This window comes from Pseudophryne corroboree, chromosome 3 (assembly GCF_028390025.1).
Source record: "Pseudophryne corroboree isolate aPseCor3 chromosome 3, aPseCor3.hap2, whole genome shotgun sequence".
NCBI classification, from domain to species: domain Eukaryota; kingdom Metazoa; phylum Chordata; class Amphibia; order Anura; family Myobatrachidae; genus Pseudophryne; species Pseudophryne corroboree.
In genome coordinates this window covers 368,926,887-368,998,975 of record NC_086446.1, presented here as the reverse complement: position 1 = coordinate 368,998,975, position 72,089 = coordinate 368,926,887, and the positions used below count along the sequence as shown (strand labels likewise).

At 44.6% G+C, this 72,089-nt stretch overlaps 1 long non-coding RNA gene across 2 annotated transcripts; it reads right to left on the bottom strand.

Moving 5' to 3' along the window:
- Nucleotides 1-31,535: 31,535 nt before the first annotated feature.
- Nucleotides 31,536-61,354, bottom strand: LOC135057797 (uncharacterized). 2 transcript variants are annotated; one of them, XR_010244366.1, is made up of 3 exons: nucleotides 60,386-61,354; nucleotides 46,038-46,179; nucleotides 31,536-31,699 (listed from the first exon to the last, which is right to left on the bottom strand). It is a non-coding gene; the product is annotated as an uncharacterized LOC135057797 (long non-coding RNA). The 2 variants fall into 2 exon arrangements; XR_010244367.1 differs by lacking the exon at nucleotides 31,536-31,699 and adding an exon at nucleotides 36,881-37,123.
- Nucleotides 61,355-72,089: the final 10,735 nt, after the last annotated feature.

Below are 72,089 nucleotides of genomic sequence, written 5' to 3'. Positions count from 1 at the left end.
GGAATTTCCAGCAGTTATTTGAGTGCAGTGTTCTGCAGGACTGTAGAAGATGGAATTTCCAGCAGTTATTTGAGTGCAGTGTTCTGCAGGACTGTAGAAGATGGAATTACCAGCAGTTATTTGAGTGCAATGTTCTGCAGGAGTGTAGAAGATGGAATTTCACATCATCACAGGGTAACATTTACACAGTATAAAAAGAAGATTCGATTTTAATAGAGTAACAAAGCAAGATTGTTAGGTAAAGTGTAGGACTACGGTAGAGTTAAGTAATGTTAATGAGCAATTAGAAAAGTAATTAATTAGATAAGTCAAACTTATCAATTTTTTTGATAAAAAAAAATGTTATATGAATTTTTTGTCACATCTCAGACCACTGGCTTTACCTTTTAAATGGCTTTACCTGTAGCTAACAATGGTGTGACCAGTAAGCAATCAGAAAACCAATACTTATCATAGGAATAATTTAAATTATTGTTTCATCTAGCAAAATATCCCAGCATTATAATTATGAAAGCAGAAAAAGGTGAAACTATTTTAAAATGTGGTAAAAAATAATGTAATTAAGAAACAGTATTTCAACTTAATACGATTACTCATTAGAAATGAACTTGAATGTAATCCTCCATTATCTTTCAAACAATTGACACACATGTAACAGATGCATTGGAAAATAGATTATATCACTAAGACAGCTCAATTTCTAATTAAAACACATCCACCTAACACCTACTCAAGTTATGTATTTATTGCCTAAAGTGCATGAAGATTTGCGTAAGTCCTATGGCATCAGGAGTTGATTCCCTGCTTAAACCTTTGGGTCAATTCACTGAAGAGCTTTGGTACATCCCATTGTTTAAAAAAATTATATGTCCAGAATGATGAAAAGATACCAGTCAGCTGTTGAATAAACTACTTGAAATTGTAGTTTGCTCAACTCCATTGACAGCTAATAACACTACACCAATTTATATAGAGATATCACATGATGATGAACTATCTATGGCTAAAGAGGCACTAATGTTGCTTTTACTAATTGGAATTGCTTTAATGTTTCCCAGTTACACCTTTTTAGTCGCAACTGGAGATCCAGGAGACTCCTGTGCGACTCTGATAAACTCCTGTGATGACTCCCGTGCGACGGAGATAAAGTATCAACTAGCCAGCTACAATTTGCCTGTAAACAAGGCAGTTAGGAGCTGATTGGTTGGTACTTTATTTCAGTTGACCGTATCTCTTTCCAAAGCTTAGTACATTTCCCCCTAAAAGTGTTTGAAAAATGACAGTTGGGAGCTGATTGGCTGGTACATTATCTCTCTCCACATTTTTCAAACACTGTCAGGGGGAAATATACTAAGCCTTAGAAAGAGATAAGGTAGACTGAAATAAAGTACCAACCAATCAGCTCCTAACTGCCATGTTACAGGCTGAGTTTGAAAAATGTAGCTGGTTAGTTGATACTTTATCTCCATCTACTTTATCACTATCCAAGGCTTAGTACATCTGACTCACAGCCTGTACCATGGCATTTAGGAGCTGATTGGCTGCTACTTTATCTCTCTCCACTTTATCCCTCTGCCAGGCTTAGCACATCTCTCCCTTCAAGCACTATTTATATACAAATTCTTGGTAGCCGAACATAAGAGATAAGGTGACAACAGAGGAGACAGGGCTGCAGTTCTACCAATATATTAAGGTTTTATTAAATTGCTTTCTGAGAAGAGTTTGTTAATACTCTAACACTTCTATAGAGATTGTGTCTAAATTAGAATTATTTTATTTTAAAACTTAATTTAACTTAATTAAGTATGCTAACTATTAAATGAGTTTAAGCGGTTATTCATTGGGATGGACTGTCTTCTGTAGAGCTTGTACAATAAGTACTGTACATTGTGAAATATCTAAAGTGTACTGTAGGTGCATTGGCTCTTGAAGATTGTGGCTGTGGAAGCAGCTCTACAGAGATCATTATCTCTGCTCTTGCGGTCAGTGGATTATGGCCTGTGATATTTCTTCTGCAACATTAGTTTTGTACAGGTATTCTAAATTTAGCACCTATTCGCTATTGCCAGGTTAACCACCATTCTTGATCTCTGAATACACCAGTCTATAAATTGTGTCCAGCAGGGAAAGAGTTATTCATCAGCTCCTAGGTCTCAGCTGAGACTTTAAGTCCCCAAGCTTTATAAACCAGCCCTCTGTAACATGAAGAAGATTCAGGTTTCCCAGTGTGAGTGTCTCTTGCTGACGTCAGCTACTTATAATTAAAACACTTATGGGAATATACCAATTTTCTTTCAATAAAGCACCAGCTTTTCTGAGCAGAATATATTCCTATTCCCCGTTCCTCTCGATAATAACTTCTTTTTTGAAATCCGTCCATCTCTTCCTCTAATCCTGTAATGTCTGGTCTCCTGCGATGCCAAATGGTAAATTAAAATATACTTTACTTAAGAAACATCCTCATTTTATAAGATTTGAATGTAATGATAGCATGGTGCAATGGCTTATAGAGCAGTACGTTTTCAATTTGCAGCTGTTTGACCTTGCTAATATATTAAAGAAAAGATGCATAGCTTTGCATATAAAAATTTACGGGCCTGATTCTGACTCGCATATTGGGCCTGATTTATGTTTGTAAGTAAAGCAATTTATTAAGCAACTGGGCAAAACCATGTTGCACTGCAAGTGGTGCAGTTGTAACACGTGCAAAGATATTTAGATGGGTTATATTTTTTCTGTGCAGGGTAAATACTGGCTGCTTTTCCATGTAGCCCACAAAAGTTAGCTTTATTTTTACACTGCAATTTAGATTTCAACTTGAACTCACCTCACCCAAATCTAAATTTCTCTGCATATGTTACATCTGCACCATAACAGTCCAAGATTTAAGGATATCTATATTTAAGCACAGCTGACTTAATTAGTTCCTCAGTTAGGGGGCTATTTAATAAGCCTTGGGTAAAGATAAAATGGACAGAGTTAAAGTACCAGCCAACCAGCTCCTAACTGTCATTTCTTAAACCCAGCCTGTGACATTGTAGTTAGGAGCTGATTGGCTGGTACTTTATCTGCATCCAAAGCTTAGTAAATAGACCCCTTAGTTTGATTATACCATTTGTACACAAGCATGGATATCCTTAATACCTGGGCTGTTAGGGTGCCTTGAGAACCAAGGGGGTAATTCCAAGTTGATCGCAGCAGGATTTTTGATAGCAACTGGGCAAAACCATGTGCACTGCAGGGGAGGCAGATATAACATGTGCAGAAAGAGTTAGATTTGGGTGGGTTATTTTATTTCTGTGCAGGGTAAATACTGGCTGCTTTATTTTTACACTGCAAATTAGATTGCAGATTGAACACACCACACCCAAATCTAACTCTCTCTGCACATGTTATATCTGCCTCCCCTTCAGTGCACATGGTTTTGCCCAGTTGCTATCAAAAATCCTGCTGCGATCAACTTGGAATTACCCCCCAAGTTTGGTAATGGCAGTTGTATACTATATTCATACACTTAATGTGTGAGCTATCAGTAACAGTGGGATCTGTGTGCACTTCGGGGGTCATTCCGACCCATTCACACGCATCGGTTCTTCGCTGCTGTGCAACCAGACGGGACTGCGGCTGCACGGCACCTGCAATGCACCCACGCGTCGTTGCCCTACGATGGTCGTCGCCGGGCTGCGACGCTGCCAGCGCAGAAAGTGATCGCAGTGACGATCGCATGAAGACTGACAGGCGAGAGGCGTTCCGGGGCATCAACTGACCGTTTTCAAGGTGTGGTGAGGCAAATGCTGGTGGATCCAGGTGTTTGGAGGGCGGATGTCTGACGTCAATCCCGGGACCTTCGTCGCTGGATCCATCGCACAGGGTAAGTAACTCTTAACCTGGTCTTGTTTTGCAGGAAACTTTTTTAGCATAGCAGGGCTGCACAAGCGATCGCAGCCCTGCTATACAGAAATACACTCCCCCATAGGCAGCGTCAAGTTGATCGCACAAGCAGCAAAAAGTTGCTAAGTGCGATCAACTTGGAATGAGGGCCTTTGTCAGTAAAAACTTTTAGTTAAATTCTCTGTATTAAAACCACACAATGCTCAACAAGCCATGCAGGTGACATGAACACCCAACCTCATACATCACAGACAGACACTTTACATGTCAGCTATTTGTTCCTGTGTGGCAAGCCTAGTAATTCTAAGTATATGAAGCTAGAGGAAGCAGTTAGCTTCCCGTCAGATGGGATCTCGGTGGTCAATATACCGATGCCGGGAACCCGAAAGAGGGCACAATGCTGGCGTCCACACACCTACGCAGCTTGGGATACCGACGGCACATTACCAACAGCCAGCATCCCGATCTTCCTCACAGCGGGACACGCTGGCATCTTGCAGCCGCGAGGGGGGGGGGGAATCTTAGGTTTAGGCAGGAGAGGGGAGGTTCTATAATGGGTGCAGCCCCTGAGTCCAGAGGGGACTCCCACCGCACACGCTGCACCCATTTTCTGAATACGCACCCCTCCAGAGTCCCGCGGCAACATCCACGGCGGTGTTCAAACTCAGTGAAAATGGCCCAGCGGCCATTTTCACGGAGTTCTGCGCATGCGCAGTAGAGAAATCTCAGGGAAAATGGCCACCACGCCATTTTCCCGGAAAACTGCACATGCGCAGTAGAGTCTGAGCCGTCTAGTGCTCAGACTCTCTGCGCTGCCGGCAGAGAGGAGGGGGCCCGAATGGAGGAGACTGCACCCGGGCCTCCTCCTTTATTAAAACACCCCTGGAGGTTAGGGTTAGGGAGCAGGGATGGGAAGGTTAGGGTTAGGGACCGAGGAGGGAGGGTTAGAGTTAGACACTTAGAAGGGGAGGGTTAGGGTTACGCACTTGGAAGGGGAGGTCAGGGTTAGGCACCAAGCGGGGAGGGTTAAAGTTAGGCACCACCAGGGAGGGTTCGGCTGAATGGGGGGCTGTTGGGATTATGATGGACGGGATGCCGCTGTCGGTATACTGACAGCTGGCACCCTGTCCATAGGCGAATCATACTGAACCCGAAGCTAGTTGTTATGGCCAGGCAAACCATTGCAGCTAAGCAGGTTCATGTAGTGAACAGCCTGACACAGCCACACATTACATCCACCACACACTACATAGATCTGATTAGCTGTAATGGTAAACTGACAGTTATAACTAGCTTCAAATAATTAATATGACAAGGCATCCTATTCAGGAGCAAATAGCTCCATGTGTTTGGTTGAGAGTTTGATTCATGAATGATGATCCTTTAACAGGAACCTCAAATTTCCGACAGTAAAAATCAAGTTGGAATACTATAGTGATCAAAAAGATTTAGAACTCCTCATTTTTCCAGTTTTTAATTAAAGCAATTCAAGACCAGCGAATAACCATAAATAATAAAAATGTGCTAAATTTAGCACATCTACGATAAGTTTCTCAGACATTCAGGGCAATGCCCAGCACAGGGCTAGTCTACCCCGCATGTCTGGCCCTCCCCCCTGCAAGGGTACAAAAGCATTACACTGTGGCAATGCTTTTGCACCCGGTGAATAGCTCCCTGCCAGTGCAGCTCCTGCGCACTGGCAGACCGCTACTCGCCACGTCCCCGGTCGCAGCGTGTTTCATCATACAGCTGCAGCCCACCCCAGCAACAGTCTGGACACACCTCCATTGTCCAGACCGTGCCCCGCCAATGGCGTTCTAACTTCTAACGCCATTGGCACGCCCCTCCCGCACTGCGACTGCCTCTGACTGTCAATCAGGCAGAGGCGATCGCAGCCTAGAGATGCATCTCACTGGGCTCCCGGGGTGCGCACGCGCAGTTCGCCCGCTGCTTTGGCGCGCTCCACACAGGAATTCAGACTGCGATCGCTGTTGATGCAGCGATCCAGTCTGAAATACCCCATGTTTAAAAAATAGTCTAGGTTAGCAAATCCTGAAAAATAGTTATAAAAAGAACCCTTTTCAGGAAACAAGTAATGAGATCTTACAGATGTTCTGAAGCAATGAAAAAGAGGCTTGTCTTTGCCATGAAGCACCACCAGTGGACTGCTGTAGACTGTAATGGGCCCTACTCACTGGCCGAGGTGCCCGACGGCCGATACGGCCGACGAGCGACCCGGCGGCGGGGGGGGGGCAGTGACGGGGGGAGTGAAGCTTCTTCACTCCCCCCGTCACCCGGCTCCATAGACGTGCAGGCAAATATGGACGAGATCGTCCATATTGGCCTGCATGCACAGCCGACAGGAGACCAGCGATGAACGAGCGCGGGGACGCGCATCGTTCATCGCTTAAGTCTCCACACTGAAAGATATGAACGAGATCTCGTTCATTTATGAACGAGATCGTTCATATCTTTCAAAATATCGGCCAGTGTGTAGGGCCCATAAGGCAGTCTTCTGGACTTCTACAGTTAAAATGTTTGGTTACATCATGTAGGGTGTTTAGTAAATTGTCAAGTTGGTGAAACAACAGTTTCCCAGTATGTGGGGTTTATTTACTAGACAGCGGCCAATCAAACCATCCTGTCATGTTTAGGTTCAAAATTTAAAGGGGCAATGCTTTTACTAGCATAACACCTATTTGTAATTTAAACACACTGGGAAGTGGTTGCTTATAAAAGCCATGACACCAATGGTTAAACGTGGAGGCATATCTGTGAGGGTTCTTTTGCTGACGCTCTAATCCTAAAAGGCTGCAACAGGACTTTGCAGTGCCATGCTCTATCTTATGATCTACAGTATGCCTAGCAGTTCAAGGGTTCTAAAAGATAATGACCCAAACTTGCACACAATGCCAATGTTGATTGAGTTGAGTGTTTTTTGATACTGTACATGTGTCTAGATGATAGTGTGTACCCGGCGATATCGGCAGCGGAGGTGCTGACATCGGCTAGTGCTTACATACTTGCTGATGTCGGAGTAGCAGTGGGGGGAGGAGTCATGTCATGCTGCGTTCGGCAGCATGGCATCACTTGTGACATCGTCGGATTGAGCTGCATGTACAGCTAACAGGCGATGTTGTAAGCGACCTGTGGGAGCGTGCATGGTTGACGATATAGTGGGTAGACGATATTGTGAACGATGTGTAAGAATCGGACACTTCACCCACTATATTGTCTAATGTGTGTACCCAGCTTAAGTTGCACCACACATGCCTCCTGTTTGTATACATACAGAGTCATAGCTGCAATGTCAGATACATGCACACAGAAACTTTTTGTAAATACTGTATATTGGGTGTTTTTCCGGGGCAGTGACAGGGAGGTAGCTAAGCATATGCAAGGAGAGGGTCCATCTTATGGGCATATTATGGGAGTGTCACAGCATTTATTTATTTATTAAGAGTTTCTTATCTAGCGCAGCAAAGACAATAACAAACTGGGTGATAACAAACAGTCATAGAGGTAGGAAGGCCCTGCTCGCAAGCTTACAATCTATAGGGAAATAGGCATGTGTACACAAGGAGAGGTGCTATCTATTGCATAGAATGAGAAGACATGTGAGGATATTTGTGGACTGTACAGAGTGGATGCAATTTGATAGGAAGGTTTATGAAAGTTATGTGGGCGGTTCTGGAATTTGATATGCTTGCCTAAAGAGGTGAGTTTTCAGGTAACGCTTGAGGGTTTAGAGACTAGAGGAGAGTCTTATTGTGCATGGTAGGGCATTCCACAGAGTGGGTGCAGCCCGATGAAAGTCCTGCAATCGTGAGTGGGAGCGAGTAATGAGTGTGGATGAGAGACGCAGGTCTTGTGAAGAGCAAAGAGGTTGGGTTGGGAGATATTTTGAGATAAGCGAAGTGATGTACATTGGTGTAGTTTGGTTAATGGCCTTGTGTGTGAGTAAAAGTATTTTATATTGAATGCGGTAGAGTACAGGTAACCAATGGAGGGACTGACAGAGTGGATCTGCAGACGATGAACATCTAGCGAGGAAGATAAGCCCTGCTGCTGCATTCAGAATGGATTGTAGTGGTGAGAGTCTCGTTTTGGGAAGACCAGTTAGGAGTCTATTGCAATAAAATTTTACTGAAGTGCTTACATTCTCAGGTACTCAATCGTTCAGTTTGGAGGCTATACTCAGATGAAATATCAGGACCTGCCATAGGGTGAATTATTCCTATGATGAACTAGTCAGTATTACAGCGTGTACAGATGATTCAAGTGGGCATCTCAGTCTTTATACGCACCAACGTACACCAGGGAAGTACTTTGCAGCGGTATTTGCATATAGTAGCAGACGGGCAACTGCCAATTAACAGGGCCACTTCTGTATATACCTCAGACTCAGGATCTATGTCCGAACTACCTTTGAGGGAAAGAACAAGACAGTAGGCCACAAATTATGGAATGGGCAGCATAGTCTTCAGACTTAGGGGGAGATGTACTAAGCAGTGATAAGAGTGGATAAGTGAGCCAGTGGAGAAGTTACCCATGGCAACCAATCAGCTGATCTGTATAATTTTATAGTATGCAAATTTAAACGTTACTTCAGTGCTGATTGGTTGCCATGGGAAATTCTCCACTAGCTCAATTCTCCACTCTTTTCACTGCTTTGTACATCTCCCCCTTAAACCCCATAGAGGTGTTTTGAAATGACAGATAGTTGAAAGCAAAGCAACCTACAGTACAAGTGCAGCCCATTTTTGGGAACTTCTGCAAAAGAGTTTGAAAGAATTTCCTGAACAATATTTTATTTCTGTTGTAGAAAGAATACAAGTGTGCTCAGCGGTTATATTTTGTTACTTTGATGAGTAAAAAAAAATTAGGTTACATTTTGTTAAACAAAATAATCATAGGATTTATTTTTATTTATTTGTTCTATGCTTTTATTTCTGAGTATATAGAGACATTAAACTGCATACATTTCAATTAAAACTAAAAAATAGGGGTATTCTAAAACATTTGACTGAAGTGGTAGATATACTGAAACTTCTAAAACAGCGGGGGTGGTGATGTTGCCCATAGCAATTCAGATCCTATCATTTTTATCCTTTTCTAGAATGCAATAAAACAATCTTTAGTAAATCTACTCCTGTGTGTTTGTCTACTCCTGAGTGCAACTTTTGTTATCAACAGGTTCAAGATCCTCACATTAAATCAGACTGTCTACCAATTTAGACAACTTCAATTGTGCACACTTTTTCATTAAAGCTTACCAGCGCTCCTGATAAATTTTCACTTACCTTTCTGCTTTTGACTTGCTCTTCTTCCCAATTTACCTGCCGATTATTTACTTCTCCCTTATGTATGTAAGGTGTCATGGGCAGGGCCCTCCTTCCATTTGTTCTCCACGTAGCACAAGCCATGCCACCTGTACTCATTCTCTTTTTCCCCTAAGTCCATTCAGTGTCTCTAATACTGTTTATTGTTGTTTCTACTGTAGATATATCTACTGACTATTGTATTTGATATGTCACAGTTATCCATGTATATGCCTTGTATTATACTGTGAAAACTTTTTGGCTTAAAAATAAAAGATAATAATGATGTAAGGTATATGCTTTGTACTATTCAAACTCACTAACTTTATGCCACCGACGCACAATACATTGCTAATGCTGCCAAAAGATTATCTGTTGCTTACACACAGTGGGGTCAGCCATAGGCGTAGGTATCGTGGGAGCAGGGAGTGCGGTTGCTACTGGACCCTGGCCACCTCCAGGGCCGCCCTCCCCCTGCACCTAGTTAGGCTGCCTGCAGAGACCTGTGCCCCGTGTCTTCTCTATCAGCAGTGTGCTTCTGCTGCAGGCACATCTGCTGTCAGTGTTACGGATGGCTTCCTCCCCGTTCTCACTGATGCTGAGAGAAGCCGCAGCATGGTATTGGTTAGCATGACTCCTCCCAGCATCAGTGAGCATGGAGAGACACGGAGCCTGCCAGATGGGACAGGCACATCTACTGTCAAAGTCCCATCTGGCAGGCTCTGTGTCTCTCCATGCTCACTGATGCTGGGAGGAGCCATGCTAACCAATGCCACGTTGCGGCTCCTCTAAGCATCAGTGAGAACGGGGAGACAGACATCCGTAACACTGCCAGGAGATGTGCCTGCAGCAAGAGCAGCACACTGCTGTTAGAGGAAAAGCCACGGGGCACACAAGGTGAGTGCCCGCACGTACAGCCTTAATGATGAGGCGAGTGAGTTCTCCCGGAGGGGCGCATACACATATTAGAAAGTACACAGAGAATACATTGCGCCAAAGCTCTGGCCCGCTTCTCTGCGATCAGGACAAGAAGCGGGACCAGTCACATAATGCAGCAGGTTGTTTGTTTTTTTGTGAGGGAGGGAGGGGTGGTGGGTGAAGAAAGATTTGCTTTGGGTCCCCATTAGTCATAGCTACGTCCCTGGAGTCAGCCATTTTGTGAACTGATCCAATGTTCATGAGAATGTGTCCAGATACCCATGAATCATGACCAATACTGATGGGAAACTAGTCATGTGTCAAAGTCGAAAAATATTGTAATACATACACCACGTACTAACCACACACACATGCCTGTTGCGCGTGCACTTGTTCCGCTGGGCTTGCACATATCCGCAATTTGCGTATGATCGCTCCCGCGGTTCTGCGCGTGATATGGGTATTTACGGTGGATTTTGTGAGCGCATAGAGGGTTATCAAAACATTACATATGTAACCCAAATAGTGCACATTGTACACATAGCCCCCCTGCACCACATCAGCAAGTATCAACAGTTTAAATGATTCCAGGACTAAGGGATTCACCTTTGCATGATAGGAAGGGACAGACAAAGGTTATAGGGTGATGTCTAGTATCCAGCTGTAGGGTATTTTAAGGGTAACATTCCGGTGTTGGTTAGAGGAAGATCGCATGTTCCTGCGTATAGTTATGTGCAGAAGTAGAATTTAGATATAAACTGTATTTACTGTATATTCTGTAAACGGAGGGAATCCAGAGGAGACCACCCACAAGAGCAGTTGGGAAAGACATTGCCCACCTTTTCAAATCAACCTATGACCTCTCCTGTAATGTAAAGATGCATCTCTGTGTCCAATAGACAAAGGGATTACAGTAACCATTGTATTGTTTATGGAAGTAGTGTATAAAAAGCCTGTTGCTGCCTGGCCGGTCAGAAGACTCTGAACGCTATCTACCTGATGAGCGGAGGACTGGTCCAGGTTGCGCAAGCGAATATTCTCACGTATGTACATTGACTGTAGCCATTATTCTGTTGTAGATTTATCTTGTTAGCCTTGTAGTGTATAATTTGTATTGTTATCCCCTTTCAAATAATCCACTGTGGCGTTAGAACCCAGCGGTTAACTACAAATCAGTGTTGTGTCCTCTTTTCCCTGCTAGGGTCTAAAGCGTATTACATTACCTAAATCGTTGTGTTAAGTAAACGATTATAGGTAATATCGCTTACTTTTATAGAAGTGTGGGATTTGTACTATTGTGGACGTACGGTTTTTGTACACGTGTCTCGGACAAAGTACGGGACAGCGAACGCAACGTAAAAACATACGCATAGTAGCGTGTTTACGCAACGTGCGTAAGGTTACGGCCGCTAAGTAAAACTCGGTGAACTTGGTGAACTCGGTGAACTCTGTGAGCACTGTCTAGGTGAATACGTGCAATGGAGTGTGAAGTTGTTGTTTTCTTGGTATTACACTCCGGCTGTTTTGGAGCACAGTGTGAAGACTCCAGTGATCCTACAACTTATAGATAGCAAGTGTCTATAAGCGGTACGATTGGACCGCACGGTTGTGTGAGCAATACGTGGCGCAACGTGATACGAAGTTTTGCATATTTGTGCGTAAATCTCGTCATCATACGCGTTATGTAGAGCACATGCAAGCGTGATTTGTGTAAACATTGTCTTTTAGGCAGATATTCACTGGGTACGGTAAGTTACTCCTAAAGGCCCAGGGGATATAGGCCGAAGTAGGGCCTGCATTGGCTACACGTGTCTGCTAAAAGGGGCGGATCCGTGGTACTCGGAGCAGAAAAAGTTAGTGGAAGAAATTTGAGGACTTCCACCGTTAGACTACTGTGTTTGGAGCATTTTAGGAAGTTTTCCCGTGTTAAAAGGGTCCACAATGGGAGCCAAGTGCACAACACAGGGACGTTCCTCAGTCAGGGTTCAGACAGCAGAATTGAGACCGAGGGGGTCAGCTCGGTTGGTAATGTGGGGGAAGTATGGTCCCCACACTGAGACCTTTTGTGATGAATGGACACGAATGACTGTGGGGGATAAAGCATCATTTCCTGGGATGGGTAGTTTTGATCCAGAGGTACTACACAATGTAAGGAGTAGGATATGTCTAATAAAATCCAGAAAACAAAGGATTAGACATACAGATTGTTTAAATTTATGGCAGCAAGAGGGCGGTATGCAGAGGGAACTAGCTCATGCAGCAGGTTCCAAACCTAGCAGGAAAATAATGGCAACCGCACCACCACCACCGTATATTGTAGGGGAGAAAGTGGCTACAGAAAATGGCATACTGGTATCTGATAAGAGTATTGTTGATAAATGTACTAATGCTAACCCGTGCAAGTTGTATCCCATTTTAAACTTCCCTCAGGACTGTGAACAAGAAGATGAGCCCAGCACGATATCGGCACTCTCTCTAGCAGCCACCATACAGAACACTCAGGTGGGCACGGCCCAACCAGTAAGATCAGTAGTGAAGGCCCCTAGCGGAGGGATAGGTGAGGTCGTGTCCACAGGTAAGTACGGTACCGTACATTATGCAGAAACAATTGCACCTCACATTGTAGAATCAACTCAGAATGATGTAATTGAACTAAATCCTGTCAGGGTGATCGCAGTCCCCAATGGGAGGACTGACGCTCAGGGAATCACTCCCATCAGAAACATTGCTATGCATTGTCCCTGGTCCCGGACCGAATTGAGCACAATTATGTCTGAATTTTCCGATCCCAGAAAGGATCTAGTCGCATGCAAGAGGTTTATTAAAGAATTAGGTAACGCCACCGAACCCACAAACAAAGATTGGCAAACAGTGCTACGAGTATGTTTACCTTCCAATATTGACCCCGCGAAATTCATTACTGATTGTAAATTAGATGCATAAGTACCTCTCACTGAAGAGTACACTCAGGAGAACGTACGACAGATCAATCTGCAATTAGGAGTATATTTCCCTATTGTTGTCAAATGGAATAAAATCTTTTCCATAAGACAAAAAGAAGGTGAAACGGCATCTGAATATTTCCATCGAGCACTGCAGGAAACGGCTAGATACACTGGGGTCGAGGACATTAAGGAAAATGTACATCACAGGGAGGTAGCTGTGTCAGTATTAATGGACGGGTTGAAGGAGGCACTGAGAACAAGGGTACAGACCTCTCTACCAAACTGGAGAGGTATCTCGGTGGCTGCATTGAGAGAGTCCGCTGTCGAGCATGATAGGAACATCATTAGGCACAGGGAGGTACAGGGGGAAAGGCTGATGACAGTAAGTATACAGGCTCTTACAGCAAAGCCCCATCAGCCAAAACCCCAGGCCCCTGAATCATGGAGAAAGCCAAGAGTTTTTTATCTGTGTAAAAGGGAAGGGCATTATGCCAGCAATTGTAACAGCACACAAAAATTCAGACCCCCTAGACAAGAACACGAGCAAAGTTATGATACACGTAATTGGGATCAGGGATCACATAGAAAAAATTATGAGCCACACGCAGGGGAAACAAGGAGGTATCCACCTAGGAGGGACTGGCAGGCCTCCGAAAATTCTCAGTTACCCCCCTCACATATTGTAGCTGCCAGCGCGCTGCGGGAGGGTCACAATATACAATAGGGGTTGGGCCACGCCTGTAGTCTGCAGCCAGTGAAGTTGATTGCTAGCCTTGGTAGTGAACCTGAGGTCACAGTTGATGTAGCTGGTAGATCATTCCTTGTAGATACAGGGGCGGCCAGGTAAACTCTGTGATTTGTCTCCAAAGTTTCCTCTTCATTTCTTACGTTCACTGACAGGATTATAGTTCAAACGCCACATGCCTACTCGGTCTGTCAGAGCTCTGCCTAAATCCAGTATATCTCACCAGCATAGGGACACCAGTATTAGTGTGCCTGGTCATGCACAAAGGGTGGAGAATGGGAATACTGGTGAAGGTAGACTGTGCATAGATACCGATACACATGATGGTGTGACAGCCTGATGGTGAACGCAAATCTGATAAAAAATGTTTTTATTATTTTCCCTCTCTTCTCACTTCCCAAAGATCACACAACTGATAATACACAACAGTTAAACAGATTTATGTTTCCTACAGAAAGGTCGCTGACCCGGAGAGAACATTGTATCACTGGAGTGTCTGTTCCAGGTAGGCTGAGAGGCAGTACTGTTGAGACGGCACCTGAGCGCGGAGAACAACAAGACCAAGAGGCGGTTGTCGCACCAGTTTTTTTTTTCTTTTTTTATTATTTTCTCCATCTCCCACTACCCTCCTTCTCTCCTTCCCTTTTCCTCCCCCTTCTTGTTTCCTTTCTCTTCCCTTAACAAGATGGACTTACCCCAAGAGACTGCGTTCTGGGTTTTCCTGTTAACCCTGTTGTTGACCAGAACAGTCTGTTTCGGTGAGAGTACCAGAGAGGTCGAGAAAGGATCTGGAATGGGTTCTGATGGCGAGGACAGATTTGTAGAATTCCAAGAGCAATACATCACTCGAGCAAAGGCAAGTATCAGAAAACGATCTGGTAGTCAGGGAACTAGGAGGCACTGTGAAGGATTATTGGCTGAGGAAAATTGCATTTGTAAAAATTGTGAAAACATAGGCCCTCATTCCGAGTTGTTCGCTCGGTATTTATCATCGCATCGCAGTGAAAATCCGCTTAGTACGCATGCGCAATGTTCGCACTGCGACTGCGCCAAGTAACTTTACTATGATGAAAGTAATTTTACTCACGGCTTTTTCTTCGCTCCGGCGATCGTAATGTGATTGACAGGAAATGGGTGTTACTGGGCGGAAACACGGCGTTTCAGGGGCGTGTGGCTGAAAACGCTACCGTTTCCGGAAAAAACGCAGGAGTGGCCGGGGAAACGGTGGGAGTGCCTGGGCGAACGCTGGGTGTGTTTGTGACGTCAACCAGGAACGACAAGCACTGAAATGATCGCACAGGCAGAGTAAGTCTGGAGCTACTCTGAAACTGCTAAGTAGTTAGTAATCGCAATATTGCGAATACATCGGTCGCAAATTTAAGAAGCTAAGATTCACTTCCAGTAGGCGGCGGCTTAGCGTGTGTAACTCTGCTAAATTCGCCTTGCGACCGATCAACTCGGAATGAGGGCCATAGTTGAGGATGGGTGCATCCAGGGATGTCAGTCCAGCCTTAATATCAACATGAACCGTCATCCATTGAGTGATTACCACTCACTAGTGGGTAAGGTTTTAAACCAAACAGAATGCTGGGTGTGCTCACAAGTACCTCAAGGTCAGAGCAAGTCAGGATTAGTACTGTACCCTTTAGCAATAGATGAGGTACTCGAATTATGGGATGGGAGACCGGTGGACAAGAAATGTAATATTTCTAGGCCCCCTAGTTTGAAGCTCCACCAGTATCATGTAGATAGATCCTTGGTATGTTTCAACATTTCCAATTCCCGAAAATCAGGAAATTGGGAGGTGACATGGAATAATCAAACCATGGCATTTTCGCACAGAGCTGATAGAATACCTGTAGACTCTGAACTTATACGCCAAATAGCCAACAGTGGAAGGTATTTTCGGTATAGGTATACTCAAGGAAGCAAGACCATGCGGGTTGGAGAAGTATCACTAGGGTACTGTGCGCATATCATCCAGCCTGATACTTGTACTGAGCAGATGGGAGAACTAGGGATTGGGTTTTTCACTTGGAAAGTTTGTAATACGGTAATGTCATATTCTGTCCCATATGTTCTCCCCGATGATGCCTATTTCATATGTGGGAGGAAGGCGTATAAGTGGCTTGCCCCAAACTCAGAGGGATTGTGTTATGTTGGAAGAGTGTTGCCAGAGGTCATGACCATAACCCATGATAAGATGAAAGATGTTCACCGCAGTGCTCAGGCTCCTTATACTCATACTCATTATGAACACATCGTTAAGAGACACCTCATAGATAGGACAGAGCATGTAGCCTCTGATTTGATCCACGAATCCACCGGGATTCAATTCCTTCTCGCATTAGACATCACCCGTACTGCCAGAGGAATTATAAATTATAGGTTCATCCATGCGCTAGCGAACTTGATAGATAATATCACTGAGATGTATGACGACACCTTCAGGTATACGGGTAGGGGGTTGCAAGCTTACAAAATGGAACTAATCCAGCACAGGATGGTCCTCAATTATATCACAGCCGTGACAGGTGGGTAGTGTGTCACTTTGGCAACTCAATATGGTGTGAAGTGCTGCACGTATATTACAAACAGCACTGATGACCCAACCGAGATCATCGATCAAAAGATGGACGATATCTTGCAGTTGAAGTGGGAGTTCCGAAGGAGACACAACCTTTCCCTGACTGCTGTGAGTAATGAGCTGACCGGCTGGGTGTCATGGTTGAACCCACGCAATTGGTTCTCAGGTTTAGGAGAATGGGCTCAAAATGTTATTATGAGTGTAGGAAAGTTTCTCCTTTGTGTCCTGGGAGTCGTCATAATCATTGGCTTGATATTTAGGTGTGTTCGAATTCTAACGCGGTGCAAGCACGGCAAAAATTTGATGAGTTTAAGGAGCGGGGGCATTGTTACAGCAGCATATTTGATTTACGACCCATCCATAGAGACAATGTTATGATAAGGATTGCAAATGAATTCCATGGCCCGTTTCTTTCACCCGTTTTTTCCTTTGTCTCCCCCTTTTGCCCAGATACATCGATCCGGAAAAGACATCAACTACACCCAAGAATGTTTATGAAAATGTTATGTAAATGTATTTTAGATATGTGTCTTATCTTCATCTCTACAACCTTCAGTTAGTGACACACATAGTCGATAGGTGATATCCACATATATTAGCACTCACATATGTTCCCCCTCCATGTATCATCAACTAAATGTGCACCCCATTTGTTGGAACGAAGCCGAAAAGAGCTCGGTAGTGTTTGTTGGCCCACTTACAGACCCTTAATACGGGATGAGAAGGATTTAATGTATACTTCGCAATACCTCGAAGCTTATCTAGAACATATACGGCACGATGATACATGCCCCTCAGACATGGATTCATACATACATGCTTTTACTGTCCCACTAGGTCATACATTTCTCACCTACACCTCTCCTCCTACCATCCAATCATCTGTAGATATTGTGTTGTATATTTTTCTGTTTAGTGTTTAGATAGTGGCAGTTATTGTTGACTGCCAAAGGGTGGACTGTCAAAGTTGAAAAATATTGTAATACATACACCGTGTACTAACCATACACACATGCCCGCTGCGCGTGCACTTGTTCCGCCGTGCGTGCACATATCCGCAATTAGCGTATGATCGCTCCCGCGGTCCTGCGCGTGATATGGGTATTTACGGCGGAGTTTGTGAGCACATAGAGGGTTATCAAAACATTACATATTTAACCCAAATAGTGCACATTGTACACATAGCCCCCCTGCACAACATCAGCAAGTATCAACAGTTTAAATGATTCCAGGACTAAGGGATTCACCTTTGCATGATAGGAAGGGACAGACAAAGGTTATAGGGTGATGTCTAGTATCCAGCTGTAGGGTATTTTAAGGGTAACATTCCGGTGTTGGTTAGAGGAAGGTCGCATGTTCCTGCATATAGTTATGTGCAGAAGTAGAATTTAGATATAAACTGTATTTACTGTATATTATGTATGTGGCGGGAATCCAGAGGAGACCACCCACAAGAGCAGTTGGGAAAGACATCGCCCACCTTTTCAAATCAACCTATGACCTCGCCTGTAATGTAAAGATGCATCTCTGTGTCCAATAGACAAAGGGATTACAGTAACCATTGTATTGTTTATGGAAGTAGTGTATAAAAAGCCTGTTGCTGCCTGGCCGGTCAGAAGACCCTGATGAGCGGAGAACTGGTCCAGGTTGCGCAAGCGAATATTCTCACGTATGTACATTGACTGTAGCCATTATTCTGTTGTAGATTTATCTTGTTAGCCTTGTAGTGTATAATTTGTATTGTTATCCCCTTTCAAATAATCCACTGTGGCGTTAGAACCCAGCGGTTAACTACAAATCGGTGTTGTGTCCTCTTTTCCCTGCTAGGGTCTAAAGCATATTACATTACCTAACTGTATAAGGTTTAAGAGTGTATTGATAAGGTGTGTACGCACTGCGGGTACTTTATACCGTCAGCGCTGCGTAAGGTTTAAGGTGTAACATCATTGCAGTGCTTTGCGGCACAAGGTTTAGAGTGTATTAATATCATTGTATTGCATTACGAATAAGGTTTAAAGTTTATCAAAAGTGTGTGCGCGCGCTGTGTGTACGTTGTACCCCCAGCGCGGCGTTTGTACGCTAAGCACATACACAGTGCGGGACTCTGTACGCAAATAGCGTGCGAAGTATGTAGCGTGAGTATTAAGTCTAGCGGCCGCAGCGGCTCCATGGTAACAGTGTGTTTAAAGGTATAGCTTTATGGTTTAAGATAATATCGACATTATCATGTGGTTCAACATTCAAACTGGTGTACTTTATGTGAACGCAAACAATAATGTTTATGAACATTAAAATGAATAAAACAAATGTATGCATTGTAACTAAGCAATAATTCTGGCACATCAACAGTCTCCTGCCGTGTAGTGTGGTAAGGTTAGAACTGAGAATTCTGTATTTAACACTTAAAGACAAATAAAAAAAACATGAGAAATTCTGCAGCCACAATCAGATAGAGCAACAGGTTTGAACATTTTCCTTAAGTCTAATTTGCAGGAAACAATCAACCAAAATGGTGAATATAATGATGTTAACTGGATGCGTCTTGTAGACTGCAATTCACTGGCATTTTTCCAAGAAATATAATAACACAGCTACACACAAAAAGAGAACATAGGCAAGAGGAATTATACATTAAACCAAACTTATATTCATGGCTATAGTTCCTGTAAAAATATTATGAATAAGTAATACAAATGAAACAGAAATATTGCAATATAGAGTACAAGTAGGTATTAATCATGCATTGAATTTCTGGTAATATGACATTAACAATGTTTTATTAACTTTATTGAGGTCAGAGATTTAGAGCAGCTAATTTGCATGTGTTCTGCGATTTCAGAGAATGAAGATTTGAAGACTTCAAAAATAAACTAAGCATAAGTGTATACATTAATTTCCATCCATGTTTACTAATGTATTTGTACAAACAAATTACATGTAGCTACTTATGTTAATATAAAATTTAGTTAATAAAGGTTGCTCAGAGTCCTTTCATAAGCAGATCTGTTAACTATTAGGATTATAGGGGGAAGCACGATGTAATTGCGCTGTGCTCTGCAGGGGGCACTCTAAGCCCCTGCATTCTACTATTATTAGGTTCCTCTTTATATATATATATATATATATATATATATATATATATATACAACTTGCAAACAGCGGCACCCTGGAGACTGAAATTTATTGTGAATCAATGCGGTGCTTTAATACATATCTACGTTTCGGGGCACGGAGACCCTGTCATCAGGACACACACGAGTGAAAAGTGACAAAACAAACCAATAACTACATTACCCAGCGCCGCCTCCAGCCACCTCCCAACCGCTCCCGCCCGGCAACCGCATTTTCACTTCCATTCCCCGTCACGGGTGTGGAAGTGGCGTCACACGTGCCTGTCAGTAGGGTGCCGGGGCTGTCACCGTGGCAACCTAGGTAAACACTGTGCATGAAAACATTGTGTGATAAGACATGTTGTTAGAACATGATATACATCAAGTGATATACAATTTTGTGAACAATATATATATAAATAGAATACATAAAATACATTGTGAAGCTGCTTCTATGTATGATAAAAAAGTTAGAATAAAAAAGACACACTAATAGTCTACTCTCATAACGGGGACCGAACTTACTGCAAAATCTGATGACAGACCAATTCTTGATGCCTCAAGTTAACTAATGCATATTCCTATATAACCATATTAGACACAACGGCATTAAGTTTTATCAAAACTGATTTACATCACCTTGTTTACAGAAAATGATTTAAGCCTAACGACTCATTGAGACCCCTAGGACTCAAAGTGTCAAGTAATAGAATCCAGCGGGTCTCATACCTCCCAACTGTTCTGATTTCAGCGGGACAGTCCCGCTAATTGGACACTGTCCCGCTGGCGGGGGGGGGCAGTTGGGAGATCCTGTGATCACCGCTGCTCTGCTTTGCAAAGCAGCCAGTGATCACACTGAATAGATGCTGTGCACATGCGCATGGCATCTATCAGCACAAGGAGGGGAGCAGGGGGTTGTCCAGCAGCTAATGGAGCACTGGACACGCCCCCAAAATGATGAAAAGAGGGGCAGTGTCAATAGACCACACCCCCTTGCTGTGAGACTCCGCCCATTTGCACAAAGCTCCTCCCCCTTTTTATAGCCGCTGCCGCGCACACGGCGAGGCATGTCCCGATTCAAGAGGGACAGAAGTTGGAAGGTATGGGGTCTCTAGCTGCAGAAGTTTGTGTCCTGATGACGGGGTCTCTGTGCCTCGAAACATAGATATGTATTAAAGCACCGCATTGATTCACTATTGATTCAGGGAATTGTTCAAATTAAAAAGGAGGGAGATTGACTTCCTAATGCATTGAAAAACATTGTCGGATTATTACAGATTGAATCTGAAACAAATCCCCAGAGGGTTTCGTATTCACAACATGCTCACTACTGGCAGATACAGTATTCCATTTTGTAAGCAATGGATATCAGGGCTTAACAAGTGTTCTATGGATCTCATGCTCCTGGTTATAGAGGAGGCTAAGAGGGAATTGAGCATCACCCGTGAGAACATTGTAAAATTTGAGACAGAGCATTTTTCTAGCCTGTCTGCTGACACTACGAACAAATGGGTGGAGAAACTCTCGGCACAAATTGATCAATATCATAAAGACCTCATCAAGTTTAAGAAAGATAAGCTTATCCGCATTCAACACGATTATGAACAACACAAAGTTTATGCCTGGCTAAGTTTAACTACACAGAAACAACCACAAGGGCAGAGAACAACTTATAAAAAAAGATACACAGCCTGGTTTTCCAGCACATCGGCCAGTGAGAATGATGAGGCGCAAACAGGTTCCCCCAGTAGCGAACAGCATGAGGGCCCATTAGGGCTATGCACCCGAGCAGGGGTAAATGGTAGAAGGCCAAACCCACGAGGCGGCGCGGGCAAATGTGGCGCAGGTCAAGGAGCCAAGTCCAATGCAAGACCGCTGAGGGGGAGACGCAATTGATTTTCAACCTGTCTTCACACACCCTGTCAACGGATTCTACTAAAGTATTAAATAAAGGGTTATCATTTATCCCTACACATGCTCCAGATGACTTTCAGTGGAAGATAGATAATTATCATTTAAAGAGGAATCTAAAGCTCAAGGAATACTTTGGAAAAAATCTGAAAGCTAATTTGACAGTTGAAAAAAATGAAATCCCTGAAGCATTACGTAGAATCATGCCTAAATCACACTTTGAGCCTTTTTCAAACAACCCGTCCATCAAAACGTTTCATCGCATGTTGGAATCCATGGCTGTTCAAGCACCTAGGAAAATCTATTCGAATTTATCAAAGGAGGAACATCTAGCATTGAAGGAACTTAAGAACAGGTCTGACATAATAATAATGGGAGCCGATAAAGGAGGAGCCATTGTGGTGATGGACATTGGTGACTATAAGTCAAAATGCTATAGACTTTTAAGTGACTCATTGACCTATGCTATATTGTCCGGTGATCCCACAGAAATTTATCATAAAGAATTGGAGTGCTTGTTGACAAGTGCAGGGCATTATTTCAACAACCATTTATAGGGCACTTATCAAAAAACATCCTATTGTGCCCTTGCTTTACAGCATTCCAAAAATCCACAAAGACACATGAAAACCCCCTGGCAGACCAATTTTTTTCTGCCAGGGGGTCTTTGTGTGAACCACTAGCCATCTACTTGGATTGGTACCTCCAGCTGTGCATTCAGAATACACCTCCACACCTTAAGGACACGTCTTACTTATTGAGAAAATTTGCCAATATCGGCGATGTCCCTTCAGATTTAATGATGGCCACTATTGATGTGTCCAGTCTGTACACCTACATTCCTCATGGTTTGGGGTTGCAGGATGTATGATTGCTAATTTCCAACAGTTCCCTATACCATGGCCCAGAGGTAAAAAAAAATTCTACCCTTATGAGTTCACCCTCACCCACAACTATTTTATATTAGACAACCGGTTGTGCAATGGGGTCCTGTGTGGCCCTGTCATTTGCAAATACTTTTATGTGGGGGGTAGATCAGGATTTGTTTTTGAACACAGTGGAGATGTCATAAGATATATTTTTACATTGTAGATATATTGATGACCTGCTGCTGTTCTGGTCAGGCCCAAATGAGAAATTAAAAGAATTGATAGATACACAATATGTCAGACAGCCCGGTAAAACTGACAATGACCTTGGATCCTTTCGAGATTAACTTCCTAGATGTACACATTGCATTCAAGGATAGACATATTTATGCTTCACTATATACAAAAGGTACGGATCGTAACACTATCCTCAGATACGACAGTTTCCATTCCAGAGCCACCATATGTGGCCTACCATATTCTCAGATGATACGTGTTTGTCGTATTAACAATGACATCACAGTTACAGACCAGCAGCTGGATGTTATGACTAACAAATTTCTTGAATGGGGGTACCCTATAAAATTGTTACACGAGGCCCATGAGAAAGCTTGTAGTAAACCAAGACTTAACTTGTTACAACCTGTACAGAAAAAACAGATGGATAACATTTTACCGTGGGTCAACCAATATAATACGGTGAGCACAATTACGAATAAACAGCCTAAAGCTTTGTGGCCCATAGTGCAAACTGATCCTGAAAATGATCCTGAAAATGTTTAAAAACACCAAACTGATGTCTAGTTACTCTAGAGTGCAAACATCAGGGACTTAGTTGTCCATACTGATGTGTCCAAGAAACCTGCAGAGGCCCAGCATTTTCTAAGACAGAGAAAGGGGTGTTATAAATGTGTGTGTACCACCTGTAACTTTTTGATCTCGGGTGATTCATTTAAACATCCATACACTGGGAAAAAGGTTTGCATTAAGGTAGCGGTAACATGTAATTCCAAATACATTGTATATTTGTTATCATGCCCGTGTGGCTATCACTATGTTGGAAAGACAGAATGTGCTTTCAAAATTCGCATGACCCAACACCGGTCAGCAATATGGGCAGCTATAAATACAGGCACTAGCGAACAGCCGGTGGCAAGACACTTTGCCACAGCCAAACACAACTTGGCATCATTACGCTACAGAATTATTGATCAAGTCTCAGCCTCCCTACGTGGGGGAGATAGGACCAAAAACTACTGCAGCTAGAGACCCATTGGATTCTGTTGCTTGACACTTTGAGTCCTAGGGGTCTCAATGAGTCGTTAGGCTTAAATAATTTTTTGTAAACAAGGTGATGTAAATCAGTTTTGGTAAAACTTAATGCCTTTGGGTCTAGTATGGTTATATAGGGATATGCATTAGTTAACTTGAGGCATCAAGAAGTTGTCTGTCATCAGATTCTGCAGTAAGTTCGGTCCCAGTTATGAGTGTAGATTATTATTGTGTCTTTTTTATTTGAACTTTTTTAGCATTTACAGAAGCAGCTTCACGATATATTTTATGTATTCTATATATATATATATATATATATATTTATTTATTTTTTCTTCCACAAAATTGTATATCCCTTGATGTATATCATGTTCTAACAACATGTCTTGTCACACAATGTTTTCATGCACTGTGTTTACCTAGGTTGTCACGGTGATAGCCCCGGCGCCCTGCTGACAGGCACATGTGACATCACTTACGCACCTATGACGGGGAACAGAAGTGAAGATGCGGTTGCTGGGCGGGAGCATTTGGGAGGCAGCTGGAGGCGGCTCTGGGTAATGTATTTATTGGTTTGTTTTTTCACTTTTCACTCGTGTGTGTCCTGATGAAGGGGTCTCCGTGCCCCGAAACGTAGATATGTATTAAAGCATCGCATTGATTCACGATCAATTTCAGTCTCCAGAGTGCCTCCGTTTGCAAGTTGTACATGGACAGGGTGTGAGGCCTTAGTGGGAAGGCACTGGACAATTTATATGCAAAGCCACTCCCCTACTCGTTTGTGATTGGTTGTGGACTTCAGTGACATCATGATGCCAGGTGCGTCATGACATCACTACAGGGCTGAAATAAATCTTAACTTATCACAATACACCTCAGATCACCAGGGTTTTAATATAGCTACGGTAATTTAGGTGCGCCAACCATTACTCACGTAAACCAAAATATTTACCTTCAAATCTTTGGCCATGCCAGAGGTGTCTGGCTTTTCCCCAGCAACTCAGTATCACAATATTTCCCAGAGCACGGGCCTCCAAATGTAAAATGGGTACTTGAAATAAGAACTCGGTAGGCAGGTTTTCCAGTAAAACACAGTATCTTTACTGGCATCAGACACTGTGCATAGCATTCATAGGCTTGGGCCTGGTCACATAGTTACATAACTTAAAATTAACAATTGAAAACTAATGTCTTAGCACGCCCCATGCTCAACAGTCATTCTGCTGCAATGACCTGCATCTTTCATCTGCCATTATTTATTTATTTATTTATTACCAGTTATTTATATAGCGCACATATATTCCGTAGCACTTTACAGAGAATATTTGTCCAATCACATCAGTCCCCTACCCTAGTGGAGCTTACAATCTCTATTCCTAGCACATTTATACGCACACACATTCATACTAGGGTTAATTTATTTGAAGCTAATTAACCCACCAGTATATTTTTGGATTGTGGGAGGAAACCGGAGTACCCAGAGGAAACTCACGCAAGTACAGGGAGAATATACAAACTCCACACAGTTAGGTCCTGGATGGGAATCGAACCCATGACCTTAGTGCTGTGAGGCTAACCATTCCACCATCTGTACAGCCAACGTCCACAGTCCCTGGCACTATAAAACTGCACCCTACTCTCCGGCTCCTATCTGGCATCAGGGCCACGTACAGTGGGTTTATGGCACTTTTAAACTCCTCTCCTGCTTCTGATTCACTGTTTCCCTGGCTCTGGGTGAGCTGGAAAACTTGGACTTCTGTTGTTCCACCTGCAGGTGTGCAATCCAGAAAGCTCAGAGTTATAAATTACTACTGCAGGTACAGAATATGTGCAGGTCCCTTGGAGGGAGCTGATTTCACACAAATGAGGGCAATTGTGGTGAGATGCAAGCCCTCTCACCACAATATGTGTGTGTGTGTGTGTGTGTGTGTGTGTGTACAGATCACTTTTTACCTGAGGACTGTTAGGACCTCCCTGGTGTATCATTAAAGCCAATGCTCATTGTGATATTTATTAGTAAACACTTACTTAAGAACAGCCAGTGACTTGTTATATGTTTTCTTCTTGTTATCCCCCTACTGTATATGGATGAACCGCATTGGCCATGGAATGCCATTGTCCAAGCTCACACCCATAAAGGTGCTGGTGGGAATCAGTACCATATCCCTTATTAGTAATACTGGATAGTCTGACACCATTTTATATGCTGTAAGCAAATTTTAAAGCCTGTATATAATTTTATCAAGAATAAAATATTTTTGATATCTACTAATGACTGGCCATTGGTTCCTTGTTTTTGGGTGATTAAGTGGAGGGATATACTTTTAGCGTGTATGGGATGCACAAACCCCCATTATTGGAACACTATTGAGGACTCAAGCTGAATGAACTTGTTTTAATCACTCAAGACTGGACACTGTTTCAAAGGTACACTTTTATTCATCATTTGAATTAATTTTCACAAGTATACTTATGATATCACATAAGGTAAAGCACCCTCTGGTTTTTTATTTGTGTGTATGTGAGATATTATATATATATATATATATATATATAGCAGATATATATATATATATATATATATATATGTAGCATATATATATATATATATATATATATATATATATATATGTATATATATATATATATATATATATATATATATATATATATATATATATACACACATATATACAGGTTGAGTATCCCATATCCAAATATTACGAAATACGGAATATTCTGAAATACGGACTTTTTTGAGTGAGAGTGAGATAGCGAAACCTTTGTTTTTTGATGGTTCAATGTACACAAACTTTGTTTAATACACAAAGTAATTAAAGATATTGTATTAAATGACCTTCAGGCTGTGTGTATAAAGTGTATATGAAACATAGATGAATTGTGTGACTGTAGACACACTTTGTTTAATGCACAGAGTTATAAAAAAAATTGGCTAAAATGACATTCAGGCTGTGTGTATAAGGTGTATATGTAACATAAATGCATTCTGTGCTTAGACTTATGTCCCATTACCATGATATCTCATTATGGTATGCAATTATTCCAAAATACGGAAAAATCCGATATCCAAAATACCTCTGTTCAAGCATTTTGGATAAGGGATACTCAGCCTGTATATATATATATATATATATATATATATATATATATATATATATATATATATATACACACATATACAGTTGTGCTCATAAGTTTACATACCCTAGCACAATTCGTGATTTTCTGGCCATTTGTCAGAGAATATGAATGATAACTCACAAACTTTTCTTTCACTCATGGTTAGTGGTTGGGTGAAGCCATTTATTGTCAAACAACTGTGTTTACTCTTTTTAAATCTTAATGACAACAGAAACTACCCAAATGACCCTGATCAAATGTTTACATACCCCAGTTCTTAATACCGTGTATTGCCCCCTTTAACATCAATGACAGCTTGAAGTATTTTGTGGTAGTTGTGGATGAGGCTCTTTATTTTCTCAGATGGTAAAGCTGCCCATTCTTCTTGGCAAAAAGCCTCCAGTTCCTGTTAATTATTGGGCTGTCTTGCATGAACTGCACGTTTGAGATCTCCCCAGAGTGGCTTAATGATATTGAGGTCAGGAGACTGAGATGGCCACTCCAGAACCTTCACTTTATTCTGCTGTAGCCAATGACAGGTCGACTTAGCCTTGTGTTTTGGATCATTGTCATGTTGGAACGTCCAAGTACGTCCCATGTGCAGCTTCCGGGCTGATGAGTGCAAATTTTCCTCCAGGATTTTCTGATAACATGCTGCATTCATCTTGCCATCAATTTTGGCCAAGTTTCCAGTGCCTTTGTAGCTCACACATCCCCAAAACATCAGTGATCCACCTCCGTGTTTCACAGTAGGAATGGTGTACCTTTCATCATAGGCCTTGTTGATTCCTCTCCAAATGTAACGTTTATGGTTGTGGCCAAAAAGTTACATTTTGGTCTTATCACTCCAAATGACTTTGTTCCAGAAGTTTTGAGGCTTGACTCTGTGCTGTTTGGAGTTTTGTAAGCGGGATGCTTTTTGGCATTTGCGTAGTAATGGCTTTCTTCTGGCGACTCAACCATGCAGCCCATTTTTCTTCAAATGCCTCCTTATTGTGCATCTTGAAACAACCACACCACTTTTTTTCAGAGAGTCCTGTATTTCAGTTGAAGTTATTTGTGGATTTTTCTTTGCATCCCGAACAATTTTCCTGGCAGTTTCCTGTGGCTGAAATTTTTGTTGGTCTACCTGACCGTGATTTGGTTTCCACAGAATCCCTAATTTTCCCCCTCTTAATTAGAGTTTGAACACTGCTGATTGGCATTCTCAATTGCTTGGATATCTTTTTATATCCCTTTCCTGTTTTATACAGTTCAATTAACTTTTCCCGCAGATCCTTTGATAATTCTTTGGCTTTCCCCATGACTCAGAATCCAGACACGTCAGTGCAGCACTGGATGAAAGATGCAAGGGTCTTTCAGGAGTCCAGAAACTCACTGACCTTTTATACACACACACTGATTACAAGTAAACAGATGATCACAGGTGAGAACGGTTACCTATAGTAGCCATTCAAACCCGTTTGCAGGGCTGCCACCAGAAATTGTGGGGCCCGGGACTGAAGTTCGCTCCAAGGTTCATTGGTCCTTATCCCGTGTTACAAGTCTTGAATCCGGTTGCCTGCAAATTGGGATTGCCTTCCCATCTCCGGATACCAAATTCCTTCCATGTCTCTCTTCTTCGTCCTCTTGTTTTGAACCGGTTTCATTCCAAGTCCCCAAGGCCAACCTCTGCAGAGGCTGAAGAGGGTACGGACTTTGAGATCAAAGCTATTCTTGATTCTCGCTATCTTCACAAGAATCTACAGTATTTGGTGGAATGGAAAGGTTTTGGCCCGAGGAAAGGAGCTGGGTCAAGGCTACTGAAGTTACGGCTCCCCGACTGGTGCGGATGTTCCATTCCAGATATCCAACAAAACCTGGAAAGTGTCCAGGGGCCACTCCTGGAGGAGGGGGTACTGTCACACACCAGAGGCGGCGTTCACCGCGCTTACCCCTGCGTGCCTGCTGGTCGGTGTTGCGGCCTCTGCCTTTGGTGGGCCACGGGCTCCGGCGTCTGGTTGGCGCGGCTCCCGGCGGTTCTCCGGGGCATGGGCGCCGCCATGACACCCGGCATCACGTGGACGGGGGGCAGGTGACGTCATCAGACTGCTCCGCCAATCCAGCGCTGGCGGGAGATTCAAAGTCAGACGCCGGACACAGCTTCAGTGCCTGAGTATCGTCTTTCCCTGACGTAGATGCCAGCGCTCTTGTTCCCGGCAAGAATCTCTGCAGTTGTACTCAAGTGTCTCCGGCATTTCCAGCTGGCAGTTCGCTGCACCGGTTCCAGTGTATTCAGCGGCCGGAATATCTATCTGCGTTCAGTCACCCGTGCTCCTAGGAATCAGCGTGACTGCGGGCCTGAATCACGTTCTCAAGTTCTACAAATCAACAGCGTCTAAAACCCCTGCACTTCAGTTCTTCACATCATCAGCGTCTCAGTCACTGTTCTCAAGTTCTACAAATCAACAGCGTCTTAAACCCCTGCACTTCAGTTCTTCACATCATCAGCGTCTCTGTCACCGCTCACAAGTTCTTTATTCATCTGTGCCTTCAATCATCATTTATAAGTTTCTCAAGTTATCAGTGACTTTTAAACATCATCCACAGTTTCTTCAGTTACCAGCATCACTAATACTGCTCATAAAACCCTTCAGTGGGTCTGGACATTTTCCTCATTTATCCCTTTTTGGCATTTGACTATAAGTTGTTTTTCCCTGCAATAAAGCTATTCAATATTTCATCAAACACCACTGTCAGCGTCCTGTATAAGGAAGTCCTATATCAGGCCTTCCCTTTTCCAGCTAAATTGTGGTTCCTCTTCCCAACCATCGGAAGAATCCCCGAGTTCACAACACCCTCAGTCTAGGCCAGTGACACCAGATATACATTGCCCCACAGTGCCAGATATACACTGCCCCACAGTGCCAGATATACATTGCCCCACAGTGCCAGATACACAAATGCCCCCAGAGTGACAGATACGCATTGCCCCACAGTGCCAGATACACATTGTCCCCAGTGCCAGATATACATTGCCCCACAGTGCCAGATCTACATTGCCCCACAGTGCCAGATATACATTGCCCCACAGTGCCAGATACACATTGCCTCACTGTGCCAGATACACAAATGCTCCCAGAGTGCCAGATACACATTGCCCCCAGTGCCAGATACAGAAATGCCCCCACAGTGTCAGATATGCCCCCAGTGCCAGATACAGAAATGCCCCCAGTGCAGAAACACATGCCCCCACAGTGCCAGATATGCCCCCAGTGCTGATACACATGCCCCCACAGTGCCTCCCACAGTCCCAGATATGCCCCTAGTGCTGATACACATGCCCCCACCATGCCAGATTTACCCCCAGTGCCGATACACATGCCCCCACAGTGCCTCCCACAGTGCCAGATATGCCCCCAGTGCTGATACACATGCCCCCACAGTGCCAGATATGCCCCCAGTGCTGATAAACATGCTCCCACAGTGCCTCCCACGGTGCCAGATATGCTCCCAGTGCTGATACACATGCCCCCACCATGCCAGATTTACCCCCGGTGCTGATACACATGCCCCCACAGTGCCTCCCACAGTGCCAGATATGCTCCCAGTGCCGATACACATGCCCCCACAGTGCCAGATATGCCCCAGTGCTGATACACATGCTCCCACAGTGCCTCCCACAGTGCCAGATATGCTCCCAGTGCTGATACACATGCCCCCACCATGCCAAATTTACCCCCAGTGCTGATACACATGCCCCCACAGTGCCTCCCACAGTGCCAGATATGCTCCCAGTGCCGATACACATGCCCCCACAGTGCCAGATATGCCCCAGTGCTGATACACATGCCCCCACCGTGCCTCCCACAGTGCCAGATTTACCCCCAGTGCTGATACACATGCCCCCACAGTGCCTCCACAGTGCCAGATATGTCCCCAGTGCCGATACACATGCCCCCACAGTGCCTTCCCCCCTCCGCTTCTCACCTGTTGCTGTAAGGGCCCTAAGGGGAGGAGAGTGCAGCGTGTGCCTCTCTTACCCTCTGTCTCCAGCAGCGGTGTCTATCTTCAATCCGCCGCCGGCCCATGAGCCAATCAGAGCTCGCGGTCCGGCAGCCAATCAGGAGCCTCAGCTGCCAGTCTGCGAGCTCTGATTGGCTCACGGGCCGGCGCCGAATTTAAGATAGACTTCAATGCCGCCGGAGACGTCAGTGTGCGACGGGCAGCGGTGGCCGGGAGCGGATCGAGCCGCTTGCTGGCCTCCACTGCTGTAGACAGTGAGTCACTGTGACTTACTGTCTGCAGCGGCGGCTGCCGCCGGGGGAATATTGTGTGTGCAGCCCGGGCCCTCCACTCTGTCAGAGTGGCCGGGCTCGGGACAACTGTACACAGGGCATCCCCTTGATGACGGCCCTGACCATTTGTGTCAACTTGTGTGCATGTTATCAGGCCAAAATGTCCAGGGTATGTAAACTTTTGATCAGGGTCATTTGGGTAGTTACTGTTGTCATTATGATTTAAAAAGAGTAAACACAGTTGTTTGACAATAAATGGCTTCACCCAACTACTAACCATGAGTGAAAGAAAAGTTTGTGAGTTATCATTCATATTCTCTGACAAATGGCCAGAAAATCACAAATTCTGCTAGGATATGCAAACTTATGAGCACAACTTTATATATACGTACAGAACAACTGGTTAAGCATTCACAAGAAGCAGTAACAGCTGTAACTGGTGCCTTCACAAGAAATAAACACAGTCTCTCCAGAGGCGCGGCACTCGGCATAAAAACTGGACACCAAGGGGTATAGAAACGTTTCAGTGTTATTTACATTATCATCCGGCTAAAGCAAACAATCTACAGACACAACTGATAATCACAAGTCACCCAATGGATAGCCACGCCAAGTCTCGGGACTGCACACCCGCCTGGAGTCAGCTGTTGATAATGTCATCACTTCCGGTAAGATGATGCTAAGTGAAACCATCACCATGACAACCAATACACTGCAAAAATGAGAACAAGTAAATGGCATACAAGAGTAGCAGCAAAGATTTGCAACATGGTATAAAATCAATATAGTATTTAGTAACCAATAGGTAATGTTATTCAAGTATTACAAATAGCTACATTAAATTAAAAAAAAGATAGAATCAAAGATTCATTTAACCCTTTAGGGGAGATATCATCCAGATGTTGTATCCAACGGGCTTCACATTTAAGTAAAAGAAGGTTCTGATCACCACCACTTTTAGTGGTATCTAATATTTGCCACACTATGATTAGCAGTTGCAAAATGTCTTGCAACATAGCTCACTAGTACCACTAAGTACAGTGCACATATGGATGATCTGTGTCCCGTCATACTGTCCTTTAATTTGAATTGGGTTTTTCCCACATATGAATGCCCACAGGGACAAATAATCTGATAAATAATGTATGTGCTAGTACAGGTCAAAAGCTGAAAGCCGCACCTTTGGAGAGGCTAAATATATATTTCCTGAGTTAGACCACAATATATCCAGTGCCCGAAATAAAAAATAACAATGTACAGCATAGATCCCATGCAGTAACTGCACTCAGAATAAACAACTAGAAACGTTTCGAAGAACTTTATTCTCATACGTCTCCTTCATCTGACGAAGGAGAATAAAGTTCTCCGAAACATTGCATACGCAGAGAAATTTCTAGTTGTTTATTCTGAGTGCCGTTACTGCATGGTATCTATCTATCTATCTATCTATCTATCTATCTATCTATCTAAAGTGTGTACAGATAGGCACCCAGGGACTCCAAACAATCCTTAAAAGAGCATTATTTAATAAGGGGATAAAATACTGAGCAGACTTCACCAACATTTCATTGGGATACAGCCCACTTTTATCAAAGTGCACATAAGTTGAGGAACCTTTATATATATACAGGTTGAGTATCCCATATCCAAAATGCTTGGGACCAGAGGTATTTTGGATATGGGATTTTTCCGTATTTTGGAATAATTGCATACCATAATGAGATATCATGGTGATGGGACCTAAATCTAAGCACAGAATGCATTTGTGTTACATATACACCTTATACACACAGCCTGAAGGTAATTTTATACAATATTTTTTGTAACTTTGTGCATTAAACAAAGTGTGTCTACATTCACACAATTCATTTATGTTTCATATACACCTTGTACACACAGCCTGAAGGTCATTTAATACAATATTTTTAATAACTTTGTGTATTAAACAAAGTTTGTGTACATTGAGCCATCAGAAAACAAAGGTTTCACTAGCTCACTCTCACTGAAAAAAGTCCGTATTTCGGAATATTCCGTATTTCGGAATATTTGGATATGGGATACTCAACCTGTATATGGTATTGATCCACTGCACTCACATAGATTTGGGATGAGACAGTAACCTGCTGTAAATTACCAAGGAAAACCACTGACACAAATTAGATTAAGATGACTGGAAACGCCAGTGTGCAGGTGAGCTTTAAACCAGTTAGCATACCTTAAGTTTAATTCTGATGTAATAGCAGTTACCATCAGTGGCTCTGAGAGGGGGGTGGGTGCTCTTTACCGGGGCCCAGACTTGTCCCTGCTGCTCCCCCCACTCCCGGTTGGAACAGTTTGAGCTGGCATAGAGAGGACACTGCTGCAGTAACAGCCTCCCTCCCCAGCCCAGCACATACGCTGCTGCGTGATATGCTGGGGAAAGAGGCAGCTGCAGAGGCATTGTCCCTTCTCTCCCTGCGTGATGTGAAAGGGGGGTTTATTAATAGCACCAGCACATCCGCCCACTTCCTGCCGCCTCCTGCTGCCCATGTCCCCCCATACCGGCGCCCCCCTGTGCAGCAGCGGCGCCCTGCTTCGTGGCTGCACAAAACCTTTAATTCTTAATATTTCCAATGGAGGGGGGCTGGCCACACCTCCCTGCATTGGTCACGCTCCCTCTCATTACCTGGGCCGGGAACTGCTGTCGACGCCCCTGGTTACCATGCTTATAATTCTGAGTGATAGAGTAGGAACTTGCAGAAAAATTGGGTCCCTTTGCAGGGGCTGCAAGCTTAAATATATTAATCCATATTTAACGAAAACCCCATTGTTTATTATGGTGACAGCAGAGCCTCTATGATGTGGAAACAAGGCCAAGTGGGGATTTGGTCAGGATTAATGGTGTCCTCAATGCTGAGAAATACAGGAAGGTACTTATCCATATGCAATACCACCAGAGAGGCATCTGATTAGCAAATTTATTCTGCAGCAGGACAATGACTCCAAACATACAGCCAATGTCATTAAGAACTATCTTCAGCATAAAAAAGAACAAGGACTACTGGAAGTGATGATATGACCCCACAGAGCCCTGATCTCAACATAATCGAGTCTGTCTGGGATAAAATGAAGAGAAAAAAGAATTTGAGCAAGCCTACATCCACAGAAGATTTGTGATTAGTTCTCCAAGATGTTTGGAACAACCTCCCTGCCAAGCTCCTTCAAAAACTATGTGCAAGTGTATCTAGAAAAATGTATGGTGTTTTGAAGGCAAAGGTTGGTCACACCAAATATTGAATTGATTTAGATTTCTCTTCTGTTCATTCACTTTGCATTTTGTTAATTGATAAAAATTAACTATTAACACGCCAGCCGGGATATCTTACTGAACTCATATATATTTTCTTTTCTTTTTTTTTTTTTTTTGCGTTGTTGGGGCCAATGTGATAATGTAAAATGTACACTCTCATATATTTTATGTATATCTCCTGTTTTAGCTATGTTCTCTACAAATAAAAAGCTAGAGAATAAAACTGAGAAAGGTCAGACCTCTCAGAAGTCAGAATTCTGACTACTAAAATTCAGAATGATGTATTCTAGGTGGCCCCAGGGCTCTTCTGTACTATTGCCAATAGAAATATGACAAAAAATTAATTATGAGATTAAAAAGTCAGAATTTAGAAACTTTAAAAGGGCAGAACTCTCAAAATTCGAACTTTAAATCTTAATAAGGTTTCATTCTCAAAATACTGACTTTTAATGTCAGAATTCTGACGTTTAAAATCAGAATTTCGAATTTGTTTTTTAGGTGATACCAGGGTGTAGATATACTAAACCTTCTAAAACAAACAAGGGGTGGTGTTGATCAGAGCAACCAATCAGATCTTTTCTAGAATGTAGCAACTAATTGGTTGCTATGGGCAGCACCTTCACTTTTACTATTTAAAAACTTTACTAAATCTAACCCCAGGAAGCTACACTAGTCTTCCATATTGCAAAGGCTTTTGTTGCTCCAAGATACAGCACATAACAAATCCTAATAATACAGCATTAGAAATCACATTTCCGATTTGCAGTGAACAGGGAGTCAGCAGGGAGACAATAGGTGTCATTCCGACCACTGTGCGATGCCTTTGCACTTCTGCAGGGGGGGGCGGAACTGACATGCGGGGCGGACTAGCCCTGCTCTGGGCATCCCCCCGCATGTCAGTGTGAATGATCATAGCTGTGCTAAATGTAGCACAGCTACGATCAACTCGGAATGGCAGTCGTCGTTGCCTAGCGATCGCCTTTGAGACAGAGGCGGTCGCTGGGCGGAAGGGGGCTGGACGGCGGCATTAAGCCGCCGTTTAGGGGGAGCAGTCCGCCCAATGCAGGTGTGGCCGGACCGTTGGGGGAGCAGGCCGCTGTGGCTGCGTGACATCTCACACAGCCGCTGCGGCCAGCGGCAGCGACGAACAACTCCCGGCCAGCCACAGGAGCTGCGCTGGCCGGGAGATGCTTTTCTATTTGTGCGGGGGGAGTGGCACTTACATGCGGGGTGGACTAGCCCTGTGCTGGGCGTCCCCCCGCATGTCTGAGTACCTGATCATAGCTGTGCTAAATTTAGCACAGCTACGATCAACTCGGAATGACCCCCTATGAGTAAGAGAGAGGGTAATTGCAACACCATGTGAGGATAATTAATTACACAAGGTAAAAGGGAGGTATAAGCTTTGCCAGCAACAGTTTTTGGGGTGATTGAAATCCAGACAAGAGCCTCATGTCTGGGGGAATTTAGCTAGCTTTCAGTGATGTGAATCAATGCTTTTTTAAGGTAATCTACAAACCAAAGTAAGTTGATTGATTCAGGAGCTGAGTGTAACATGGTTCTATCCAGTTCATGATGATGACCATTCTGGCTAGTGACAGCAACTTACAAATCAGTTTACAGTGTTGATTATTTAGGTTTATTGTAATTGTTGTGATTAACTGGCAATCCTACTAAATATGTTTGAATGTTCCCCCTCAGCCTCCATCACAGGAGAGGCATTTGATAAATTGTATGAATCCTCAAGGCAGTCACATGCCATAAGTACAGTGGTTTACTGGACATTTCCTTCATGGATGCACATTTCAAGATTTCCTCATTATCTTTCCCATTCTTTGATGTCTATGAATTAAGTCAGATGTTGTTGCAATTTAATTGCTGTTTTTTCCATTATTTTGGGAGATATAATGTGACAGAGTAGATATAACAGTCTTTTGTGGACCCAAGATCAAATATTGTGTTTAAAAATTAGAGAGGCTTGGGAAGCCTGATTTAGGTTATAAGGAGATTATAAAATATTGTAATTGAACAAAATGGAATTGCTCCGTCTCAGGAATATCATATTGGGAATTTATAATCCTCAAATCTTCGGACTGAATCAAAGAAGATTAAATGCTGTATGAGAGTTAATCCTTTGTATAACCAGGTATGAAATTGATTACAATTTGAACTTGGTGGAAATAATGGATTTTGAAAGAGAAGTGTCATGAGAGAGGAGAATCTTGATAGGTAATATTTAGGTATAATGATATTCTCAATAACTGGGTTATTTAGGTAAGGTAGAGGAGGTTTTTCTTTAAATTCAACCATTTAATGTCAACCCACTGTTTGTTGTTAGGGCAGGTTAGGACATGGCTAAATTTTACTCTATATTAATATTTCAGGATATTTGATATAGTCAAGACACAGATACCTGTGGATAGGTCGAGAATGGAGTGAATAATAATCTGTAATTCTAACATGCAAATCTAGAATTCAGAGCTTGAATAAAAAAAAAATATATTTATATTTTTTACATTTATTGTAAGCATTAAAGGAATCACAAATGCGAACTTACAATAATGCAATAAGAGTAAACAGGACACAGTCCAGCCAAGTAGGAAACAGTAATAGGAGACAGTTACTAAACAATATAACAGATCCATATGAAGAGGAGAGAAAGGGGAAACAAATGAGAGTGTAGAGATAAGGAGAAAGGAGACAGAATACAGCTGGGAAGGGAAGGAGTGTTCCACATGGACAGAGGTTAGCTGGACCAGTTAACTTCAACAGATTAGAGAGTTCCTCAGGATTCTTGTGATAGAATCCATTTGGTACATGTCCATATCTGGTTACTGACTGAGGTGACTGTGGGAAGAGAGGAGGAGGGGGAGTGAGATCTTCCAAGAGGCAGGTAACAACACGCATAATACATCCAAATAGGTCACAAACTGTTTAAACTGCTTCCATTTGGCATACGCTACAGGTCCATTCCCGCAAAGTCGACCAGATCCATTAAAAGCTTCTTCCCACTAGCTGTCCACCAGCTGAACAATATATAAAAAGTCTAACATGTATAATATGTCTAATATGTCGAGTCTATCGTACAGTTGCAATGTGCAGTTTGAACTCATACGTGTAATATTTGTAATGTATGCTATGTTTTTTCCCCTTCTTATGCTAAGTATATGTTGCTGCTTGGCGATGTATTGTACCGCAAAAATTCCTAGTGTACGTGAGTACACCTGGCCAATAAAGCTGATTCTGATTTTGAAATATAATTTGTAGGTGTGTTTATGGCAATTTGGGATACAGAGGAGTAGTATGTACTTCAGATCATGTAAAACCTGTAGACCGAGAATCTGGAAAGCCTGGGAAATAGTCTCCATCCAAAAAGGTTGGAGTTTGGGGCAGCTCCATCAGATATGAAAAAAGAACCCTGCTGCTCATAATTCCTCCAACAGTAGGGACGTTGTGCCAGCAATACAGAAATTCTCTTTAATGGAGACATTTGTAGATTATTTAGAAGCACATTTAATGATGTTAGCCCATTCCACTTGGACTGGCTATTTTCCCAGTTTGCATAGGATACCTCTCAGCATCAAAATGGGGAGTAGGAAACTACATAGAATAGATATGAAACCTTTGGAAGGGTGTAGTATTGTATGCCGGCGGCTGGGCTCCCGGCGACCAGCATACCGGCGCCGGAATCCCGACCGCCGGCATACCGACAGCGTGGCGAGTGCAAATAAGCCCTTTGTGGGCTCGCTGCACTCGCCATGCTGCGGGCACGGTGGCACGCTACGTGCACCATGCTATTTATTCTCCCTCCAGGGGGGTCGTGGACCCCCAAGAGGGAGATAAAGTGTCGGTATGCCGACTGTCGTGATTCCGGCGCCAGTATACTGTGCGCCGGGATCCCGACAGCCGGCAAACTGAAGACCACCCCTTTGGAAGAGTGACCAGAGAGACAGAGCTGCTCAACTCTGAATAACTGCTCTGTGTCTATTTTTTATTATTAATTCCATAGGGCTGGTTTGTAGAAGATACTAACTATTAGGCTCTTTTTAATGGCTCACATTCTGCCTACCCATAAGAAATTCTGGAGCGCAGAGTTGGCCACATTTGCAACCTATACTTAAGCAGGAAAAAGATACATGTATGAAAAAAATCACGTTTACAGACACGTATTCAGTCTCATACAACATGTCTGGCTGTACAACACTAGCATATGCTTTTACATCAGGAGTAGCAGGTGTATACACCTATGCTCCACAATTCTTTAGATAAAACATTCATATAGCATAGTGACACAGTTAGATAAAGCAGGGCCTTAACTAGCGGTGTGCGAGTGATACTGCTGCCTAGAGCACATATCCAAGGGGGCTACCATTGCTCCTCTGTTGGTAACTGCATTTGTCTTATAGGGTGATTACAAAGGCAGTGAGAAGTGAGGAAGTCCAAACTTCAGTAGCTGAATAGCCTTTATGGAAGCAGTTCTGATGGGGACTGGGTTTGTTTTAGGGGTGGAGTCTGTTGAGGGGGTGGGATTCCTCCTCATAGAGTCTGATTCTGGGTTGGTCGCAGTTGTGGCCTTCCTTGCATCTTTTGCTGCAGTTGTATCTGTGACTTTATGCTAATAATGCTACAGTGCCCTTCCATGGTATATATCCATGCATCTAAATATACAAAGATAGAGATGCCCACTTTCAGTGTCTACAGATGCTGCAATCATGCTGTGTGCATCTTTAGATGCCACCAGTGGTCACATCATTATAACTTTCACCAGCCCTATGCTAGGTGCAGATCATCAGTCTTAGTATGACCTCCAATGTGAGCAATTAAGTGTCTCTATACATAACCACTTCAGCAACACGCCCATACTATGTTATATCTGCATCTGATTAGCCAACCCCCTGTAACCACACAGGAACAACAACAGATTTCTAATACACTTCTTGGTGCGCGTGTCTGGCTCTGTACTGTAACTCTGTATAAATAGGATTTTGGTACCTACCGGTAAATCCTTTTCATGTAGTCCGTAGAGGATGCTGGGTTCCACATTAGTACCATGGGGTATAGACATGTCCACCAGGAGCCATTGGCATTTTAAGAGTTTGAGAGTGTGGGCTGACTCCTCCCTCTATGCCCCTCCTACCAGACTCAGTCTAGAAACTGTGCCCGAGGAGATGACATACTTCGACAGAAGGATTATACACAGATAGTGGTGAGATTCATACCAGCTCACACATACAAGGCACGTCAAGCCAACTAACTTGAACTACGCAGCAACTGCTGAAACATTACTTACCAAGTAACAATGCAGTACTCAACTAAACGAAGTTGTACTGAACTCAGTAATATTTGCAGGTAAACGAAGCGCTGGGCGAGTGCCCAGCATCCTCTATGGACTACGAGAAAAGGATTTACCGGTAGGTACCAAAATCCTATTTTCTCTTATGTCCTAGAGGATGCTGGGGTCCACATCAGTACCATGGGGATGTACCAAAGCTCCCAGAATGGGAGGGAGAGCACGGAGGCTCCTGCAGAACTGATTGACTGAACTTCAGAACATCAGAGGCCAAAGTATCGAACTTGTAAACTTTGCAAACGTGTTCGACCTCGACTAAGTTTCAACATGGCAAAGTTGTACTGCCGAGACACCCCGGGCAGCCGCCCAGGAAGACCCCACCTTACGGGTAGAGTGGGCCTTAACAGATTTCGTACACGGCAGTCTTGCCGTGGAATAAGCGTGCTGGATAGTAAACCTAATCCAGCAAGAGATCATCTGCTTAGAAGCAGGACACCCAATCTTCTTGGGATCGTATAGGACAAACAGAGAGTCCGACTTTCTGTGACGAGAAGTTTTCTTCACATATATCTTCAGAGCCCTTTACGACATCCAAGGACTTTGAAGTAAATCGGGGAGTCAGTAGCCACTGGCACCACAATAGGTTGGTTGAAATGAAATGCCGACACAACCTTCGGAAGACTGTGCTGACAAGTCCGGAGCTCAGCTCTATCTTCATGGAAGATTAAGTAAGGGCTTTTACAGGATAAAGCCCCCAGCTCGGACACCCATCTAGCAGAAGCTAAGACCAACAAAGTGACTGCCTTCCAAGTAAGAAATTTGAGCTCTACCTCCTGTAGAGGCCAAACCAATCCGATTGGAGGAACTGCAACACCACGTTAAGGTCCCATGGCGCCATAGGCGGTACACAGGGAGGTTGGATATGCAGAACTCCCTTCAAAAAGGTCTGAACCGCAGGTAGGGCAGCCAAATGTTTCTGAAAGAAAATGGACGGGGCTGAAATCTGGACCTTCACAGATCCCAACCGCAGACCCATATCCACTCCTGCTTGCAGGAAGAGGAGGAAACGTCCCAGTTGAAACTCCACCGTAGGAAACTTCTTGGACTCACACCAAGAGACATATTTCTTCCAAATATGATGGTAATGTTTAGACGTTACCCCTTTCCTAGCCTGTATGAGGGTAGGAATAACTTTCATTGGATTGCCCTTCCGAGCAAGAATCAGGCGCTCAACTTCCATGCCGTCAAATGTAGCTGCGGTAAGTCTTAATAGGCGAACGGCCCCTGCTGCATCAGGTCCTCCCAAAGAGGAAGAGGCCTCAGCTCTTCTTGCAGTAGATTCAGAAGGTCCACGTACCAAGCCTTTCTTGGCCAGTCTGGAGTAATGAGGATCGCTGGAACCCTTGTTCTCCTTATGAGGTTTAGGATTCTTGGGATGAGTGGGAGTGGAGGAAACCCGTACACTGACTGAAACACCCACGGAGACACCAGGGCATCCACTGCCACTGCCTGTGGATCCCTCGACCTGGAATAATAACGCTGAAGCTTCTTATTGAGACGAGAGGCCATCATGATTATTTGGGGTAGGCCCCAAAGATCTGTTACTTCCTTGAACACCTCCGGATGGAGTCCCCACTCCCCTGGATGGAGATTGTGTCTGCTGAGGAAGTCTGCTTCCCAGTTGTCTACTCCCGGAATGAAGATGGCTGACAGCACCAACGCGTGCTTTTCTGTCCAGAGGAGTAGTCTTGTCACCTCTGACATTGCCGCTCTGTTCTTCGTTCTGCCCTGTTGGTTTATGTAAGCCACTGTTGTTACATTGTCCGACTGCACTTGAATGGCCCTATTTCTTAGAAAAGGGGCCGCCTGTAGTTCCAGAACGTTGATGGGCAGGCCGGCTTCCAGGCTTGACCACCGTCCTTAGAAGGTCCCTCCTTGAGTGCCTGCTCCCCAGCCCCTGAGGCTTGCATCCGTTGTTAGCAGGACCCAGTCCTGAATCCCGAACCTGCGGCCTTCCAGGAGGTGAGGCAATTGGAGCCACCAGAGGAGTGAAATCCTCGCCCTTGGCGACAGACAAATTCTCTGATGCATGTGGAGGTGAGATCCTGACCACTTGTCCAGGAGATCCAGTTGGAAGGTCCGAGCATGGAACCTCCCGTACTGGAGAGCCTCGTAAGAGGCCACCATCTTTCTCAATAGGCGAATGCAACCGATGGATTGAATCACCAACGCCTTGTCCTGTGGAAGAAACACCCTCTGCACTTCCGTATCCAGGATCATTCCCAGAAATGACAATCTCTGGGTTGGTTCCAAATGTGACTTTGGAAAGTTCAGAATCCACTCGTGACTCTGGAGCAGCTTCTCCTTGGACGATGCCTTTATCAGGAGATCGTCCAGATATGGAATGATGTTCACACCCTGCTTGTGGAGGAGTATCATCATTTCCGCCATCACCTTGGTAAACACCCTCGGTGCTGTGGAGAGGCCGAATGGCAGAGCGTGGAACTGAAAATGACAGTCCAGCAATGTGAAGCGGAGATAAGCCTGATTCGGCAGCCAGATCGGAATGTGAAGGTATGCATCCTTGCTATCCAGTGATACCAGGAATTCCCCCTCTTCCAGACCTGATATCACCACCCTGAGAGACTCCATCTTGAACTTGAACTCCTTTAGAAAGGGGTTCAATGATTTTAGGTTCAGAATGGGCCTGACCGAACCATCCAGTTTCGGTACCACAAAAAGGTTCGAATAGTAACCTTTGTTCAGCATGTGAGGTGGTACCGGCACAATGACTTGTGCCTCTACCAGCTAGACAGCGTCTTGAAGTACTGCGCTGTCCTCCAACAGAGTTGGTAAGCCCGACTTGAAAAAACGATGAGGAGGGAGACTTTGAAATTCCAGCCTGTATCCCTGATACACAATATCTACTACCCAGGAATCCAGGCCGGACGATACCCAGACATGATTGAAATGATTGAGTCTCGCTCCCACTGGCCCCACCGCCGGGCCGTGCAGTCCACCATCATGTGGAGGACTTTGGGGTACCTGAAGCAGGCTTTTGTTCCTGGGAACCTGCAGCTGCAGGTTTCTTGGACTTAACCCTACTTCCCCTAAAGAAGGTATTGGATGTCATGGCCTTTCTAGGCTTGTTAGGCCGAAAGGACTGCTGTGCAGCTGAGGAGAAGGATTTCTTCGGAGAAGGTGCTGCTGAGGGAAGAAACAGCGACTTACCAGCTGTAGCGGTTGATATCCATGCGTCTAGAGCTTCCCCAAAGAGAGCCTGACCTGTATAGGGTAGCGACTCCACACTTCTTCTGGATTCCATGTCGGCCGACCACTGGTGCAGCCATAGTCCCCGACGAGCTGAAACAGACATGGAACCCAGGTCTTTCATGGATTCTACCATAAAACCTGCAGAATCATGTATGTTGCGTAAATATAATGCAACGTCATCCCTATCCATCGTATTCCAATCCTCAAGCAAGGTAGCCGACCACTTCACTATTGCTTTTGCAATCCATGCACTAGCAATAGTGGGATGTAATATGGCCCCAGAGGCAGTATACATTGATTTAGGTGTGTTATCAATCTTTCAATCTGCAGTCTCCTTTAAGGCGGTAGATCCCGGAACAGGCAAAACCACAATTTTTGAGAGTCTGGACACAGATGCGTCAACAATTGGAGGGTTTTCACACTTTTTCCTATCCTCCTCAGGGAAAGGAAAAGCCACCTGAACCCTTTTAGGGATCTGGAACTTTTTCTCAGGGTTTACCTATGCTTTTTCAAATATAGCATTCAACACCTTTTAACGCAGGGAAGGTTAGCGAGGCTTTTTTTATTTTCAGTGAAAAAAGCCTCCTCAACCAGCTCAGGTGTGGTATCATTAACATTTAACACATCCCTGATAGCCTCTATCAATAATTGCACCCCCCATGCAAGAGATGCGGACCCCCGCAACACATCCCCATCACCGTCTGTAGTGTCAGAATCGGTATCCGTGTTGTCTTGTGTGACATGCACAAGCGCACGTTTGTGGGGGTATATAGCGGGGTGTCCTGAGGTACCAGACATAGGCCATACAGCCATAGAGCTCTGTAATACCTGGGTGGCAGATTCATTACTAGCAAACCTGTCAGAAATCTGAGAAATCCAAGTTTTGATAGAGGAAAACCACTCTGGTTCCCTTGCTGGTATCTGTGCTAAACCAGTGCTAACCTGATTACATGGAATGGGATCATCCTGGGAGGATAAATCCTCTGCAGCATATGACACAGTGTCCCTGGACATAGCTAAAGGAGACCACCAAACACTCCACACACACAGGTGGGGCAGACAGTTTCCCCCCAAGAAAGGCAAGAGAGACACAGAGATCGGAGCCAACCCACAGCACAGCGCTTTTAGTAAAAGGCAACCCCTTACAGCGCAGACTGTGTCCCTTAATAGGAGACACAGTCATTTTGCAGCCTCCCCTCCCTTCTACAACCCCCTGGTACTGTGTACAGTCAGATGGAGCTGCTGTGGAGGGACCTGATCTTCCATCCAGCGCTGTGCAGGCAGGAAAATGGCACTGGAACGCTGCTGGATCTGCTCTGAGGAGAATCTCCGCCCCCTTAATGGCACCTGTCTTCCCGCTCTTCAGATCTTTATACTGGCCTGAGGAAATTTGCTGTCTGAGATCCGCGGACCCCGACAGGCTTGCTGACCAGTGTGGGGGTAAGCGCTGGCCCAGAGCACCCCTCACAGTGCTGCACTATGTGCCTCTGGTACCTTCCCAGGAGCGCAGTTAATACTGCGCTCCCTCCCCGTTGCCGCCGTCTTCACACCGGCCCCCCGCTTGCTAGGGGGGGGTCGGTGACTAACTCACCACTTCTTCAGCTCTGTAAGGGGTTGGCGGCATGCTGCTGGGGCAAGTGGTCCCCTGTGGGTGAGACCGATCCGACCCCTCTGGAGCTCAGTGTCCAGTCAGCGGAGTCAGTGGCTCAGACCCCGCAGGGCGGACACTACTCCACCCCTTAGTCCCTCTCTGCAGGCAGGCTGTTGCCAACAGCCTCCTGTAAAAAAACAAACTGTAAAATAACTTTTACTAGAAAAGCTCAGGAGAGCTCCCATAGCTGTGACCGGCTCCTCCGGGCACATTTTCTAAACGGAGTCTGGTAGGAGGGGCATAGAGGGAGGAGCCAGCCAACACTCTCAAACTCTTAAAGTGCCAATGGCACCTGGTGGACCCGTCTATACCAATGGTACTAATGTGGACCCCAGCATCCTCTAGGACGTAAGAGAAATATGGCTTTTGTTATTATAATTTGTTTAAAATTTCCACTGCTGTTTTAAAGGCCCAGTGGCACCAAGAGGTTTTAGAATTCTTGACTGTAACATCTATATATTAATTTATTTATTAACATTTATGTAGCTCTAGCATATTCCATTGCACTGTCTTTCAAGTCGGGTAGAAGTGGATTGGGACCTGAAAGTGGCCCTGGAAAAAATTGTAGAAGTGGCCTCAAAGGGGCAGCACCAGAGGTATATCAAGTAACTATGGCGGCAGCACCACCCCTCACATGTCAAGAACAAAGCAGGTCCCACATGCACATCAGCCCACCGGGGATCTTTCCTTTAGGCCGATATGACCAATCCAGCTCTGCTGTCATATATAGTTTCAAAGAGGACCCCTTCAAGTCAGTACATGCCAAGGTGGAGAGAGAGGTGACTGTGAGACACCCTATTGGGGGGGTGGCTGGGGGGAAGAGCAGGAAACACAGGCATGTCATGAGCATTCTTGAGGCGCGCAATGACAACGCCTGCATTTCCTGCAAGTGGAAATATGGCAACGGTGCACCTGCATACGTAGCCAGGCAGGGCTCAACCTCTGTTTGATGCCTTTGCAATGGAAACGCAATTGCATTGAAATCGCAGGGCAGCGCCACACATGGTGGCTGGCCTTTCCCTGTGCTAGGCAGCCCCCAGCATGTGATTTTAGTGATCACAGATTTTGCTTAGATTGCAAAATCTGCAATCAACTCTGAATAACCCCTGTAAACTCTAAAGTGTCAGGAACTGATGTGACTGATTAAATATTCTTTGTACAGGGCTGTGTAATATGGTGGTGCTATATAAATAAAGGTTAACAAATACATAAGGGTACATTCTACAGGCCCATGAGGCTACAGAATCAGTACCTTGGGAAGTACCTTGTTTTAGCCTACAGGTGTCACTGTTAGCACTACAGTGAGGGAAAATGCATGTCAAAAGCTCTCAGTATGCAGTAGTGACGCCAACAGTTTATAAGAATATGATACATCTTGTGAAACACCTCCAGATCATGCACATGATTTATGAATGAATAATCTAACAGAGCAGTCAGTACATGTGTTTTAATCAGGAGATTGATAATGTTAGACATGTCGCAGAAAATTAAATTAAAATATAGAGTGCCGTTTAACAAATACCTTTAAAGAAAAAAAGATAATTCACCTTTAATCCCACATTTTTCCTTCCATGGTACTTGCATTGAACTGCAGCCCGCACACCACATTTCCTGTAGCATTTCTAAAATCATCAATCATCTTGTTTCCTCGCTGTAAAATGTCATTCCTTTTACAGATTTTTGTGGTATCTGCAGAAAAAAGTTATACATTTCAGAAACAGACAGAAATCTTGAACCAGGCTGTCTCATCAATTCTAAACTATTCTCCACACCACTTCCCTACAAATTGGTGAGCAATATAAAGACCGCATACTGGATACTAAAATTAACTCTGCGTTTCTGAAACCCTATATTAAAAGGCAGCTGTTGCCTAAACACAGTTATGGTAGTTGATTTTTGGGCTGGTAAACATACATCCCAACATGACCCTCTTCAGGAGGGACAGAATGCTCTGCTTCTGGACTTCCCTCTTAATTTATACTTGCCATTACCCGTGCTGAAACACCTTTCTTATCCATTAACCTGTTCAATACAGGTGCCGGCAATCATACATTAAAAGTCCAGAAGTAGAGCATTGTGTCCTCCTGGAGAGGGTCATGTTGGGAGGTATGGGTAAATGGTAATCCAGGAGGAGGTGTCTGTAGGAAAAAGACACCTCCTGCCAGCATCTGCGATCTGAGGGCTTAATTCAGATCTGATCGCTGGGCTACGTTTTTTGCTGCCCTGCGATCAGATAGTCGCCGCCTACAGGGGGAGGGGAAAAATCGCTGTCCAAGTGTGCGATCGCTTCGTTAGCAGAGCTGCACAAAAATCAGTTTGTGCAGTCTCTGCGCAGCCCAGGACTTACTCAGCCGCTGCGATTGAATCCTCCTGCTCGGGGCCGGAGCTGACGTCAGACACCCTCCCTCAAAACTCCTGAGCGCACCTGCGTTTTTCTGGACACTCCTGGAAAACGGTCAGTTACCACCCACAAACGGCCTCTTCCTGTCAATCTCCTTGCAAATGCCCCTGTGACTTGATCCTTCGCACCATCCCGTCGCAAGGCACCGATCCCCGAAGCAGCCGTCTGTTGCACCGGCACAGTGCAGCTTAGACGCATGCGAAAACACACAGAAGCGATCAGATCTGAATTACCCCGAGTACTGTATCTGAATAAGTTACGGCTAACCATTGCGACCATTGGTCGCAATGGTTAGCTTACTCATACTGGCCATGTCTGCCTATGCCAAAGCTGTCTGCCTATGCCAAAGCTTACTCATACTGGCTATGGGAACTTCTCTGCCAGGTTCAGTAGGCTCAGTGCACCTACAAAGCGAGAATGACACACACTCCCATTTTGGAGAATGGTCTTGGATGCTGCCTCATTCTAACCACCTAGTAACTAGTGAATGGATAAGCTGCATATTCATCTTTCCCCCATAATGGTTTCTAGCATACTTGCTCACTTTAGGAAAAATTGTGTCTACCATTGCGTCAATTTGGCCTGTGTAAAATGTGCTAGAGGAAGAGGTGGGGCCCCCGACAGATGGGCCCACCGGGGGTTCCCCTGTACCCCTGTGGGCCAGTCCAACTTTACTCTCAGGAGAGAGAGAAATAAAGTGGACAGAGATAAGGTACCAACCAATCAACTCCTGTCACTTTTCAAATACAGCCTTTAAAATGTCAGGAGCTGATTGGTTGGTTCTTTATCCCGCTCCACTTTATCTCTCTCCAAGCTTTGGCAAAAATCCCCCATTGGGGGCCAGTAGGCAAGCATGGTTTACAGTAAGTATGGTTTCCACTATTTGTATGTGACAGGTGCAGTTATTTCAACTTCTAAAATCAAACCTGTAACATATATTCCAAACTTTAATCCCAGTTGTGGCAATGCCTTCACTTTGGGAGGGAAAATAAAATCTACAGTACTTTCCAAGGTCTTTGGGAATCTAAAATCAGCAAAAGAACTATTAACAGATTTTTGTGATTACCTTTCTACCACCCCAGCCTCCAGAGAAATAAAAAAAGGAGAGATCAGTTTATAGCTCCGAATAAATAAAAACATCAAAATCTCTCTGCTGTTTCTTTTCAACATTTACAACACAGAAAAACTAATTAAATAGGATTTTGTGTCTCCCTCGTCCCTCCCTAACGGCTGGGGATTCTTTAATTAGCGCTGGTTGAAGCTGTGCCTATTTTTCTGGAGAGATGGATGTAATTATAAGAATCTCTCTCACTCTCTCTAAACTACCATTTTAATAACTGTTCAGCTTCTAATTACGCTCCTAGGTTTAGCGAATTGAAAAGGCAGAAAGAAAAAAAAAAGGAAAAAAGGAAAAGGAAAATAATTAGAAGGTGGAGAAGATGCAGAATATTAACGAGCTGCGTTGAAAGGGTCAGTCCCACTTAGCGAAGGAAGCAAAAAAAAATTGATTTTCTTCAACGGTTTACAGAGATAATTGGCAACGGGATTAATGAACTGTGAGCGGTTTGCTTGTGTGTGTCCTGTGAAAAAATAAATGTATTTTATCCTTCAAAAGTGAAGCAGTGAATCTCTCTGATCAGTTGCTAAGTGTCCTCCTTGCCAGGCGAATGATCGTATGTGAGACAATTTTGGAAACAGAAAATGTAAGAACAAGAGAGAGGCTGCTTTGTGGTTTATTAGGTTAGAACAATACCTGAAAAATAAGTACATTTTTGTAATTGCCTAGTAATTTGTAATTTGTCTCACCAGTGAAAATGTACTAATTAACTGATTTGAGGTTCATAATCAGTGACAAATGATTCATAGTTGCATCCAAATTCGTGACTCTTGTCTTTAAGGAGATATTTTGTACAAATTGATGCTCATAAAAATCCTACTGCAACCAATAGCAATCAATTAAATTGTAAGGAGACTACCTAATGCTGAAAAGCCATGTTACCAGTGTACGGTATATAGGTATTTCCGCTGTCATAAGGTTTTTTTTAGCCACTTCATCTTATGGGGTATATTGGGAACATAAAGTGGCCCTAGAAAATATTCTGACAGTGTCTTGGTTTTGTGGAAGGGGCCAAATTAGGCTGAGTTAAATGCATGTGCCATCATTTTGGTGGTAACCCAATAAGATCATAGATGACAGACAGTGCTGTAGATGCACACTGTGTTGCTTTAATATAAAGGTCAGGGAGTTGTATCACTGCCAGCCACTTGTTATTCAGGAAGTGCCTCTGCAGCCATTGTCCAGCATGACTGCAGCCAGTAAAGTCACACTTCTGCAGCTCTTCAGAGTAGGCTTATCATACTATCCATTTAAACCATTAATTACACAAGTTTTATGGCTGATTAAAACCAGGTGAAATGCTGGCTTGAATTAAGCCAGCCGCAGAACCTGTGTAATTCATGAGTGTCCCAGTATAAAGGGATAGTATGGTAAGCCTACTTCAGATTCCTATGGTGATTTGCACACAGATCACTTACAAGTGCTGCTCTCTACTACCTGTTCTTGCAGCTTTCATTATGTGCTGTTGCTGGTGTACTAAGCTAAATTGCTGCTTGTCTGGATCAATACATGTAATATGGGAAACAAGGCAATGGGTGGACTCACTAGGCTGCATTGCATAGCTTGCTCCAAAGTTAAATCAACAGCACCAATATTTTATATTTAGTCCTCCTTCCCCCAATCAGCATTAACACCTATTTTAACTGAATTCTGTTGATTCAGTGTTAAGGCTGGTTGGACTATATGGAGGGTAACGGCATCATCTGTATATGTTTAACAAGAAAAGGTACATTCATTTGAAATAAAAACAGTGGATATCTGGCTGTCACAAGTTTTACTGATTTTCATTTACGTTACTGCAGAACATACTATACCCTCTAGTGACCTTCTGCCGCAGTCCAGCCATCACCAAATCTTTCTTGATCCACAGAGTTGTAGGTTTACGCCTAACCTCTCCTGGGAATACATACGCATGTTCAACGTTCGAGATGTCAGGGGTCAGAAGACCGACAGCGGCATCCCCATAGTGAGAATGACGACAGGTGTTCAGTAAGTATACTTATCCCACCCTAACCCGCCCTTCCTGCAGCCTAACACTGCCCATACAACATTACCCTAATCCTCCCCGGTGGTGCCTAAACCTGCCCCCCTCCCAGCAGCCTACCCCTAGCGCTTTCCCCCGCAGCCTAAACCTAACCCTCCCTGGTGATGCCTAAAACCTAACCCCCCTCCCCGCAGCCTAACCCTCCCACCTGCAGTGTAAGACTACCCCCCCAGTGCCTAAACCTACCACCCCCTGTGGCCTAATGCTAACAGTTCTCAGCATACTTACGATCGGGATGCCAGCTGTCGGTATGCCAGCGTCAACATTTCAACTGATGTTGGGATTCCGGCGCTGGTCCTCTGGCCGTGTGTCAGGATTCCCGAGCCGACATTTTTTCTGCCAGCATCCTGACTACCGGCATCCTGAACACATCCCCTCTACTGCACCCCCTCCCTTTCTCTCATTGCCTCTCTCCATGTTCCAGTCCAGCCCCCTGCCATTCTTGCCTGAAGTGTCTTTGCCTGAAACTAATGCTTTTTCTTTTGAAAAGAGTGGTGTTGTTGGCAGGTTTGTTTTGCAGAATACCCATCTGTTCCAGTTGCCGATGTCAACTGCAGACTCATCTCGCACCCATCCATTTTTTTTCACTGCCCGGCTTCCTGGATTCTCATGGATATGGTATGTGTTTGCAGGGCAGCTAACAAGGGGTTACTGCAGGGACATTTTTCCTGGGCCCAGATAGACAGGGGGCCCGGGCCGCCTCTGCAGCTCCTGATGAGTGCATAACTGTATATAAATGTCCTCAAATAAAATGTCCACCACCATGGAAGAGACAAAATAACTGACAATATGCACTATCAAATACATAGGAACACAATGAAGTATCACATTTAACAGTAGTCAAAGAGAAGGCAACATTATGTCTGCAGAATTGCAGCAGACCAACTATCACACTGGGAAAACTCCAGCTGCACAGATGTGAGAGGGAAGTGTAGGGGTATGTGACTGAGGAATGTGTGTGTGAGAGGGAGGTGGCTGGGGCAGGAGCATATACTGTATGCATGAGAGGCAGGGGCAGGAGCATATGTGTGAGAATGTGTGTTAGAGGGAGGTGGATGGGGCAGGGCTGGTGTATATGTAAGGGTGCTGATGCGGTGTAGTGCCCGCTGCCGTGCAGGTGTACCGCGCTCCTTACTTCAAGATGTTTTCCTCGTTTCCAGACCGCTCTTTCTTTGCTTTGTCCGGGCGAAATTCTTCCTCGGGACCTCTACACGGGGACTCGGCCTGGAGGGCCGACGGCTAGAGGAAAAAGAGACACTATCACCGCGTGCCCACCCCTTCCACGACGGGGGAAGAGTGGCACACCGGGGTGGCCGCGAGCAAAGTGTCCAGGCTCCTCACACTCCCAGCACACCAATTCGCGGGGTCCCTTCGAGCGCACCTCCTCTCCCCAATGCCCAGTAGTCTCCTGTTCCCTTCTCTTCCGAGGGGACTTTTCTTTATAACGATCCTCGTCATCCCAACCCCTCTTCTCTTGGTCGGAGTCTCGACTCTCCGCCCGTTCCACCCTCTGCCTCAACTGGGACACTTCGTCCTGGACGAGAAGGAGTGTGGTGGTTAATTCTTTGATGCAGCCCTCCAAGGGGCTAACCTCGGTGTCCGAACTCTATCTACCGGTTGGGATTGTTGTGTGGACACGGCGCTGGAACTAAATTCCGCATTTTCTTCCTTCTTCAGCGCCATACCCAATACTTCAAAGAAGGTGAGCTTGTCATCCCCATCGACCTTGTCCTGGAGATAGTTTCGTAGGGACCTACTCCTTAGTCCACCTATTAGAATACCTCTCACGGTGGAATCCGGATCCCCGTCATCAATTCCTCATCCTCCCTTGTCTGGATCTCGGTCATATATTCCTGTATTGCGTTAGCGAATTGGGAGATGGTCTCGTCTTCCCTCTGGATCCGCGCAAAAACGCGCTTCTTTAGCGTGGTCGTGGTAGCCTTTTCTCCGTATACGCCCTTTAGAATTTTGAAGACGTCCGCCAGGCTCCTCCGGAGCCGTTCGGGGTGTACCCTTACCGTCTTCCGGGCGTCACCAGTTAAGACCTTCAACGCCAAATTTATTTGTACGCTCTTGTAGAGTTCAATAGTGGTCTCCAACTGTTCGATCCACTCCATCAGGGGCATATTTTGCCCATCAAACTTGTCGAGATGGTTCAGGGCTGCCCCAAAGGGCAGCTTGGCCCGAGACTCATCACTGTCGCTCTCCGACTTGTCGTCTCGGTCCATTCTTACAAGGGGATCCTGCCGACTACGCCAAATGTAAGGGTGCCGATGCGGTGTAGTGCCCGCTGCCGTGCAGGTGTACCGCACTCCTTACCTCAAGATGCTTTCCTCGTTTCCAGACCGCTCTTTCTTTGCTTTGTCCGGGCGAAATTCTTCCTCGGGACCTCTACACGGGGACTCGGCCTGGAGGACCGATGTCTAGAGGAAAAAGAGACACTATCACCGTGTGCCCACCCCTTCCACGACGGGGGAAGAGTGGCACACCGGGATGGCCGCGACGTTCACCGGTTAAGTGAATGTCATCACTGGCCCTCGGGCCTCAGCCACCCAAATGTCACCTACTCGGCACTTGCGCACCTAGGTGAAAGCAAGCCTGCTAGGCCTAGCGGGGTCTCGCAACCGGCGCTCAACGTGGACCAAGACACACACCCACAGAGTATACTCACACTGGTACTCTTGTCAGCTTGCTTGCCGCGAATCGCTGTTCCTGGAAAGAGAATGACAGCAGCCTCCCTACAAACTAATAAATGGCAAACAATGGAAAAGAGCCAATTTACTATGAACTCTAAACAGTACAACTTGGTTAGCTACTTCACCTAACTCCAGCAAACAGTACAAGCGAATACAGGATAACAGTATGACAATAGAACGAAATGGGAGTTACCTCTCTAGTCTGGTCTGATGAAGATTCCGCTGCTTCGCGCCTGGAGGATAATCGTTGGTACAACCTAATTCCCTACGGGGCCCACCGCCCACTCTGGAATCACGGGATCGACCGTGGGAGGCCGGACAGTCTCTCCACGGTTACTCCAGACCCCCAAAGTGGTGACAGCACGCCAACCCGGGACTACAGCTCCCTACAGCACAGCTAACCATCCGGCCCCTATCTTTCCCGTGGCCTACTGCCAATATTGCCCCTCGGGCCTAATGCCCACCTATCTGGATTCACAGGCCTAGTGCCTGTCTGCCACCTCAGGCCTAGTGCCTGCCTACTGGGGACGTTAGTAATCCTGGCCTAACGCCAGGATTACTTAATGAATGCGGGGCCCATTCTCCTATCTGCTGCTCGGGCCTATTGCCCGTCCATGCCCACAGGCCTAACGCCTGACACCCTGGTGGTCTAGGGGGAATAGACGCTCGGCACAAGGCCGCTTACCCGGACCGCAGGGAGAGGCTGCACTGGGGAGCTTCGTCAGCTATTTTGCTACCCACACACTGCAGCACTCTCCGTCGGACCTCCGCGCTGGATTCCGGGCTCCGCCTTCTCTTCTTCTCCGGCCGCCGCTCCCTCTTCTTTCCGGCTGCCGCTTCTTCTTCTTTTCTTCCGTCGCTGCTTCTTCTCCTCTTCCGCCGCCTCTTCTTTCCGTCCGCCGCTTCTTCTTTCTTCTGGAGCTCTTCACCGCTCCGTTCCAGGCGCCCGACTGACTGCTCCCACTCCGCAGCGTCTGTTATATGACGCTGGGAGGGGGCGGCGCTATGACGCGACGAGCCCTGGTTGGCTCGTCGCGGCCCGTTCCAATTGGCTGACCGGGCGCGAGCCCCGATTGGCTCCCGCCCGGCACCAAATTCAAATAGCCGCAACGCGATTGGAGGGGCTTGAATCCCAGTGGATGCAAGCCCCTCCATGCAGGAAACTCGCCGCAACGCCATTTCCCATCGCGTGCCGCCACTGCCTGTCCGGGGAAGATGGAGGTGAGAGACCTCCCTCATTCCCCCAGCCTGGTGTCCCCTCACATATATGTGTGAGAGGGAAGTGTCTGGGGCAGGAGCATATATGCATAAGAGATGCGTGGCTGGGGTATGGGTGTGTGGCGGGGTGTGTCCGTCTATTCGTGCTTGTGCGTATATTCACACCTGCAGTGAATAGATTTTCTATGGTGCGATCGAGGGTGTAACTAGATGCAGTCGAGTATACTTAGTCATTACCGCAATTAGTATGCACGTGCATATGCATTGCAGAAACAATGGTGGTTTCTACATCTGTACACTGAGGTGGCTGAGACAGGACTAGGGTATCATATAATTTATATGATAGATTGACATGTTATAATAACACCCACCCAAAGACCAATTTTCTTTTTAAACTGGTTTACACTCCAATTTAAGCACCACCCCTGCTGTATATCCACCCAAAGCATCCACAGCTCTGACCTCCCAGTCCTGGGCCCCACGATTTCTGATGGAAGCCCAGTATGTTTTGGTTATTGTCTGGTGGGGCAGGTAAGTCTGTTAACTAATTTGTCCTGTAGTCAGAGGCGTGTAACCAGTCTGGTGACACCCCGTGCGCACTCTGTACCATCTCACATGCCAGAGGTGCACTTGTGGGTGAAAATGGGGCATGGCCTAAGTTGGAGTGGAGGTGGCCTCGCGTGGGATCCCTGAGACATAATTCCGGGGGCAGCCCAACATCCGCGAAGATGCTGGGCTGCCTTCAGAGAAAGTGTCAGCAATGTCAGCTACTCCTCTTTGACAGGAGCTGGGTGCTGAAGAAGAATATCACACTGCAGCACCCGGCTAATGTAAGTGTGGAGACGCCAGCATATTGGTGCCACTGCAGTTTCTAGTGAGGTAACTCTAAGCTTACGCTTTTGCTGATACAACACTTTTGCATTTAATAAACAGTAAGCTTTGTCTCCAAAGTTGCTGCATTTACTTAGACGTTTGGTATTGCATAGCCTTGATAAGAATATTGGTTTATGTGGTCACATGATGCAGATATGGACAAGCAGTTGGAGGATGCACTGTCTCATAGGGACTATGCTTAGTTTAAGACACAGATATCTGGCCCCTGTCAGATCGTTAGGGCAGTTTATTAGGGATGGACAGAGAAGGCCCTATCTCCTGGCAAGCTGCAATTTTAGAAAGCGACCTCATGGATTTGGATGAGTTTCCTGATGAATTTGAGGTTAAGGAAATTGTGGACTAACGTCGTCGATATGGATGTCTTCATTTTCTCGTTGACTGGAAAGGTTATGGTCCGGAGGAGAGGTCCTGGATCTTTGCATGGATCTTCAAGGTATCTCCACTTCTTGAATGCTAATTTGATAGCAAGTAATTCCTGCTCCCCAATAGCATAATTACGTTCAGCCGGTAGAAACTACGGGAGAAATATCCGCATGGATGTACTTTTTATCTTCAAAGATTTGCGACAACACAGCTCCCACAGCTTCTGTAGATGCATCTACCTCCACTAGAAAGAGACGGTTCAAATCTGGCTGTTGAAGAATGGGAGCTGACACAAAAGCTTGCTTTAAATCAGAAAAGGCTTTGGTTGCTTCAAATGAACAGTTTGTAGGATTTGCTCCTTTGCGTGTCAGGGCTGTGATGGGAACGACCAACGTAGAGTCATTTTTAATGAATTTCCTATAGAAATTGGCAAAGCCAAGGAATTGCTGAATCCCCTTGAGAGTCGTAGGAGTGGACCAATCTCGGATAGGGGTGGGACAGCAGCACAGATTATTTCAGGAGACAGCATAACTCCCGAATGCCGCTCTAGACCAATGTAAAACAAACTTGGTACACATATCAATTACAATCTGGAAACAAACACTGTGGGTGTAAGACACCCCAAGCATCCCTATAGGTGAGGCAGCAGCACAGAGTTTTTCAGCTGACAGCATAACTCTGGAATGCCTGGAGCAATTTACACCAAAAGCAGCAATTTACAACAAACTTGGTACACATATGACTTAAGGGGGGTACTCACGGGAGAGATGTGTGCTGAGCGATCTTAACACAGACCGCTCAGCACACATCTCTCTCCCCGCTCAGCACAGCGCGATGTGCTGAGCGAGGGGGAAAGCCGACGGGGAGCCGCTCACTTCACACAACGGTGAAGTGAGCGACCCGCTGGATTGAGCCTGCATGCAGGCTCAATCTAGCACCGGCGATAGCGATGCGCGGGGCCGCGCATCGCTATCGCTGGGGGGCATACACACGGCAGATCCGTGCTTAAAATCTAAGCAATCTAGCAAGATTGCTTAGATTTTAAGCGCGGATCTCTCCGTGTGTACCCCCCTTTACACTCTGGGAACAAACACTGTGGGGTCAGACACCCCTAGCACCCCTGGAGATGGGAATGCAGCACAGAGTATGTCAGCAGACAGCATACCTGTGTAAGGACTGGAGCACTTTACACAAAACTTGGGACACATCTGACTTACAATCTATCGACAAACTCTGAGGGGGTTAGACACCCCTAGCAACCCTAGGGGTGGTCCTGCAGCACAGAGTATTTCAGGATCCAGCATAACCCACACATTTTAAACAAACTTGCAGATCCCCTGCAGCCACACACTACATAGATCTGCTCTGCTGCAATAGTTGATCATTTTTTCACAAAGTACAAGGTAAGCTTGGAATAGTTGGAATTCTTTCTGTACAAGGGCAGATAGCTCAATAAAAAGAGTGTCTGGCTGCAATGCCACAGGCAATAGATTAGAATCCTGCGTATGTCAGCATCTTAAAATGTAATAAAGGACAGTGTGACTGAATGACAAAGAGTTATCAAGGAAACTACATGAATATTGTATTGATATCAGTGCTTCTTATCCTGCAGTGCTATGTGCAGTGGCACACTCTGCACATACCATTGGTGTTTCTATAATGGGTGCAATGGGTGCGGTGCACACGGGCCCCTGGGTCCAGGGGGGGCCACATTGCACCCATTTTAACACATCTTTCCGAAGTCCAGTGCCGGGACCTGCAATCGTGGTGGAAATCGCTGCCAAAATGGCCACCGCGCATGCGCGGTAGCCAAATTGGTGTTTGGATCATGGCGGGCGCCATGTTTTCGGAGACCTGCACATGCGCAGTAGACTCCGGTGCAATGCCAGAGTCTACAGCGCCGTACAGAGGCGGGGGCCCAGCCGGAGGTGCACACGGACCCCCTCCTCTGTAGAAACGCCCCTGGCACATACCTAGTTACAGTCTGGATAAAAGAAATTACCCAGTTTTCAGTATGATACTGTATATGATGACTAATATAATGGCACTTCCATGTCTGAGAAATAATTAAGCCACAAGATACAAAATGATAATTTCACCTTCAACCTACAACTGAACTGGTATTAGATGATATGATCACAGGCACCTGGTCTATGGCTGATTCTGGCATCAGGATCCTACTACTTACAAATGAACATCATCCCTTGTCCTGACTAGCATAGCTCCAGGTCTGCCTTAGGTTGGATGCTTAGGCAGACAAATTGGGTGCAGAGCCATTCTGGGCACAGTGCTGATCTGATGATTCATCTGACTAACCCCTCTTTACATCTCTTCTCATATCTATCTTGTTCTCCAGTACACAGATACAGGGCAGGAGGCAAACATAGGAGTCTTCCACACCCAGCATTCAAGCTCTTCAGATCAAGTAGGTAGAGTGATGTATAAATATGTCTGTAGTTTGTAGGAAAGGCTAGTAATGTAATATGAGTGTGGGTATTAATTAGAGATGAGCGGATTCGGTTTTCCTCGGTTTTACTCGGTTCTCAAAACCGAATCTTATTGGCTATCCAAAACACGTGACATCCGTGAGCCAATAAGATTCGGTTTTGAGAACCGAGTAAAACCGAGTAAAACCGAATCCGCTCATCTCTAGAATGTGTGTGAGAGAGAGAGTACTAATGTAATGTAGCGGGGTAGTAATATAATCTGTGGATGTTAATTGAATGTCTGTGTGTGAAGGTATTACATGTTGGATGGTATTAATGGGACTCGTTGGGGGCTAATAAATAGAGATGAGCGGTTCAGTTTTGCTGAAAACTGAAAATACCCAAACTTTGGCACCAATAACACATAAGAGTAAGCAGGACATAGTCCAGCCAAATTGTAAACCGAACAGGAGACAGTTACTAAACAATATAACGGGAAAATGGATCCTGTGGTACAATTTTCTCACATTGAGCAGCAGAAGATCAGAGCCATCGTCTACTGAAAGCTGCAGCAGGCAGAAGTGGTGGGGCTGTATAGGATTGGTACACATGTGGCAATGAAATAATGGCAGTGGAGCATATGGGACAAGAGGTTATTGAGATCATGTGTCACATCTGCATCTACACTATAACTTTGTTACATATATTCCCCCACCATTCTTCCTTGGGCATGAGGGGACCAAGTAATAAACTAGCACAAAGGGGTTGGTCCTAGAGAGGTAGTAGGATGGACTCTTAGCCATGTACTGTATATTTTCTATTGTACCTACAAATCCTACAGATAAAGGTGCAAATTGACTTTATGTGGCCAGTTCTGAAACTTAGATGTCATAGTTATAGGTAATCCCAAAGCCCACTATGTCTCTAATGAATTTGCAGGTCTTAAGGCTGAAGTTATGGTGTTATGGTGGATATGTAGAGGGTTCCCTCCCGTTATTTTATGAGTTACAGTACCCACCCCTTTGAGAGAAGTAAGTTTCCCTACTAGACCTTTAGATTCTAAATGTTCAACCACAGGTAATAAATTAAATTGTTTATAGATGATTTAAATTTTATTTTACAGGAACTAATCAGCAGACCTCTCCACTGAGATCCTTTTCCATGAAGAACAAGGGCGTTCAATCAACATACTATTTAACAACAATACAATAATAATGTTTAATGTGGATAAATTACTTTAAGTTATAGTAGTCTTTTACCAATAAGTTAACTGCTACACTCTTTCACAACATTGGCCCTCATTCCGAGTTGTTCGCTCGCCTACAACTGGGAGTGAATCTTAGCTTATCAAAATTGCGAACGAAAGATTAGCAAAATTGCGAATAGACACTTCTTAGCAGTTTCTGAGTAGCTCCACACTTACTCTGCCACTGCGATCAGTTCAGTCAGTTTCGTTCCTGGTTTGACGTCACAAACACTCCCAGCGTTCGGCCAGACACTCCTCCGTTTCTCCAGCCACTCCCGCGTTTTTCCCAGAAACGGTAGCGTTTTTTCGCACACACCCATAAAACGGCCAGTTTCCGCCCAGGAACACCCACTTCCTGTCAATCACATTACGATCACCAGAACGAAGAAAAAAACCTCGTAATGCCGTGAGTAAAATACCTAACTGCATAGCAAATTTACTTGGCGCAGTCGCACTGCGGACATTGCGCATGCGCATTAGCGACTAATCGCTCCGTTGCGAGAAAAATATAACGAGCTAACAACTCGGAATGACCCCCATTTTACACTAAGTAACTTATACAATGCAACAATTTACACATACCAATTAACTATTATTATACTGCAGTATAAGGGACCTTAATCTAATTTAAATGTTTTCAAGTTCACCCTAGACCAGTGGTTCTCCAACTCTGTGCCTAGGCTCCCTGGGGTGCCTTAGTACACTTGCAGGGGTGCCTTGGATTGGTGGTCCCGGACCAACTCAAATTATTTACAGTGAATGTAATAGATAAAAACCAGTGCTGGTGGCTGCCAATCATAAAATATGTGGACAAACAGAATCAAATCTCGTCACTCACCACATAATTGAACCTAAGGATGACATATAAACACAATTTACTTAATATTTTTAAAAAATGTCTCAATAAGAAACTTTTGGCCTACGGGTGCTGTGAAAAGAATTCTTATGATTTAAAAAAGTTTGGGAACCACTGATCTAGACAATGAGCTCGGTGGTGAGTGCACAATGTTGTTTTGCTTTTTCCTTTAGAAAGTATGGAGCAACATCCGGTTGAAACGAAACAAGTTGCTGTTTTAAGCTTTAATCGCGCTGGGTGAAATTTCTATGGCACATCAAAATAATATTAAATTACTCAGAGAAACTCTATAGGGTAATAGCTGCAACTGTTGCTAATTGGAGATTGTTAGAGAAGTTACAATTTAGCTTCTGAGTCTGACCAGAGGCCAATATACAGCAGGGCTATTTGCTAAATCTCTTGCTCTTCATACCGAGTTGACTTTGCTGTTAAATAAATCTCCTTCTGCAGGGATTTTTACTATTAACTCCTTTTATTGAATTTCTTCAAGGGGAACGGTTTGAGTAGAGTTTGCCTTTATCGCTTATTAACAATAAATGTCCAGGACTGAAGTGCCGTTTGGGGGGAATACATACATACATATAGGACCCTTTTGTGTTTACAGTTCAGCTAGCTATATCTGGGCAGAACTCACCATAAGGTAACTTTCCTTCTCTGAGCTAGTGATGATGTCCTACCAATACAGCGATAATGGACAACAGTCTCTCTTCCTCATCAACGTTAAACTAGTAGTTCTCCCTGTCACCTCCAGAACTGTCCTAATGTCTCTGAATACATGTTATAGTTAAAGGTATATGGTGAGTGACAGGTTTAGGTTTTGTAGAGATGGAAATCTGTAGCATAAGTGTAATGGTTCCCATACACTTGTGCGATGCCCCACGCCGCGACATCGCTGGGCATCGTACCGGCAGTTCAGGTGCGATGAAATCGCACCTGTACTGCCAAAGTGATTACCATGCAATAGATCGCATGGTAATCATGTGATGGGCACGTCACCGCCGAGTGGGAGCGGCATCTGGCCACTCCCAGCGGGTGCCCATCACAGTGCGATATATTGCATGTGTTTATAAAAACACATGCGATCGCACTGCGATGCGATAAATATTAAGTGCAGAATATACTGTCTTGAGACGCGAGATTCGACCGGCGTGCCCGCACATCGCGTCGCAAGGTACCTAAAATGTGCATACAATCCTTCGATTTCTCTCAAAGATGCCGTTGAAATCGAAGGATTGTACCTGATATCTCACAAGTGTATGGGCTACATAACTGTTGCACTGTCTGCTCCTAAAGCTGTTTGCAGTGCTGAATAGTTGAAGGATCGCTCAATGAGAAGCTCGCGTAGCACCACCTTCTTGGCTGACAGACGCCTCAACTCTGACAGTGGTGTGGGTCATGCAGCTGAAGACCACCCCTTCTATAGACAACTGACCGGCACTGGATGGTCATGATCACCACCCTGCTTTAAGCTTTCCCTCTCTTTCTCCGGATGTCAGTTGCCTGCTACTTGCTCAGCTCACACTGCAGCAGCATCTTCTCCTCCGATCATTTTTAGAAATAGGCCCTGCTCAGAAGCTCCGGTGTTTCCGGAGTCATGCTCTGTCAGTTTACTGCTGCAAACTGCTGTTTAACTGCTCCCCGTGTGCATCTGTCTGCAGCTGAGCTCACGCTAAGGAACTGCTGTGGCCACCACGCGACAGTCTCTCTTCCCATTTCAAGGCGTGCACACTTGAAATAAATAAACATTTCATATACATTTGGTACATATATACATTATATCAGGGGATTGACCATTGACCATTAAATGTCACATGTGTCACTCATTGACAGAGCTCCTCCAGTCATCAGTCCATGACACGCACCCATTCAAGGAAGGCTTGAGAGAACCTCTGCCCCTAGTGACAGTGAGTGGCTTGTTTCCTGGGTTGGCCCCTCCCAAGGGACCAGTCATCTGCTTACATCAGATCCATCCCTCTCCTTTCTGTTACTCCCCACACTTTTCTTTCCTCATGTCTTCACTCGCAGTTCACCTTTACTACTTCCCCCGCACCACACAGCTCCAAACTCCCCCACCCAATCCGTGCTGCCCCTTTTCCCCTACACAGTTCTTCCTATCCTGCTCGCTCTTCCCTCACAGCTCTAAACTTCCCACCTCCACCTGTGGCATGAACACTGAAAGATGGACGAGCCAAGCATCATCATGCCAGTGGATCCTGTTCTTCCACATTAAAGGTACATCATTTACTGTATATGTTACACTTAAGATTTATGAATAATATGAAACTATATATTAGAAATGAAGAGCACTGGAGGCTATATAGTCATCATGTTTCGAATATTGACATTCAACATGTTGACTTTCACAATGCTGACACTGACATAATGTCGTTATTGTGACTGTTGACAGCCAGAATGTGGGCACATGAATTTAAGGTTAGGATTAGGCTGCGGATGGGGATAGGCTGCAATTAGGGTAGGGATAGGATTGGTCTGTGGTTAGGGTTAGGCTGCATTTAGGGTAGGGATAGGATTGGTCTGTGGTTAGAGTAGGGATAGGATTGGTCTGTGGTTAGGGTAGGGATAGGATTGGTCTGTGGTTAGAGTAGGGATTGGAATGGGCTGTGGTTATGGTTAGCCTGCATTTAGGATAGGATTGGTCTGTGGTTAGGGTAGGGATAGGATTTGGCTCTGTTTAGGGTTAGGGTGCATTTAGGGTAGGGGTAGGATTGGTCTGTAGTTAGGGTAGGGATAGGATTGGTCTGTGGTTAGGGTGCATTTAGGGTAGGGATAGGATTGGTCTGTGGTTAGGGTAGGGATAGAATTGGTCTGTGTTTAGGGTAGGGATAGGATTTGGCTGTGGTTAGGGTAGGGATTGGATTGGGCTGTGGTTAGGGTAGGGATAGGATTGGGCTGTGGTTATGGTTAGGCTGCATTTAGGATAGGATTGGTCTGTGGTTAGGGTAGGGATAGGATTTGGCTGTGGTTAGGGTCAGGCTGCATTTAGGGTAGGGATAGGATTGGGCTGTGGTTAGGGTAGGGATAGGATTGGGCTGTGGTTATGGTTAGGCTGCATTTAGGATAGGATTGGTCTGTGGTTATGGTAGGGATAGGATTTGGCTGTGGTTAGGGTTAGGCTGCATTTAGGGTAGGGATAGGATTGGGCTGTGGTTAGGGTAGGGATTGGATTGGGCTGTGGTTAGAGTAGGGATAGGATTGGGCTGTGGTTATGGTTAGGCTGCATTTAGGATAGGATTGGTCTGTGGTTAGGGTAGGGATAGGATTTGGCTGTGGTTAGGGTTAGGCTGCATTTAGGGTAGGGATAGGATTGGGCTGTGGTTAGGGTTAGGCTGCAATTAGAGTAAGGATTGGATTGGGCTGTAGGTAGGTTAGGGATAGGTTTTGGCTGTAGTTATGGTTAGGCTGTAGTTAGGTTAGGTTAGGGGTAGGATTGGGCTGTAGTTAGGGTTAGGCTGCAATTAGAGTAAGGATTGGATTGGGCTGTAGATAGGTTAGGGATAGGTTTGGGCTGTGGTTAGGGTTAGGCTGTAGTTAGGTTAGGTTAGGGATAGGATTGGGCTGTAGTTAGTGTAGGGATTGGATTGGGCTGTGGTTAGAGGTTAGCTGTGGATGCTGGGATGCGGTTCCTCCATCCCAGCATCCACAGCAGCGCCGGGAAGCCAATACGGAAGGAGAGGGGGATGCTGCAGCGGCGCTTACTACCAATGAAATAGCGCTGCTGCTGCTCCAGTCCCCCTCCCTCCTCCTCCTTCTCACCTGCCTGCACCGAGGGAGCTGCACGAGGAGCCTGTCAGCGGGGAGATGGTAAGTATGTCTCTCTCTCTCTCTCTCTCTCTCTCTCTCTCAGGGGGACACCGTCTGCCATAATGTGTAAAAAGGGGACCTGGCTGCCGCAATGTGTAAAAAGGGGGCCTGGCTGCCGCAATGTGTAAAAAGGGGGCCTGGCTGCCGCAATGTGTAAAAAGGGGGCCTGGCTGCCGCAATGTGTAAAAAGGGGGCCTGCCTGCCGCAATGTGTAAAAAGGGGGACTGGCTGCCGCAATGTGTAAAAAGGGGGCCTGCCTGCCGCAATGTGTAAAAAGGGGGACTGGCTGCCGCAATGTGTAAAAAGGGGGACTGCCTGCCGTAATGTGTAAAAAGGGGGACTGGCTGCCGCAATGTGTAAAAAGGTGGACTGGCTGCCGCAATGTGTAAAAAGGGGGCCTGGCTGCCGCAATGTGTAAAAAGGGGGACTGGCTGCCGCAATGTGTAAAAAGGGGGACTGGCTGCCGCAATGTGTAAAAAGGGGGACTGGCTGCCGCAATGTGTTAAAAGGGAGACTGTCTGCTGTAATGTGTAAAAAGGGGGACTGTCTGCTGTAATGTGTAAAAAGGGGGACGCTGTCTGCTGTAATGTATAAAAGGGGCTCTACCTGGTGTAGTGGCGCTACTGTGCAGCGTAATTTGAATAATGTAGACTACTGTGCACCGTAGTGTGAATTGCTATTATTTTGTGGCCACGCCCCTTCCCCATGAAGCCACGCCCCTATATATTTTTTGCGCGCCTACGGCGCGCACTGCCCCTATCTTACATGGGGGGGCGCCAATGTCATTTCTTGCACACAGCGCTAAAATGCCTAGTTACGGCACTGCATGGCGCCTCCTGCTCCAGTCTCCCTTTGAGGTATCCAGTATTGGAATGGGCCTGCTCTGTAAATAATTTTCTCCTGTGGGTCTGTCTAACTCTGGAGGCATTTGATTGTATCCTCCTGTCCCAGACCTTGGCAGACGCACTCTACTTAGGCAAGGAGGACCATCTTACCTCTGCTCTCACTCTAAAAACCACCCCTTGGCTCTGGCTCCAAGGAGCTGCACACAGGTTCCATCTCTAACAATGTACCTCTCTAACTGAAGCACCATAACAAGGCGTCAGGGCACTGATGTCTCCAGGTACAGTGATGTAGTATTTTGCCTACTTTGGTGTTGGCTCCGCCTACAGTTGATTTGGTGCCGTTCACTTAAGACCACTTCTAGAAGTTTTTCCAGGGCCACTTTTAGTCCCCAGTCTGCCCCTGCTTTACATTACACTCTTAACTGCATAAATACCATAGACTACATTTATATAACTACATCCCATACAGTAATCACAAATCTGCTATGGGGATGAATATGCTTATTTCAGCAATTAATACAGTTACATACTTCCTGTTACATACATCTAAAAAACATGCAGAATACCACTACAATCCATTTCAATGCAGCTACAAGGTTGATCTTCTTTGCTAAACGTTCATCATCTTCTACTCCACTCTGTCAGTCCCTCCATTGGTTACCTGCATTCTACCAAATTAAATATAAAATTTACTTACACATAAGGCTATTAGCCAAACTACAACAATATACATCTCTTCACTTATCTCAGAATATCTCCTAGCTCAATATCTCCCCACTGCACAAGATTTGTGTCTCTCATCCACACTCATTACCTGCTCCTATTCCTGGTTACAGGACTTTTATCAAGCTGCACCCACTCTGTAGATTGCCCTCCCATGAGCAATAAGACTTTCCTCAAGTCTCCAAACCTTCAAGCTTTCCCTGAGAACTCACCTCTTTACGCAGGCTCCAAAACCACCCACATATCATCCATAAGCTTTCCTACCCAATTGCATCCCCTCTATACAGTCCACGCTATAGATTGTACTTGCGAGCAGGACCCTCTTACCTTTTTGCCTCTTTGCTATTACTCATTCTTGTGTTATTACTATTTGCACCCAACTGTAAAGTGCAAAGGAATATGCTGGTGCTATATAAGTAATGGTTAAGATATAGATAATTAATAAATAAATAAATAAATAATAAAGCTATGCACAATGCATGTTTTGCACTTTCATAAAGGAATGTTTAATAAGTAGTAAAGGTAAATTATTAATAATAATTATAATAAATTATAATAAAATAATTATATGTAATTTGACATTAATAATGCTTACATAACTTACACACACACACACACACACACACACACACACACACACACACACACACACACACACACACGCACACACACGCACACATATGTATATATATATATACATACATACATACACATACACACATATATAATCATAATACTCATACATACATACATGTATATATATATATATATATATATATATATATATATATAAAACTCCATGTAAGAAATGGCACTCAGAGTCAGCATTAGTAAGCAAAAAGACGAATCTGTATTGAAGTTGAGTACTTTCGGGGACAGCGCCCCGTCCTCAGAACCTTACAGCAGATAAGACAGCTGTAAGGTTCTGAGGACGGGGTGCTGTCCCCGAAAGTACTCAACTTCAAAACAGATTCGTCTTTTTGCTTACTAATGCTGACTCTGAGTGCCATTTCTTACATGGAGTTGTGAATTCGATTATGCTGCACCAGGGCATGCTGTTTATCAAGTGAGTGCCGGCAATACATGGATGTATATATATATATATATATATATATATATATATATATATATACATACACTCACATACCCACACACACACATATACAGTATATACTTCTTTTCCCAGCTGTGGCCAGCCTTGCCGCCAATTTCATATATATGAGATATGTCAGTGATTTCAGCTCTGCAGGAAACAGCCTCCTCATATGAGCACCACATCGCCATAGCCCTGCGGCCCTGTAGGATGATGAATTAAATAATTTAACCCATAAACTCATATTTACCTCTGGGACTCCCATAATAGCACTAAAATATTGCATTTATTTTTCTTCAGGAGATTAGGCTGTTGTCTACAAAAGAAAGCAGTTATACTGAGCCTGTTTAAACACACTGACAACTGAAATCTGCAGCGTGTGCTTTAAGAACACAGAAGACTACTGGCATAGCATAGCAGGGACTACTGGCATTGCCTAGCTGTATGGGTTAGTCGGTGCTGCTTGAGAATAGTCTGTCATGTTTTGTGATTTAAAAGATTAGACACACTTGGAATTTGTACCATCTAATAACATTGACATGTTTAATTAAAGATCAGTGCCATATAGGAATAATGTAACAAACTGTGCATAACAGGCACAGAAAGCTTAGCCATCTCCAGAATAAAGGCTGTTATAGGTTGTTTTACCAAAATTCTAACTATGAGCCTAATTTTGATAGGAACCCAGAATAAAGTTATCCTTTAACAGCTATAAATACATTACCATATTATTAATTCATAATTAAGGCAATGTTACAATCAAAAAGGCCCAGTGTAGTAAAACCCAGCTGCGGGCCCCAACATTATCATTTATTAACATTAAAAAACCTTATTAATTAAAAATAAATCTCAAACCATTAAATTGAATAAAAACTAAACATTACCATTATTAACTAAGAACACTATAGCAATGCTGAACTTATTTTACACGCAGGACGACACCTACATCAGAGTACCCTTGAAAGCTGACAGTCCAAGGCAAATGACCTACCCAAGAGTTGGTTTTGTTACGCTACAAATAAATATCAGGAAAACTTACTTTCTTAGGAATTTATTTACTAAGCCTTGGAGAGTGATAAAGTAGAGAGAGAGAGACAAAGTACCAGCCAATCAGTTCCTAACTGCCATGTTACAGGCTGTTTAAAAACTTACAGTTGAACCCCTTTCACACTGCCAAAATAACCCGGGTTATTATCAGGTTGACCTGGGTAATGGGGCAGTGTAAATGGGTGACATGGGTCATCAGACCAAGGTCCCATTTACAGCATATGGAGAGCTGGAACCCTGGTGTTTGTAGATGATGTCACCTCCAATCGCCAGCAGAATAGTTAACACTGCATACGAGTGCAGCGTAAATGGGGCCAGCCTGGGAATAACCCGGGTTGGAGTCCTGGTGTAGCAGGGTCTGTCCGGAGTCTGACACAGTTTGGATCCGGAATTTTGTTGTGAAAGGGGTATTAGGAGCTGGTTGGTTGGTACTTTTTATCTCTCCACTTCATCTCTCTCCAAAGCTTAGTAAATAAACCCTTAAGTTACGTAATCTCCTTTTGATAGCCTGTCCCTCATGGAAATGACTCAATATGCATTCTACTAGTTTGAAAATGAAATTAGTATTTATCCATTTGGAGACAACAATACAAATATAATGACAATATATTGTGGTATTGTATGCAATGATGGTATGCTATTCACAGTTCAACAATCATTATCTTGACACTACGGGGTAAATTTACTAAGATGGGAGTTCTATTTAAGATGGGATGTTGCCAATAGCAACCAATCAGCTTCTACTTCTCATTTATCTAGCACCTTCTAGAAGATAATACCTGGAATCTGATTGGTTGCTGTAGGCAACATCCCATCTTAAATAGAACTCCCATCTTAGTTAATTTACCCCCACATATGCTAAATGCAAATGTGACTATGTTATCGGTGTTGCTAGTATATCTCTGAGCAAAATGCTTGTCCAGCAAGTTCGCGGTTAATTTAGAAACACTTGCATTTTAAAGTTGTTGACATACTGGTGCCAGGAACCTGGGTTTAACATATTGTATGCAGTGTTGACACATTGTTTGTCGAACCGCCATATGTACAGTATTCCATAATGACTAGCCTACTGAAAATGCAACTACCTAAAATCCTGTCAAGCAAACCATTAACGACAAATCACGGCTGAAAGAGATTTTTACTGCTAACTGAAATAGCACCCCTTCCAGCTACAGTATATACCACTGACAGGACACTGCTCAATACAGCTATTCATAAAATGGAGGCGTCCAATATTTAGGCAGTAATAAGAAAACTGATGCTTACGTTTTGCACACTATATATATAAGAGCTGTGCGCAGACTCCCTTGTTCCGAGTTTGTTTATAGATCATCAACAAGTATTTGTTTTGGTAAACCATCCGTAAAGTGTTCTGGTTTTTGGATTTGACTTCTTTAAAAATGTATAAAAAAAACAGCTAAAATCCAGGCGGCATTGGATGCTAGCACTGGCGTATCCATAATGGGTGTAGTGTGTGCGGTGCTCACGGCCCCTGAGTTCAGGAGGTGCCCACACCACACATGCTGCACCCATTTTTTTAATACTCACCCCGCTGGAGTCCCGCGCAGACGTCACCGGCGCTGTTAAAACTCTGTTAAAATGGAGCAGTGGCCATTTTCACTGAGTTCTGCGCATGCGCAGTAGATAAATTACTGGGAAAATGGCCCCCGCGCCATTTGCCCAGAGATCTGCACATGTGCAGTAGAGTCTGAGACCTCTAGTGCTCAGACTCTACAGCACTCCCGGCAGAGAGGAGGGGGCCTGAACGAAGGATGCAGCACACGGGCTACCTCCTCTATTAAAGCTCCTCTGGTTGCTAGTACTGTATGTACACCCTCTCAATACACTCTCCTGTGTGACATGGAACCTGAAATTATGAGGGAGGGACTTACATGCAAACCAATACATGTGAGATCCACTTTTGAGATCTTAGATCCAAGCTTGGCAGGAAAGCCTGAACAGGGACTCGGTTCTGTTCAGACACCCAAAGTAAGGTTGTGTTCAGTAATAACATATTGTTAATCAATTTATGTTTTATTTGCTTTCTGATTGCATAGCACTGCAGAACTTTTTGCACTATATAAATTAGAGATGAGCGCCTGAAATTTTTCGGGTTTTGTGTTTTGGTTTTGGGTTCGGTTCCGCGGCCGTGTTTTGGGTTCGAACGCGTTTTGGCAAAACCTCACCGAATTATTTTTGTCGGATTCGGGTGTGTTTTGGATTCGGGTGTTTTTTTCAAAAAACACTAAAAAACAGCTTAAATCATAGAATTTGGGGGTCATTTTGATCCCAAAGTATTATTAACCTCAAAAACCATAATTTACACTCATTTTCAGTCTATTCTGAATACCTCACACCTCACAATATTATTTTTAGTCCTAAAATTTGCACCGAGGTCGCTGTGTGAGTAAGATAAGCGACCCTAGTGGCCGACACAAACACCGGGCCCATCTAGGAGTGGCACTGCAGTGTCACGCAGGATGTCCCTTCCAAAAAACCCTCCCCAAACAGCACATGACGCAAAGAAAAAAAGAGGCGCAATGAGGTAGCTGTGTGAGTAAGATTAGCGACCCTAGTGGCCGACACAAACACCGGGCCCATCTAGGAGTGGCACTGCAGTGTCACGCAGGATGGCCCTTCCAAAAAACCCTCCCCAAACAGCACATGACGCAAAGAAAAAAAGAGGCTTTTTACTGATATTTGGTGTTTTGGATTTGACATGCTCTGTACTATGACATTGGGCATCGGCCTTGGCAGACGACGTTGCTGGCATTTCATCGTCTCGGCCATGACTAGTGGCAGCAGCTTCAGCACGAGGTGGAAGTGGATCTTGATCTTTCCCTAATTTTGGAACCTCAACATTTTTGTTCTCCATATTTTAATAGGCACAACTAAAAGGCACCTCAGGTAAACAATGGAGATGGATGGATTGGATACTAGTATACAATTATGGACGGGCTGCCGAGTGCCGACACAGAGGTAGCCACAGCCGTGAACTACCGCACTGTACTGTGTCTGCTGCTAATATATAGACTGGTTGATAAAGAGATAGTATACTCGTAACTAGTATGTATGTATAAAGAAAGAAAAAAAAACCACGGTTAGGTGGTATATACAATTATGGACGGGCTGCCGAGTGCCGACACAGAGGTAGCCACAGCCGTGAACTACCGCACTGTACTGTGTCTGCTGCTAATATATAGACTGGTTGATAAAGAGATAGTATACTCGTAACTAGTATGTATGTATAAAGAAAGGAAAAAAAACCACGGTTAGGTGGTATATACAATTATGGACGGGCTGCCGAGTGCCGACACAGAGGTAGCCACAGCCGTGAACTACCGCACTGTACTGTGTCTGCTGCTAATATATAGACTGGTTGATAAAGAGATAGTATACTCGTAACTAGTATGTATGTATAAAGAAAGAAAAAAAACCACGGTTAGGTGGTATATACAATTATGGACGGGCTGCCGAGTGCCGACACAGAGGTAGCCACAGCCGTGAACTACCGCACTGTACTGTGTCTGCTGCTAATATATAGACTGGTTGATAAAGATATAGTATACTCGTAACTAGTATGTATGTATAAAGAAAGAAAAAAAAACCACGGTTAGGTGGTATATACAATTATGGACGGGCTGCCGAGTGCCGACACAGAGGTAGCCACAGCCGTGAACTACCGCACTGTACTGTGTCTGCTGCTAATATATAGACTGGTTGATAAAGAGATAGTATACTCGTAACTAGTATGTATGTATAAAGAAAGAAAAAAAAACCACGGTTAGGTGGTATATACAATTATGGACGGGCTGCCGAGTGCCGACACAGAGGTAGCCACAGCCGTGAACTACCGCACTGTACTGTGTCTGCTGCTAATATATAGACTGGTTGATAAAGAGATAGTATACTCGTAACTAGTATGTATGTATAAAGAAAGAAAAAAAAAACACGGTTAGGTGGTATATACAATTATGGACGGGCTGCCGAGTGCCGACACAGAGGTAGCCACAGCCGTGAACTACCGCACTGTACTGTGTCTGCTGCTAATATATAGACTGGTTGATAAAGAGATAGTATACTCGTAACTAGTATGTATGTATAAAGAAAGAAAAAAAAACCACGGTTAGGTGGTATATACAATTATGGACGGGCTGCCGAGTGCCGACACAGAGGTAGCCACAGCCGTGAACTACCGCACTGTACTGTGTCTGCTGCTAATATATAGACTGGTTGATAAAGAGATAGTATACTCGTAACTAGTATGTATGTATAAAGAAAGAAAAAAAAACCACGGTTAGGTGGTATATACAATTATGGACGGGCTGCCGAGTGCCGACACAGAGGTAGCCACAGCCGTGAACTACCGCACTGTACTGTGTCTGCTGCTAATATATAGACTGGTTGATAAAGAGATAGTATACTCGTAACTAGTATGTATGTATAAAGAAAGAAAAAAAACCCACGGTTAGGTGGTATATACAATTATGGACGGGCTGCCGAGTGCCGACACAGAGGTAGCCACAGCCGTGAACTACCGCACTGTACTGTGTCTGCTGCTAATATATAGACTGGTTGATAAAGAGATAGTATACTCGTAACTAGTATGTATGTATAAAGAAAGAAAAAAAAACCACGGTTAGGTCACTGGTATATACAATTATGGACGGGCTGCCGAGTGCCGACACAGAGGTAGCCACAGCCGTGAACTACCGCACTGTACTGTGTCTGCTGCTAATATAGACTGGTTGATAAAGAGATAGTATACTACTAATATTATATACTGGTGGTCAGGTCACTGGTCACTA